The sequence below is a fragment of the Desmodus rotundus genome, chromosome 1 (genome assembly GCF_022682495.2).
Source record: "Desmodus rotundus isolate HL8 chromosome 1, HLdesRot8A.1, whole genome shotgun sequence".
NCBI lineage: Eukaryota > Metazoa > Chordata > Mammalia > Chiroptera > Phyllostomidae > Desmodus > Desmodus rotundus.
In genome coordinates, this window is record NC_071387.1 from 207,627,900 (window position 1) to 207,699,988 (window position 72,089).

Consider the following 72,089-nt stretch of genomic DNA (forward strand, 5'->3'; position numbering starts at 1 on the left):
ACTTGGAAGAATGGGTCCCTCATTTGGCTTCCTAGTTAAAATTCACTCAGCGCCAAGATGGAGTTTTTGAGTGCCGCCTGCTACAGGGGTGCTCTGCTTAGCTCCTTTGCAAAAGTCCAAGGAGCTGTCTGCTGGAGAACATGAACAGCTTCTGGAAGTGTTGGGAGAATTCTCACTGGTACACAGGGTGGAGAGGCCAACTTGTAGCATTCCTAGCGTATACCCAGCGAGGCACCAGGAATGCCGCAAGAGCTTTTTTCCTTCTCTCTACGCACGGACAGGAGCACTATCGGTTGTCACTTTGGTCGGTAGGGTCAGGGAGGTGAGGGTTAGAAGAATTTCTTCATTATGGTTAACCTTGGCCAATTAATGACCTTTACACCAAATCTGCGAGAAGGTCACGTGATATCCACGACCTCACTGATTCTACATTTGGGGACCCAATATAGTATGGCTGCCACAGCCAAACATACCCTGGGGTGTGGAAACACTCTTGGAAGATATCAACTCAGGGCAGAGACCCATCTTGCTCCCCAACCCCTGGATCCAAGGGCAGGGGCACAGTCAGGTAAAACCAGTAGGTGAGAGTAAAAGTACTTTTCAAGAATATAAAAGTTCTTTGCCAGGGTGGGAGTTGCTCCCAGATAATCACCTTGATCTTTTATTAACCCATGTGCTTTCCCTCCCTGTCCCCCACCTAGTCAGAGCTGTGCCCAGTGCCCAAGGACAAGTCACGACAAACATAAATAATGAGCTCTGTTTGAAATAAAAGAATACAAAGCAAGAAATAGTCTATGAGGAGGTTTTATTTCTTCACAAATGAGCTTTTCTTTTTTAAAAAAAAATTTTATTGATTATGCTATTACAATGGTCCCATTTTTTTCCCCTTTGGCCCTCCTCCACCCAGCATCCCCCATGCCCTCAGGCAGTTCCCAAGCCTTTGTTCATGTCCATGGGTCATGCATATAAGTTCTTTGGCTTCTCCATTTCCTATACTATACTTTACATCCCCATGACTATTCTGTAACTACCAATTCGTACTTTAAAAAAAATTTATTGTTATTCAATTACAGTTGTATGCTTTTTCTCCCCCTCCCTCCCCCACCCTCCCCCTTGATTTTGTCCATGTGTCCTTTATAGTAGTTTTTGTAATCCCATCTCCCCACTGTCCCCTCTCCACTCCCCCAAATGAGCTTTTCATTTCACTTGAGCAAATTTACATGTCATGGGGCAAGGAGTCTGCTTACCTGTTTCTTTGAGGGCTGGGATGTGGCCCTCCCAGTCCTGCGTGCCCTCTGGGCTGGTGTAGCAGGAGGGCAGTTACCTGTGCCCTAGAGAGTGTCAGTCCCAGGGTGCTCTAAGTCACCTCAGCATCAGTGGACATGAGTAGCCTTGACACCCGGCGGGCTGTTACATCCTGCAGCATCTGACCGACAGGGTCCACCAACTTCCTGCATGTAGGAGATGATACTTTTACTGACATTGTCACTATAGACAATTCTCCTTACCTTAGAGAATTACCTTAGATGGGGCCCCAGTGCACACTTCAGAGAGGAATCCGAAGTAATTAATTCAATGACAAATTCTTAAACATTCCTGTTTTTAAGAATTTTCAACATAACCAGGAATGAAATATGGCCTAGCAATCAGTCAACAAGTAACCGTGTTTGTTACTATTATTTGATATTACAGTAAGAAGTAGTTGATCTATACGCTTATATGCTATCCCTCCCTGTCTAGCACCTGTTATGATATTTTAAAGATCCAGATTATCTGATATTTAAATGGTTACAAAAAGAAAAAAAGCCAGTTTTTCCCCTATGCTCCTTCTAAATAATGAGATGTTGGTGTGTGGATATCAGATAAGAAAATGATATATCTGTTAACAGAACCTTTGACTTTTTCAGGCCCATGGCACATTAGGTCAGAATAAAGATTTTTGTAGAAACAAACCTGTTTAGTTCAGTTAGTAAGGGATCTAAGGGAATGGATGTGGCAATCACGTGACCCCACGCGAATAGAGTATGGGAAATAGTTGAAAAGCAGCTGAGCATGGGTGCCATGGTTTAAACACGTCCACAGCCCATGCCCTTACGTAAGCAAAGCACATCCATCTCTAAGGGCGGCGCTGTCCTCTTGGTCCGCCTCCTGGGCAGCCAGGGCCAGCCTGCCCAGGGACACAACTGAAAGAAAAAGTAACGCAGCTGCAGAGAGTGAGGTCTGAGGTGGGGAGAAGAAGGCGGAGGTTCCGTGCGTATGGCTCCTGCAGAGCCAGACCCCAGGGTGTCAGGGTGTCACTGAAGGCCTGGCCCTCCTTGTGGGAAGGACTGCGTGCATGCAGTTACGCGTGAGTGCCCAGGCGCTGTGGGGAAATGGCTCTTCTCCAGCAGACGCTGTTTGCTTTCAGCCCCTGTCCTTGTGGGACATCACAATTTCCAAGTCCATTCACTGGCCTCTGGGCCACGGCCAACAACTCCCCAAAATTAATATGTGCAGTGCAAGTGCTCCCTTCCCCTGAGGTGCAGGAAGAAAGTGATATCAAAGCAGAAAGTTTTCCTGGATAAGAGTGAAGAAGAGAAACTCACTCTTCTGACCAACAGGCTCCAGTGCCCAAGTCTTAGTGAAACACCTCCGGGCATAATTGTTGGTCAAAGGGCTCCTGACGGAAGAACACAGAAGTCTATCTTTCTGGAAGACTCTCCTTGCCTCACCTACGCATGATGACATGTGTTTTTGACAACCCCAACTTGACAGCTGACTCATCAGGTGATGATTGTGTTCCTACTGTATGCCACACACGTCATTGGTCTTTCTTGGCTCTTAGCATATGGCACATAGCCATCTGTCATTTTTCTGACCAGGTCCCCTCTAGGGTCACCAAGTTGCAAAGCTTGGGGTGCCACTGTTCACGTTGTGTTCTCTATAAAGGACCTCTCTTGGAGCTGTGCTCTGCGGAAACTTCATTATTCTAACTGGGAGGTCTGTAAATTCTATGACAGCAGAACCAACCTGTGTTGCTTCTTGAAGTTGTCTCTAGGGTTTAATAAAAGATGCTGCCCATAGTAGTTCCTTAGTTAATGGAACACGTCATTTTGACGATGATGATTGGGGTGACTTTATCTGCTCCAAGGAAAGAATTAAGTACATGTGTACGTTCAGTTGCTCAGTCCCTGAACACTTGGCGGTAAGTGCTCTTTCAAGTGTATATACGATACGCTTTCTCATATATAGAATGTACATATGGTTTTCACCCATTAAACTTTATTATTTATTTCATTTCTAGAGATAATTTTGAACTAGTATAATAAAAAACTACAAATATAAACAAATGCAAGCAGAAATACCAACCAGAGATACTATTTGCTGGTTTACACTGCTCAACAAAACGTTAGGCCTTAGACTGGAGTGTGGAAGGTTTAAAGCTACGGTTTCTGTGCTTGAATGGGTTGGTGCTTGAAGTGGGGCTTGAAACACAGGCGGGAGTCAAACCCTCAAGGATACCAAACTAGGTACCACCCTCAGTCTCCGTCATGGAGAGAACCAAGTACTCAGTCAGCATCCTCATCGGTCCGACCCACAGCCTGCGCATGTGCCTTTCCCTCTACTTGAAATGTTTTTCCTTAGGCCTCAAATTAAATGTCACTTTTCCCACCTCAGCCTTCTGTGACCCCAGAGTAGGTCACTTCCTCATCACAGCCCACACTCTTCCTTTGTTGCACTTACTAAATCCGTCATCAGATACTTCCTTGTGTAATTATATTTTAATGTTTGCCTTCTTGGTGGGGATCTGGTATACTGTGTTTATTATCTCACATAGCGTCTAAGCACTTGACGCCTAACAGGTACGAATTAATGAGCCAGGCACAGTGGATACTGGGGGAATAAAGACGGATAAAGCTCGGTGTCAGTCTGAAGGACACGCGATGGGACAAAGAGGAGCTGGTGCTCAGACAGCAGTGAAGATTTTAGGGCCCGCTCTCCCAGAAACGTTCTGTAACGAAGGCTATTTGGTGTGGAGAGGATTTACGGTGTCCCCGAGTTCCGAAGCTCGCTTTGCTCCGCAGTATGTTTCCAGTACCTAATGTAGGCCTGAGTGGGAGCACGGGGAGATCTACGTGCAGATTTCACAGGGTGAGGAGGCACGTGGCTCTGATGGAGCAGATACGTCGGCAGCACGGTGCCCTTGAAACAAATTACAACCTGAAATGGCGCTCCGGGGAGAGTGAAGGGTGCAAAACGCTCTTGGCTCTTTGATACTTTTTTCCTCATTGACATGTAATTATGCTTCTCTTTTGTCTTTGAAATTATTGTTTTATGCTTCACATTTCAGCTTGTTTATTATACGACAGGATTAATAACTGTCACACAAGAATAACCAGTAATTATATGCATTTCCTATTTTATGTAGCCAAAGAGATGGCAATTAGCAGGTTTTAGGACACTGGAGATTTTATTTTTAGACATACCGTATTTTGCAGTGTATAATGCACACTTTTTTGCCCAAATTGTTGCAGGAGAAATAAAGATGCACATTGTACATGGGTAGACCTGAATACCTTGTATCTGTTCTTGTGTTTTGTAATTTTTACATAAAATTTCTTGAACCATATGTTCAAAAATAAATGCTAAAATTCCTTTATAATACAAAAAGATGTCTAAATATAAATAAATATTTGAATCAAAAATTAAAATGAAAGATTTTTTTCCTGAAAGTTTGGGCCAAAAACATGGGTGCACATTACGTGTGGAGGTGCACCCTACACAGCCAAATACCGTAGTTTTCCTAATACTGATCACTATACGTAAGTCATCACAGCACTCAGCTGTAGTGGTTATAATGGTGTTGGGTGGAAGAATGATAACTCAGAAATGCAGGGGCATGTGTATAAATGTACACAGCAAATATAAAGATTGTCCTAAGTGCCCATCAGTAAATGAGTGGATCAAAAAACTGTGGTACCTTTACACAGCAGAATGCTATGCAGCAGAGAGAAAGAAGGAGCTCCTACCCTTCACAACAGTGTGGATGGAACTGGAGAGCATTTGCTAAGTGAAGTAAGCCAGGCGGTGAAAGACAAATACCACATGATCTCACCTACAAGTGGCACCTGATCAACAAAACAAATAAGCAAACAAATTATAACCAGAGACATTGAAATAAAGAACAAACTGACAGTAACCAGAGGGGAGGGAAGAGGGATTATGGGGGAAAGAAGGGGAAGGGTCATCAAGGAACATGTGTAAAGGACACATGGATAAAGCCAACGGGGGTAGATTCAAGGGTGGGGCGGGGGGTTGGTGGTGGGGTGAAAATGGAGGCAGATGTACTTGAATAACAATTAAAAAAAAGATTGTTCTTAGTGAAGGTTTAAGAAGAATCCTACTGATTCAAACAAGGCAAGAGATTTTAATACGAAGTGAATTAGGGAAATCGGTGTTTTCTTTTGTTTGAAGGAAAAACAATTCTGAAGGATGCCACACCATGTGAGTGTATCTCCCTGGGTAGCTCAAGGGCATCACCGAACGTCTAGATGTCCCCCTGTCCATGAGCTGCCACAGTCTGTGACTTTCATCCTCCCCGTCTCAGGGGGCCACTGCCCTTCTACACAGCACATCCACACTCCACATGGGTGGGAGGGGAACAGAAGGCAGTTTCTCCATTAAGCTCCTGCTATGGAAGGGAAGCTCTACCCAGCGACTATTTTCTATGTGTTACTGGTCAGCGTGGTCTGACAAGGCCACCTCCAACTGTGAGACAGGCTTGGGGTCTGAGAATTTTACTTGCCAGTCTCTTGGAGAGGGAGACAGAAGAAAGGGAAGGTAAGATTCCATTCTTTTTTATGGCTGAGTAGTATTCCATTGTATATATGCACCATCCCTGTTTTACGCACTCATCTACTGATGGACCCTTGGGCTGCTTCCACATCTTGGCTATTGAGAATCACACTGCAGTGAACAGAGGGGTGCATGTATCCTTTCAAAGATATGCTTTGGGTTTCCTCGAATACATTCTCAGAAGTGGTATCCCTGGGTCATAAGGCATTTCCATTTTTAAGTGAAAGAAGTCAGACAAGGAAAAGGCAAATACCACACGATTTCACTCATATGTGGGAACTCATACAAATATTGAATGCAAACTAATTGAAAAATAAAACAATTTTAAAAGGAAAAAGAGAGGGGGCAGTTGGAATGGGTGTTGACTGAGCCAATTGAACAGAATGCACCACAGCTCTGATAGGAAGTTCTACCCTCCCTCGGAGAAATCCCTGCAACATGGATACTTAGTAGATGTGGACAGAGGATGCGTGTTCTGGCCACTCTCGCTGTGTAACAAACTCCCCCAAACTTCGTGTCAGAAGAGTGACATTGTTACATGCTCGCATGGAATGGTCAGTAATCCAGACGGGCACTGTGGAGATAGCTGATTGCTGCTCCGCTGTGTCTGGGGCCTTAGCCGATGTGATCAGGCAGGTGTCTGGGGGTGACCCTCATCACGGGGGGACTGGCATCATCGGGAAGCTGCTCCACTCCCATGCCAGCTTCTGGGCTGAGATGACCGGAAGGCTGAGCTCCACTTGGGGGTCAACCAGAGAGCCGACGCATGGTGTTTTCAAGTAGCTTAGCCTCCAGCACAGGGTTAATTTCCCAGCAGGGACATCCCACAAGCAAAGGTGCCCAGAGACCCAGGTAGAAGCTACCTGGCCTTTTATGACCTGGCCTCAGCAGTCACAGAGTGACTTGTAGAAACAGACACAAGCCCACCTAGATGCATGGGCAAGGGACAAATCCTTTACTCTCTGTGGGAGGGGTCTGAAGAGTCTGCAGCCAGTAAACAGCCTGCCACAGCAGCAGCGACCAGACGGTACACCGAGCAGGACTCTAAGAATGGCCTTTCCTCAGCTTTCTTTTCCATTGTCCCCATTCTATTGCACCCCAAGGGAAATCGGTGTCGACTGGATCAGGGGGAGGCCTCTTTCTAGTAGTTCTGAGGGCTGGGTGGGCACCGGAACCCCCGGGGCAGGAGAGAGCACCAGAGAGGAGGTGGCCCCTGTGCGTGAGCAGCGTGGCAAGCTGGGACAGCGCACAGACCTGGAATTGAGCGACCCACCTCCACACCCTGTGGCTCTCCTGTGCGTACTGCTGGCTCCCCTGTGTGGGGATTCTGTGAGCACAGAAAATCGCTTTTCTATGTTCCATGCAGTTTGGAATATGCGACCTGTTTTGTACGAGGGCAGCCAGAGGTGAGGCCAGATCAGGAAAAGGCAGTGCACTGGAACCAAAGACTCGCCGTCTGGTGGAGCGAGGAGTGGCGTGCTGCTGTGTTCTCCACACCACAGGGAAAATACTGCAACAGTTCCGAGTGCATGAGGTCCACGAAGAATGATTTCAGGAGGCAGACACCACTTCCAGTTTCAGGTCCGTGGGGTGATGTTCTCTGCAGGTCAGCGCAGTGGGAGGACTTGACTGGGGCACCCACACTCACTGACTCTGGGCCCGGCAAGTTCTGCAGCTCCCTGTCCCCATCTGGGGAAACGGAGACTAGAATGCCCACCTAAGACCGTTCCAGTGAGGAGTCCGTGCAAATTCTCCCTGGGGCACTCTTTCCCCTTGAACTGCCCCCGCCCCTGCCTCTGCCCCTGACTGTGGGCGGTCTGCAGGTCCCTGCCGGACTCCAGTTCCCCTGGGAAACCGTCTCTGAGGTCGGCCACGACTCGGCTCCGTGCTGCGGAGGTCAGTGCTGGGTGCCCTGCCAGGGCTCTTCACATCTGAGGGTCCACTTCTCGGTTCCAACTGAAGACCGATTCTGTGCAGTGCACCACGCTGGGGCCTGGAAAGGCAAGGATGAGTCAAATCACAGGGGTCCCCGCTCTGGTGATGTGTGCTCTCCAGTGCAACGGAACATCAGCGAGCCAGCAAACGAGTAAGGATGAAAGTAATTTCTCATAGTGATACGGGCGCAGGGAACCACAGAACGTGGCAGGAATGAGTCTCGTACGGAGAGCATCGGGCATTTGGAGAATTCTAGCAAAGACGTGGCATCTGAGTTAACATCTAACTGCTCAGCACCAGGTAGTCTTATAAGCGTGGACTGTGTGTCCACGCCTCTCATCCCCACAGCAGCTCCCCGGAGTGGACACTCTCCTCAGTCCCTCTCCGCAGAGGGCCACGCTGAGGTACGAAGGGGTCGCAGGGCTGGCAAGGGGCAGAATGTGGATCCAGAGCCAGACGCCTGCCTTCTAAAGCCCATGTTCTCAGGCACGTCATCAGAACCGTCTCTCAAGAAGCATTTGATATTGCATTGATATTTACTTTTCACTGGTATGTTTTTCTCTACTAGAGCATGAATAAATGGATGGTTTGAACTCAGCCCCGAGAAGAATGCCCAGCTCCGTTCTGAATGGTTATCAAATGAGCGCATGCGCGCACCAAGCCAGTCTGGGTGGAATAAAGGGTCTCATTCAGTGCTTGGCGTCAGAGGAGTGAGCCCAACCTTAGCCTCCCTCCCTTCCCCAGCTCCCAACTCCCGGAGTTAGACTCACAGAGCCTGCTGCTGAACGCAAAGTAGCAAGGAGATTTATAGGTGAAGGAGGGTTCGCCTTCATAATACAATGTATCAAAAAAGAAATTAAGGAAGCCAAGTCTCTTAATTTGTTAGCAGAAGATGAAAAAGAGTTACTTCCATGAGCTCTGAAGAAAAACACATGGGAGCCGAGAACCTGTAAAAGCAATAAATTTCCTCCCTCCAACACAAAAATGATGGTCCTTGAGCTTTAAAGAAAAGCATTTTGGAGAACTTCCATACATACACATTTCGGGGAAAATGTAGGGAGAAATATAAAGTTAGTTAAATGTTTTTAATAGGCACTTCAAAGTCCTGGGCCACTACATCATTTTCACAGCTTTTTGACTGCTATTCCCCCCCCCCCCCCCCCAAGCGGTGTGGAAACCAGTCCTGGGAAGGCTGCAATCAATTTGAAAGGCAAATCAGATCTGGAAATTTTGCATGCAAGGGAACTGCGTCTTGTACTTCTGAACCATTTTTCAGAGGCAGCACCTAACACTGCCCAAGAGGAGCTCGGGCGGGGTGACCTTTGCGGGTGGCTTCCCTTTGTTAGACGTTTGCCCCACAGGATTTTGGAAACGCGGGTCCAGGAACTTTTGAGCATACCAGGTGGTTCTGAAATGCTTCGTTAAGTTGGGCGACTTCCGTGAGCCTGGATGTAACGTTTGAAGAAAATAATTCTTCCATGAAGAATGTGAACCTGTAAACAAGAATGGATCACCAGCAGTGTTCTCAGAAGTAACGCTCCCGTTCCCGCTGCTGCTGCTGAGTTTGATAGGAAGGGGGGCACTATAGACCAAATGTCTGTGTCCCCCCGAAGTTCGTACGTTGAAATCCTAACCCGCAAGGTATTGATAGTATTAGGAGGTGGGCCTTGGGGGCGATGGGATCAAGAGGGTGGACTCCTCGAGAATGGGATTAGTACCCTTTGGAAAGAGACTCTAGAGAGCTCCCATGGACACTTCTGCTTCATGAGGTCACAGAGAAAAGACAGCCAGCCGTCTGCTATACAGGAAGCGGGTCCTCACCAGGCACGGAGTCCGGGGGCGCCTGGACCTTGGACTTCAGCCTCCAGAGCTGTGAGGAGCAGGCGTGTGTTGTTTCTAAGCCACCACTGTGTGGCGCTGTGTACCGCGGCATGATGGGCTAAGACTGATGGTGAGCTAAGAAGCAAGCTCATTCACGGTTTAGCCCAGGGCCCAGTGCCATGCTGAGCTGTTCTCCTTAAAAGTGCGAAATGCCCTAGGCAGTGGTCATCGGACTGGGCAGCCTGTGTTTCTCATGCTCGCTTTGTCTCTAGAAGACGCACGGAAAACGCTAGTTGCTGCTCCGGCAGCGTCAGGGGTGAGGCCTCTCAGCTATGTGAGTTCCCTGGGGTTGGGAGTGGGTACAAGAAAAAGCAGCATTTTGTACAGTCGGCTCCCCCGCGTGTCCACACGAAGGATCGGGGGTCCTCATGTACTTCACCTCTCCTGTCAACACTTTGTGTGACTCCAAAGTCAGAGACCTGAGCCTAATAGGGTTAAAGTGACAGAAAGAGAGCAAAAGGGACAGCAAGGGATGAACCGTGGCTGAGTCCGGACACCGCAGAGGTCACAGCCCGTGACAGCAGCAGTACCAAGTTGAGGAAGGGCCGCTGGGTGCGCAGGGCGCAGAAGCAAAAGGCGCTACTAATTAATGAGCGTTACAGTTCCAGGCGGTGGTCCCAGATCACAATTCTGGCCTCACACATAGTAGATGCTCAGGAAGTTTTAAAGTCTCATCGCCTGACCAGGGTTTCTGGTGGTGTTATCCTGTTAATTTGGAAGAGAGGGTGTAGCAGAAAAATCAACCGACACAAACAAGTATTAAATGGTTCAAAGCTCATCCTGGAGTGGGGTCGATCACGTGAAAGAGTCAAAACCCGAGTCAGCCTTTTTTCTTTGCTCCCACCCACCAGGTTGGCACTCTCCCCTGCAGCGAGGGGCAGTGTTCAGAGCCGTCACAAGCGCAGGGTGAACAGCAGGTGGCAGCAAAGGATCCCGTAAGAGCAAGGGACTTCCACGGGCTACTGGGGACAATCTAGAAAACTTTCTGGGACCGTTGCTGATAGAAAGGACGCCTAGAGGTGCCGTATTTCTTCCCTGTGAGGAAAGCGCAGAGATGGGAAAGAGAAGTCGGCAGGGAAGGTTGGTCCTGATAAGCAAGTTTGAATGCTTTTCTGTCATTTCGTTCACCTTTGGACTAAAGGAAAGGGTTGAAAAGCTTGCTGAAAATACGAGTATTCTCCAGCAAAGCCCAGCTAATCCTCTTACAAAATGGACATAGATGCCGAGGAGAGATGTTTGTAACAAGACGCAGCATGCCATCATTATTGTAAAAATTTTCATCCCGACCGAGCGTGGAAATATGCCAGTGGGAAGGTGGTATTGTGGCTTGGCTCTGAGGAAATTTTACTGGAAGGATGTTCGATATCCTTCAAAGCAAAGATGCAAGCACAGAAAACATTACAGTATGAGGTGTAGCGGGGCTCCTTGAGAACGGGAGGACGGTATGAGAGAAAGTTAGATGGTCCAGAACCTCTGGGTCTTCTCCAAGTCTCCAAAATGAGGAATGATGCAAATTTTGCAAAGAAAAGAATGTGCATTAATTTGGAGGTAAGCGGGGCAGGAACAAATGTGACTATCTGTGGGTATTTATCACATGGGGGATGTACTTTCAAGCAAAAATCAGAGGTACCCCAACATTAGGACCAGCTTCTAGGTTCCCAAGAAAATCCAAGTGATGGTCCTGGAAGATCGGTTTTTGCAGAAGACTCTGCTTTACTTACCTTCTTCTCAGTGGTTATAGTATGTCTTAACTGGCATCCGATTAGACTGGCGAGTGCTGGTGGAGGTGAGTGTTGCCCAAGGTATTTAAAATAACAGAGAAAGAAAGGCACCTAGCTGAATGGTTTTGGTGATGGCATGGTACCCACTGGGTTCCAAATGCTATTTCAGTCCTAGAGTAACTATTCGATGATGTTCCCGAGTCACAGCTTCTTGAATATAAAGTAGACACACCAGGCTGTGTGAGGATGAAATGAGACAATGTATCAAAATGCTTGCCTCATACAAATTACTTCTTCATAATTTGACTTCTTTTCTCTCTTCAGAAACATTCCTGAAGAGGTTAAGGTATTTTTGGAGGGAGGGCTCCAAACATCTCTCTCACTGACAGTGTCCTGATGGTTCTGACTTTAGAGGGAGTAACACCTCTGGAAGGAATTGCTTGGTCTGGCCCAGGCAGGTGCTGGCAGCAGGGCTGAGCGGGTGGCGAGACGTTGGTCACAGCGGTGTTCTAGCCACAGTGACGGTCATTGCGATTCCCTCTCCTGTTCCTGAGAGAGACTTTATTCTCTCTGGATTCTTGGAGAGGAATTCAGTGGTGGGGAGGTGGGCGCTTGGGGTAACTGGGGTTGGATCAGGTCGCAGAGCCAAGTCGGTGGCTGCAGCCAGAGCGCTCTCAGCGTCCCGAGGTGGACCGTTACTCCGAAATGTGCGTGCTACTACACTCACTCACACCCACACTTCTTTATATCTCTCATATTATCACCTAATGACAGTAAAACAAAAGCAAATTCTTTACAGATGCTGGTTATTTTGTTTAAACATTACAGATGAGATTTTAAAAAAATTAACCATGAAAAAATAACATTTTAAAAAACCAAGTTGCCAAGAATACTGTGAAAATCTTAAATAGCAGCAAGACTTCAAAGCAAGTCCCTTGATCAAGCTGGGACTTATTTACTAGGAAAAATTTCACAAGACTGGGAAGCAGTTCTGATGTTACTGTCTCAGATGATGTGCGGGGCGTGAGTGTTCCAGTGGCATGTCTTTGAAATGTGTGTTCTTATGGTAACCTTAAAAAACATCTCTTATGATGAAAAAAAATCTGTGTTTTATGTGGTTCATATGTTATTTTGCTACTTAAAAGATCTTAACAATACGAATGTAACATAACTACAGAGCATCTACATGCAATAGTACGTCGTGATTCCTGCTGAGAACAGACGAAGTGAAAGCATCGAGTTCTGTTGCTGTTTACCTTTTTTTTTTTTTTGGTTTTCTGATACTTGCTTCCTCTAATCTCTAATTGCTTCCTCTCAACACATCCTTCTGCTGTGACTAATCATTGCCAGCCTCCTCTGCCAAAGTTTCTCCATCATGGATCTGATTTTGAGAACTGAAACCCAGAAAAAGTTCCAAAGATTTTATGTAGAGGAACCATAAAGGGCAACTACAAATCTCTGCCCACCACTCAGCGGATGCTAAACATCCCTCCTTTATGTCAGTTTTTTTGGGGGGGTCATTACCAAGCTTTCAGAAATACTACCCTGAATTGTAGGTTTAAGGATTAGATTGGGTGAGTGGGGTAATACTAAGCCGTCAACTTTTATTTCAGTGTGTTGTTAGTGGTATAGTTCACACATATGTGTGACTTTTCGATGTCGTACAAATCTTTCTAGCTATGCTGTCATTACAGACAAGATTGCATTTCAAAAATCTGGATTTACAGTCATAATTGTCCTTCAGGAGAATGAACAGAACAAACACTACCACATATGTCTGCAACTTTCCATCCTGTGCTTTTTTCCTAGCTGTGCTTTAGATTCGTACATTCAAAAAGGCCTTAAAGTTATCCAATGGGCTTACTCTGTTTATAGAAGAGGAAATTGAGACACAGCTCGATGAAAGGATTGTCCCAAAGTGAGACAGTGACTGACTGCAGTGTGGAAACTAGAATCCCCTCTCCCTTCTCATGATTATATTTTTATATTAACATTGTTCTCATCAGTATTGAAGTTCTCATTGCATATGTTTACCCCAAGAAATGAAGAAAACAAAAATCGTCTTTAAAAAATCTTTTTATTTCAAGATAAAATGTGATAATAAATTTCAGAGCAAAATGTTCCAATAATCTGAAAAAAAAAATCTTTGAAATATCTCCCAGGCAAGGGATAAAGCTGAGCGGTGGTTTTTCAAGGAGAATTAGTAAATATCAAAGGATATATAATAGTCACGTGTTGGGCCAATTCACTGGTGCACTGTCAGAATCCCTGCACGTGGATCTGGGCGGGTGTGTGCGTGCATTTCAGAGTAGACCAGATTAAACTTTCCAGGCGATGCTAGCGTGAGCCGCAGCTGAGGGCTCTGTTCCTGGAGCCTCAGGCCCCAGCCCGATCCCTCGCCAGTCCGCTAAGCGACAGCACCAGACCGCTGAAACCGAGGCCTGTGGCCCGCCACCCCCACGCCCGGCGTCTCTTCCCCCTTGGTCGCACTAGGGGGCGCTCCGGCACCAAGTTTATCTCTTGGGCACCTCGTTCCCCTAAACCCAGTGACAGACCCGCAGACCAGGCATTAATTTGGAAGCCAGTGGAGAGGGAAAAGACAGGGAATCGCACTTCATGTATCCGTGTACGCCACTGTACCCCCCACGGTTGACTTTTCTCAGCTTCTGGCCCCACGCAGCCCCCCGTCTTTCCCCCTTTGCCCTGGGAGAAACTTCACTGGCCTGGGGGACAAAGTCCAGGCTCACGCGGCGCGGTGCGAGCGTTTACGGCTTTGGATCGGGCCAGTTCACTGTTTCAATAAATCTCGGTGAGCCGGGGAGAACAATCTTCACATTAATCTTGCGTAATTAGCGTTATAACCCTCGGCAGCCCAAGAATCACTGAAGACAAAGCTTTATGCAAATGTCCCGTCCCTGGCCCACCACCCCTGTCCCCGCGGGGTTCCCCCTTCCAGAATCGCACTCCCCCCACTTCCCCCCAACCTCGTGGGCTCTGGCTCAGTCTGAGAGGCTTTCGGCAATGATACAGTACACTGGGTACCTGAAAATTGATTATAAACTTCTTGACTTTAAAAAATAAAAGTAAAACTGCTGCAGCAAAGCAAAGAAGAGAGGGACTCGTGCAGGCTGAGGCTGTTAGAAGAATTTAGCCTCCAGGGGAACTGGCACCTGCCTGTGGCAGCCAGTACTGCCTAGTTCAGGGGAGACCCCAAGGCGTGGGGACATTGGGGGCTTTGAGACGACCTTCTCTCCAATCAGCCGCCCTCGGGGTGCACCTCCGTGGGTGGGCGCTCTCCTGGCAGGTAGGGGCAGCTGTCCGAGCTCATCCCAAGGACCCCACTCTGTGCTCCAGACTCGAACACTTCCCAGGCACTAATCTTGAGCTGAGCCCTTAGCTGCGAGTTGCTCCTAGAAGGAGAGACGGCCCGGACGGAGGAGGAGAATGTAGAGAACCTCAGCAACGCGGGTCTTCCCTTGCAGTTGTTGGGGGTGGGGGTAGCCGTGCGCACCGAGGCCAAGGCGCGCACCCAGCCACGCGCTCCCGCACAGACACCGAATTTGCAGGTCCCTCGCCTAGTTCTGGATGACCTGCTCCGTGTTTACTGTTTCGGGGGTCTTTACGTGAAAGGAATAAATTTTTACTTGCTCCCAGGGATCGGCTTGTTGTTTTTATGACACGCACTTATTTAAAGCCTCTTTTTTTCGGTGTTGGAATAATCCAAGCTCCCCAATACTGTGTGGGGTTGTGAGCGACACAGGCGCGCAGCAAAATGCGGTGGAGAGACCAGCCTTGCACTACACACACACACACACACACACACACACTACCATGAATGCTTGCTTTTCTTTCTCACAAACCAGATTCTAATGTTTTTAAATGTCTTTATTCAGAGGGGCAAGGGAAATGCAGTCTACAGAAATATACCTGAAATGCTGCAGGCATTGAAGAGTTTCTACAGACACTGTATTCTTATTAAAAACAAGCCTCAGTACAAATCTATTTATACTCCATCCATCTGTATCCGCTTAGGGTTTGTTCCACCTTTTCTGACTCACCGCCTCCCCTCCCCCCAGTCAAGGTAAGCATCATGCTAGGGAAAAGCGAAGATTTGGCTTTTTAAACCCGTAATGGCTGTGCTCTCTGCACTTTGTTTATGAAATGGAATAAGGATGGGAGGGAGACTTAATTTAACCGAGCAACTGGCTGTATAAATACTATATTCATTTTTTAAAAGTGAAGTGGATTTGGTTTACTCTGAAGAACAGTAATTCAAACAGCACCCTACCTGCCCCAGATAGAGTGGCTGTGCGCGTCCATGTAGGCAAGTTTGAAATTTAGAACAAGGTTTTGATTTATTCCCTTTCTATCAGTGATTAATGCCCCTTAATTAGCTAATCTCAAAGCCATTATTTACAACCAGGGCAGACAAAGGGAAAACTGATGATCCAATACTTATGTCAGTTTGAAATTTTGAAACAACAACAAAAAAAAATGCTGTATTCAGAGTGGAGTGGTGAATCTTTCAGATGAACTTCAAAATAACAAAGAAACCCAAAGAAAAATATTTAACACCCAAATACAATAATCAAGAGCAAATAAAACTCCACCCCTCAAACAATCCCAACCTCAACCCTCCCCCTTTTCCCAGAAATTGCTGCCTGAAGCAATGGGAGAATGTAGATATTAAAGACAGATAATTGTTGCGTCTTTCTTCCACTTAAAAATCTATAAAAGTTCTCAATTTTGGTAGAGGGGAAAGGGGCTTAGAGCCGAGCTTTCCCCACTCGTTTACAGAAAAAGAGGTTTTGGATTTGACAAAGCAGTTTTCTCTTTGTACTTTTCCAAGGCGGGTGTGCAGGGTTTGGGGGCCAGGTTTGCTTCTCAAAATCGTTGCCTCCTCGGATCCGGGCGGTCGTGGGGCGCCCCTTAGCTGTCGGAGAATTTCTCTTTTAGCTCTGTTCCCCCAGAGCGCCGCCCTCTGTGTCTTGGTGCTCCTTCAAACTCATCTCTGAACAGAGCTGCAGTTCCTCGGGCTGTTCTTCGTGGAAAACCACATAGATCGGAACCCGGAGGCTGAAGGGGGTCTCCTGGGGCGGCGTGGAGAATGAGAGCCCTGGTTCCCGAAAGTTGCCAAGGCGTCCCGGGAAAGAGCTCAGCAGGCCAAGCCTCCACTGGGGCCTAGGCGCCCCACTGGGGACCTGCTGGAGTCGCCGCGGGCCACTTGGGTCATTTCGGCTGTGTATCCTTCTCAGTGCTCCTTCAGAACTCAGAGTGAGGAGAGCACCCCCATGTCCTCGCTCATCCCCATTATTTTCTCCTGGAACCACCTTCCCTCCATTGCCTCTCTTGTCCATTGTGAGTCTGGCTTGTTGAGAAATAGAAAATGTCCAAAGAACAGGACCCCGGGCAATCTAAGCCGCTGTGGCCCACCCAAGGCAAGAGTTGGACAGAGGAGGGTCTCAAAAGGTGCCGGTCGCAACGGTGGAGGGAGAAGCTTGAGGGTCCTTCGGAGACTTCTGAATCCAGGACCTGAAGGACAGCAGAAAAGACCTCTGGAAATCCGAGCATGCCCTTCAGGCAGCAAGAGAATGGATTAGAAATCCCGTCTGGAAAGTAGCTGCCGAGGAGAGGGCACCAGCAGGAGACTGGGGCCTGGGGACGGGGAAGAAAGGCTTTAGAGCGAGGTGTGTGGGTGCGTGGGGTGGGGAACGGGGGAGGAAGGTGCACGGAAGTTAAGAGCGCGAACCAGGGGAAGCAAGAGGACCCGCTTCCATTGTTTGAAAGCACCGCGTCCTAAATCGCAGGAACGAGGTAATCAGAAGCGCTCTGACCCGGAGGAGGGAGAAATGAACCGAGAACGCGCACCTCGCCTCGTTTATTTTGCTCTCCTTGAAATCGCTCGGCTGGGCCTCGAGATTCCAGTCCCCTAACCTGTCCCTTCTCTCCTTCCTCTGCCCCCTTCAATTTAGGACGCACGGAGGCTGAGCTGGGAGAAAAGGATGGAGGCAGGGAGAGAAAACCAACGAGATTTTCAGGGTGAAAAATAAAGCCGAGCATCCAGATTACTAACATGTTCCCCCCCCCCCCATTTGATTGATTTATTTGGAAACAATTGTTGGGGTGATAATTTGGCCTGAGAGATTCAATATTAAAGTCTCAAAGTTTCCAGTGATTGTGGAATCCTGCTTGTAAAAATACAGATTTTTTTTTCAGTTTCTTTTTTTCCCCCTTTCCAACATGAAACCCAGAGAATGTGCTTTGGGCTTGGGGACTGAGGGTGTGGTGGGCAGACAGCTGTTGAATCCAAACAAAGACCCTGTGAATCCGACGCAGTTTGGGGTTCCATCTGGGAGGATTTTTCATCTCCTTCTTCCCATTCCAACGTAAAGGACCGGGCTTGTCAAAACTATGCGTTTATGGCAGACAGATGGGACAGGAAAGACCGAACCGCAAGCAAGAAGGATGATTGAGACTTGTTTTCAGGGTCAGCAAATTGGAAGCAAAATAGGCAAGGAAGCTGTAGCCCATGCCACCATTGGAGATATTAACAACTCTGTCTCATAAATGAGTCATCTCTTTGCTTCTTTATCTTCCTCTCCTCCAAGAACTGTGGCCCCATCTAACCCGCTGCCTGGGGAGCCCCGACTGCAGGACATTTTGAGAAAGGAGGCTTGAAATCTGCCTGAAACGAACAAAGCCTGCACCAGCCCTAGTCCTTCTGTCTCTGTTCCTCTCTGTCTGTCTCTCTCTCCCACTCTCTCCACCTCCCTCCCTCCTGCACTCCCATCTCCCCCTTTCCTCCAGCTTGCATCCCCTAGTTAGTGCCTAACAGCAAGTCGGCCTTACACCTGCTGGAGGGGTCTTGGTGGCTGTGGCCTGAGGTTTTGGTTTTCAGCAGAGCTTGGGGGCACCGGGGTGTCAAGCCTGCCTACAACCCCTTAGGATACTCTCCAAAAAGACATTGGAACCAGGAGTCAGACAGCTTTCCTCAGCCTGAGTCCTCGCTTGTTGTCTCTTTCAGTTTCTCTTACCAACCAGCGCCTGCCACCCCTCCTTCTGTCCCCTCTCTGCGCAATCCAATCCTTGGCAGAATCGGCAGAGGTCACCTACTGACTAAGGGTGCACAGTTTGAAATGGGGAGAAGAGAGGGTCTCGAAGAGGAAGGAGGGACCCATTTGGTTCTTCTTTTTTAAATTTTTAATTTTATTGACACATCTTTGAAAGGTTTGTTTTGGTGTAAGGCAAGGCTGCCAATTCCACATACAAAAACAGACGGACACATACTGTGTATATCAGATGTTGGGAATAAAAATGGTTTATTGATTGAAATAATAGAGGCATTATTTTGATTTGTCTTGACATGAATGTTGATTTATAGACCTCTTCCCTCATTGATTTCTTCTTGTAGTCCAGACACATGGAAATGATCAAAACCTCACCAAAGCTCACCTGGGTGCTAATCAAGACTGTTCGATTCACGTTATAAATCTGATATTATATTTATTGCTTATCTTTAGCTGAGAGGTTAGTCCCCATCCCAGGATTGTCCTCTTTCAAAAAAATTTTTTTCGGATGCATCTGTTTTCACTTTGCACTTTCAACGGGCTGGCGCAGACAATAGTGTGAAAAACATCTGAAAATACGAGGCGACAGAGCTGCATGTGTGTCTCATTTCTGCAGTGTTCGGGGAGAAAGTAACAAAAGAAATCCACTGCACACGCTCGCTGGCCCCGCACGACGCACAAAAGGCTCGCTGACCCAGCGCTAACGTACAAGACAAATTAAAGAAGGCGGCAAATCGGAGGAGGGGCCAGGGCGGCCGGGGGCAGGGCAATTGGGGAAAGATCAAGGGCAAACAATAGTTAAGACACTAAGCATGGGTAGGGACGAGCAGAGGGAGAAAGGAGAATCGGGCACTGGAGCTCCCGTCCCCGAGGATGGGGAGAATAATAAGTTTTCTGAAAACATTGAGAGTTTTCCTTTACTGCACCAGAAAAGAAAAATAATCACAAAACGCAAATCCCCCAAACAAAAGCAACCGGCCACCTCAAACCAAAACCGAAAGCTAGTTGTCTGTGTCGAATTGTTGCGGAGTCACAGGAGACCCCTATCTGGCCCGGGAGTCCGCTCAGGGCAGGTTGAGGGGAGACCCAGGAAAGTCTTTTCCGGGAAGGGGCACAAATAGCGTGAGGTTTAAGGAGCCAGGAAGATAAGGGAGGGACTCAGATGATCTGATTATCAATGGGTACCAAAGGTCCTCATTGTTGTCCCCAGAAGATGATTATGTGAAAATCAAAGCCATTTGGGGCGTGGGGAGCGGTGCCGGGGAAGGTTGAGCGTCAGAGAGCATCAGACAGAACGGGCTTGAGTGCGCGGCAGTTCCGGGGCTAGAGGACAGCTGTGTGATGCACCCCCGTTCCGGCCTGTGGGACCGAGCGACACAGCCGGGGAAGACACAAGTGCGAGCAGGAGCACCCTCCCCCCACCGTCTCCCACCCCTGTCTCAGAGGCGTCAGCAGCCGGGACCGACGGGACCCCCAGGGGCGCGCCCGGGCCAAGGGTATACGGATTCCGGGCTAGGGGTCCTGGGGCAGAAGGGATGGCCCCCGGGCAGCGAAAGGGATGCTTTGGGTTCTTCTTTCCTCCTCCCCGACTCTCTGCCTCAGTTTCCCCACGGTCCCGAGGAGGTGCCTTCAGGAGAGACGTGGGGGGGGGGGCGTGTTGGGGAGGATGGCGTCAATGGAACACCGAAGGCCCGCACACCCCCGCATTACAGAGCCAGTGTCGCGTCTGCCGGCTGTGCGATGCAGATCCGTTGCTCAGCCTGTTGCCGCTGCAGAGTCACGCGGCGGGGGCCCCCAGATCTGTGCAGGGTGTCTCCCAGGACGCCCGCCCCACCCCGGCCCCGCGGGGCACACGCGGGCTCTCCTAGGGAAGACTGCTGTGACTTCGCGCGGCGCGTACCCACCTGAAGCTCACCTCTGGTGGTCGCAGGAAGTTCAGCCCAGTCGCCAGCGGTCCTCTCGCAGGGACAGAATCGCCCTCCGTCTGGAGGCCGCCTTCTCCAGGCGAGTGGCAAGAGACAGCGCATTTCTCTGCATTCAGTGCTTTGGAGGGTGGGAGAATGCGCTTTCATGGGTACATTGTCTGCCGACATCCCCTTCGCGTCGGGGAATCCCATTCCCCCTCCCCACACGTGCGCACATGCATTTTTATTTTAAATAAATGAGTTTAAAAATCAAAACAAACCTCGGAATCAGTCCGCCCAATTTTATGCTTCATCTCCTCTGTGTTTGCGTTAGATTCTGTCTGCCAATCCAGGGGGAACGAATGTGGAAGGGGCATTTGTAATTTCCTTTGTCACTTGCCACTCCAGGTGTATAGGTTTTACATATCATTTGTTTACCAAATCAGTTCGTGTTTTCTCAACCCGGGATTCAGGATCTGCATCCCTGGATTCATTAATTGCCCAGTATTCAAAAGGACAAGACTTTGAGAGGAGTCACCTCGTGCAGAAGGGTCCACCCTCATTAGGGCACTACCAGAGCCCTCTGCAGGCTCTGAAGGAACCCAAACAGGTCCTCACCTTCCTAGGACTTAAGAAAATACCATAGTTTGAAGAGCGGGTGGGGTGCCTGCAGTCTCCTGGCCTCTACCTCCAGGCACTGCAAGACACTTCTTGCCCGGTCCAAAGACACCACAGTGTCACTCCCGGGCTTGCAGATAATATGTAGTTACCACAGTTCTCCTGGCCAAGTGATGCCTCCCTGGGTGTTGGTGTTGAACAGACTCAGGTTTCTTATTGGGTCTTGCTGGTTTATTTATTGACTTCTTCCCTAGGTTGAATCAGGATTCAACATGGCTGAGTGATATAGAGTTTGTAGATGATACTATTATCATGCTAATTAAAACTCACACAGTAGGACATTTTTTAAATGACATTTGGTGATGGCGGCTTTCTCACCAAGAAGACTTCAGTTTGATTTTTCCACACAAAATAAACTTGAGACTTTAAGATTCTCAAAATTATTATGCAGGGGTTTGTTTGGGCATCAGTTTCAGTTTTCAGGACAACCCCCCTCCCCCAGGCTGTCTGATGATACATTGGACCAGATGACCATTTGTCCACTGATGAAGACATCTGATGGGAACCTTCACCACAATTCACCCACCAGTCAAAACAACTGGCATCTCAAAATGCATCAACTTCGTTTCTTTCAGCAATATCAGATTCTCTGGAGTTTAAAATCTATTAAAAAATAATTAAGAGTTACTTTGGAGACGAATTTGATTTTTTGTTCAGAGCATTTGCTTTATCATTTGTAAGGGTGTCTGTCCTTGGGTGTAGTGCCTCTTTCCACCACGCTTTCGGCTATAACTAGGGACACCACGGTGAGGAAGAGATGCTCTCTGAGATTCGAAGGACAACATGCTTCTGGGTAAACAAAACAAGCCTGGAGGCAACAACCTTACTTCAGAGCACAGCTGTTCCACTGGGCTCCAGGTGGCTTCTCTGACTCTTGTCTTTATCACTGAACACAAGTTACCCTCATCTAGGATTATGATAGATACCTTAGCAGACCAGAGCGGCAGTGGGCCCAGGATGTGATCTCCAGCTTTGGGATGAAAGAACAATTCGGAGAAAGCTCTCGTGGCCGTCTGTGATGTTGTCTTCATCATGTGAAAAGACCTGAGTTGATAAACAGAATTTGGAATAAGCAATAACTAACTACCCTCCGAAGAGCAAGCTACAAACCACTGTATCATGGACCTGAGAGATGGGGCAGGATGTCTTCCTAGCTGACGATGGTTAGATTGCAGCTTCACGGAGGGACTGACCCAAAGAGTGACAGACACATAAGCTGGCTTGTCCTCATCCAGTAACCAGTGAGGTCCGGAGAGATCAGGCCAAGGGAGTTCCAGCCCAGCTCCCTTCATTACGATCCCATGCTTACTAAGCAATTTCTGGTTATAATTAGATTGCTACATACATTTACTGAGTTATGAGAACGTGAGTATTTAGATCTCTGAGATTATAAATAAATTACGTATGTGTGTGTGTGTGTGTGTGTGTGTGAATGGACATTTGGGTTTTAACGTTGGTCACAATGACTTTGGTCAAGTGATTCTGCTCTGACGGACAGAGTTACTTTGGGTTTGCTAAGAAGTAAGATTCCTAAGCCTGCAAAACTGAGGTTGAGCTTCGGTCTGTGAGGTCTATGAGGAGCTTTCTGGAAAAGGCATGCAGCCATGCCTTCTGTCAATGGCCAGTTACCCCTCCTTGGGAATGATGGCGCCTCCTGGGCCATCTGCCCAACTTCAACAGACAGTAACCTCGCCACTGTCTCCCTAGTGCCTAGATCTTAGAAGTGACTAGGAACTATTTTCTAAATGGACAAATTAAAACATCACATATGTTCCCACCTTTTATCAAAGGTTAATTCATCCAAACTATTCTTGAAATTAATTATGGCTTAGGTCTCCACCAAATCTTACAATCAGTGAGTTTGATACCTAACCCTGTAATGTATTGTGTTCTTTTATGTTTTAATGCAGTTTATTGGAATATTCTTTACATGCTCAATTCTGCTATTTTGTGAGAACATATGTTTGATCTAAAATCTGAGTCCCTACTTCTATTCATCTCTATCTTTCTTCAGGGAGAGGAGCTACCAAATTCATTTAGGTGTCCGCAAATTCAAAGGTGTCCTCAAAGAATACCTTTCTATCTCTTGATTATAGAAGTTTCCCATTCTTTAACATGTGATGTTAGAATTCTCTAGTATTACATTCACTAGTCCAGAGATGAATGCACCTAAATTTTGTAAAAGTACAATTCCTATTTCTAGAGCTGTTAGAAGATTAAATCAGATAAAGCATGTCAAAAATTAAGCATAGTGTTTGCTGCTTGGTGATTAAACTCTATACCCGTCACTACCATTTTTAGCAGAGAGTGCTCTGGCTGACACTTTTAAGGGATCGGGTATATTGGCACCTGTTTCTTTTTCTTTGCTTATAGCGAAGAGCTTAAAATTCTTCATCTCAAAAATATGTTGGAAGTTATTTTTCCCTAAATACATTTCCTTAAAGTTGTTTATGCTCTGGGATTTAACATAAATGTAGAGATTGGTGCTTACACTGTGCAACTCTTTTTACAAATTATTTAAACAGAGTTGCAATAAGCTCTGATCCATCACTGATCTCTTGGTGACGTCATTTTTCACGTCTCTGCTCATAGATAGTTTTACTTTCTCTTCCCATTTCTCTGAATTGTGGAGTTGGAGGAAAACTTGAAGATCAAAAATCGTGGAATTATTGAGTTTTCCACTAGAAATCAATTTAGATATATCTGGTTTCTAGAATCTTGGCCAATTCTATATCTATCCATGGTCACTAAGGTGTTTTCTTTTTAAATGCTCTTACAGAAATCCCTTTAAACATCTACCTATATTCTATCTTTTAATCTCCTCTTCTTCACACACATTCTAGTCCTCTTAAAAGTGCTTTCTTATTAGCGGGTCATGGCTTCTTCGTATGTATTCTATGTTTCCTTTCTTCTAATAGTTGATGCTTGTTTTTTTTTAAAACTGATTTTTTGTTTGTTTTGCATTTCACAACATTTTTCTCCAATTGCTGGTTCATGAAGCAAAACTCTTTGGTTATCTCTACATAAATTTTATAGATGGCATTTTGTGCCAGCAATCGTGCAACCTGCAGCTCAGTGAGGATTTGTATGAAAAATTACATATTGTAACAAAATCTTTTCAGTCTCACGTCTCAGGTTTTGGACCAGGCTCCCGTGTCACTAAGATTTCCTATGTGACTATAAGGAAACCCTCTAAGTCGTTCTTTCTCTATTTCTTCATCGTTAAAGGGGGGGAGATCATTATTTCTTCTTTAATAGAAAGGTTTGAAGGGTGTGTGTCTGTGTCTGTGTGTGTGAGTGAGAGATTGAGAGAGTGAGAGAGAGAGAAAGAGACTCAAGTTAGACCACGTAATGTAAAGGGCCCAGGAGGGAGGAAAAAAACCATTCTTTTCGACCACCTCCTCTGGGGCGTGCTTTGGGTGAACCATGCTGCATACGTGAACCATTCAACTGCACCATCACTCATATTCATGCAGTATGTTTTTGAGAAAATGATACGGCTCAAACTTCCAGCTTGCTCCTTTCCTCTCTGTCTGCCTCCATCACACTCCAAGCTCTCAATTTTGTTCTTTTCCGCAGTAGTCGGTGCTTGTTGTCGGGGTGTGGCAGAGCCCCTCTTTTCTCCCTTGGACATGGATTACGTAACTACTTTGAGGGCCCTTTGTTTTGGAAACTTTTTTTTCCTTGTAGATGACAATTCTTCAGACTTCAGAGTGGGGAGCCTTGCTGTCAAGGTTTTGGCTTTTGCTCAAATGTTTGTTGATTTTTGGATCTGGGCTCGCTGTTGTACTTGAGTTTTCTGATTTGTGTGGGGACATGCCTTGCTCTCACTGGTGGCAAGGAAGGCTCATGCTATGCTGCCGGGTGGAGAGTGTGCATAGCCCGCCTTCCAAGCTCAAAACACCACGGCTCTGGGGGGTGCACCTGCCCAGACGGTGCAGCACTGTCTCTCCGACTCAAGCATCCACAGTCAGTGGTGACAGACGTCCCTGCTGCATCCCCTCTTGACACAGGAGAGAGGGAGGATTTGGACTGCCTGGCTACCTGGTTCTCAAATGCCGCCACCACTTGGCAAGGCCACAGGGGCACCCTGGGATATTTTAAAATTTTGAGAGAAACTTAGTATTATTCACCATCCCTCAGGCACTGCAAGAATTAGTCGGTCACAGTTTTAACCCTAGCTTATGCTACATTCCTTTAGGTAATACCATTTTTTCTTTCTGGGAAGCTGAGATTTTAGAATTGGCTATAACAAAAAGCAAATACCTTGAAAATCAAGGAGGAAGAGCAGGTCAGGATAACAGCACGCCACCTGACTCCACGACCTGAAATGGAGAGTGCCCAGTACACACAGCTCCGAGTAACAGTACTTGTGGTTACTCAGGAGTGACATACATGTTTTTCTTTCAATCATATATATCACCTTTTCAAGTGACTATCAAGTTGTTAAGATACAAATACTTAATTTGCTTGTACCTAACTAGTTAGTAAATAGAACTGTTAAATCATTCTCTTGGCCCAGGGCAGGATAAAAAAAATTACTGAGACATGCAGAGTGGCGTGAACAGAAAAGATCTGGGGACCTCTGGCTTAATTTTTTTTGGTATTTTTTTTACATTGATTTTTTATTGTTGTTCAAGTACAGTTGTCTCCATTTTCCCGTCACCACTTTCCCCTCCTCTACTCACCCCCACCTCCCACCCTCAATCCTACCCCCCTTTGACTTTGTCTGTGGGTCCTTTACATGTTCCTTGATGGCCCTTCCCCATATTTGCCCCATTATCCCCCTTTCCCCTCCCCTCTGGTTACTGTCAGTTTGTTCTTTATTTCCACGTCTCTGGTTCTATTTTGCTCACTTGTTTGAAGCAGCCTAAGTGGTCTTACATTTCCCATCCCGGTTTACCAACCAGCTATTCTGACTGCCTGCCCAGGACTTTTCCCCAAGTCTTGTCTTCCTTGTTTCTGAAGCAGCAGCAGCTCTGAAATTGCTCTCAACACTTGCAACGGCATTAAGCTGTAGGTTCCCTAACTTTCCCCTCCCATCTGCTTCTGTCTTTCAGGGATTCCTAAAAACTTCTGGGGCGGAGCGGAAATAATGTCACATATTTAGCCTACCATGTTTATCCTATAAACTATATTGGAAACTTTAGGCCATGTTTGGTTGAGATTAACTTTTAAAATCTTTTTTCTTGTCTTCATTATTTTGCTAGATACTCCCCAATTATTTCTCAGCTATCTATTTTTTTTCTTGCACCTGCTCTGTCACATTTTGGAGCATTTCCTCTTTCTTTACATAGAGATACTTGCCGCTTATCAAAGATATCCTTTTGTGTAGAGTAGATTATTTTTCTTTGCCAGCTAGGAGGGCAGAATTATATCATGAGGTTTCCCTGAAATTTTACCTTTATCTAAATGTTTTTCAAATTAAATAAACTGAAGTAATCGCATAAAGAACTATTTGGCCTTTTGTCTCCACATTGGGTGGTGGAATCCTTCCTTCTGTAATCACTATTACATGGTGGTTTCTTCACGAACATACCCCGTACTAATTTTTGTTCACATTTCAGAAGAAAGTGGAGTGTTTGCTTTGATGGTATATCCCTAGCAGACAGCTGCATCATGAACGCTGACATGAGAACAATGATCTGCTTTGGAAGTTTGAAGTTATTATGAAGTCATCAGTCTTTTCTGAATTGAACTTTTTACTAAAATAGCTCTTCCTGAAATATGAAGATACTTGGAGTAGCACTGGAGATTTTTCTAGGTCACTAAGAGAGAAAAATAATCCTTTTGTCTTAGTCATTTCGGTCTGCTATTAGAGAGTTCCATAAACTGGGTGACTTAAACAAGAAGCGTTTATTTCTGAAAGTTCCAGGGACTGACCAGTCCAAGGTCAAGGTGCTCTACCCTCTGGACCTAATTACTTTCCAAAGAACCCACCTGCAAACACGATCACATTGTGGGGGATAGGATTTCAACATACAAATTTGGGGAGGATACAAATATTTAGTCCATAACATTGGCCATCACTTTTCTTTCTAGATTTCCTCAACTTGCTATCACTTATGCCTCGAAAAAGCAAGAGAATTCTTCAGCTACTGTTTAACTGCTTCTTCAGACTGAGCAGTTGAGGGAAGGTCAAATGAGGTTATATTTACATGACATAAAATAACTGATTATAAACCTCAATCACATTGCCCGTTGGTCAACACCCACACGCACTGCACAGCCAGTCAGGCATGAGTACACAGGCAAACGCTACGGGATCCACCCCCAGGGAGGGCAAGAGATTAGAGCTGTGGATCGAAATGTGCCATCTGAGGATTTTCCGTGGATGGTAAAGGAACTTGGGGCACAGACCTGTTCCCACCCTTGACCGCGGCCTCATTCCTCACCAGGATGTGATAGGGCATAAAATTACCTCTGCTTCCCTTCGATAGATTGTCTAGCAGGGCTGTGGATATGCTACTTTCCAGGAACCCCTTTGTTCACTTTACTGAAAGAGCTTTGACAGAGAAAACCCTGCTGCAACGGGGCACCAAGGAGGTCGGTTTCCGTGGGGGACAGATGGCAGGAAGGTGTCGTGGTTACCTCAGCGTCAGGGAGGTAGGTAGTGAAGGCGTGTCATGGTCCCTGAGACCTGGGGCCCCAGGGGTCGATTAGCACCCAGCCACCCTGGAAGCGGGTTTATAAGAGTGGAAGCAAAGCACAAACCTTAGCTCTATTCGGGTTCTGACTAGTGTCGTCCCTCTGTGTCCCCCTGTGTTTGGTCTTCTCCCCTACGTTCTACAGATAACCACCCAAACTGACCAGGTTGACAGAATCTGGTCCTTCCCTAGGACCCTAGGCCCCAAAGCACCAGGGGGTGAAGGACCTCTGTAGTACCTCCTAGAACATTTAGCAGAATTACTTTAAATCCTTTACATTGACAATCGAATCAATTTTTAGGCATTGTTCAAAAAATATATATATAGTAAAACCCCATTATGGAAATTGGATCCACTAACTTGGAATTTGTATTAATTTAAACAGGAGCTTCTCTGAGCTGACAGATTGTTAGCAGACAGTACACATTTGAATAATAGTTTACATAAGGTTTCAATGAGAAAAACATGGTAATCTTAAAACACATGTACCAGTTGCTTGGGACCCCTTTGAGTTCTGCTGTATTTTGCTGATCTGATTAGGTGTGCGTACCAAGTCAGAAACAAGGTTCAGATTTATACTGTGATTGAAATTTCACTATTTCAGCTCTTCCCTGAAGGCAGATAGCTGCTTGGTTGCTCCAAAATTTATGGGGCATCTTGACTGACAATAAGAATTTTCTATTTCTTAGCATAGTTTTGTCCACAGCTACCTCAGCGATGGCAAGCTTGAACATATTTATTTAAGGGATGCTTAAACTGAAGTTTCCCAATTCGGTTTGTACAGTTGGCCATGTACTTATAAACTGAAAATACACATCGGTGAAAAAGTTCAAAATTTTCCAGGTAATGCTAGCTGAAGTGTTGTTCCCAAGCTGTGACAGCAATCTGGACGATAAACCTCGCTTGGCAGGCAAAGCTCGGTGTGTCCCGTTTCTTGTTTAAATATTTGAGTTCTTAGAGGATTGCTTAGAACAAGGCGGCTGTAACTTGGGGAAGAGAAAACACTCGCTCAAAATGTAGTTACTAGAAAAATGACAGACGCTTCTGCAGAGAAATTCTATGTTTGATATGCTTCGCGGTGGTCAGCAGGTTGAGGGGTGCTGGAATGAGGTCACTGCTGTGTTTGATGTGTGAGTCACCATTTAGCAAATAGAAACCACGTCTCTGTCATTGCAGCTCTGTGGGAAAATAACTGCTCGGAGTGGGGAAATAATTTTTCATTCCAAGGTAATTTTTTCCCAGAAATATGGATCTGAATACTAAAAGCAATGAGTCAGTGGCAGATCAAAGATGACTGAAGTCCTGCTTCCTTTTTTAGACACCGTCCATTTCGGCCTGTCTTTCTGGTCGTTCTTCGGCACATCTATCTTCTTTGCCACACACATGCCTTCTGGTCTCCAACAAATGAGAGTTCATTCCCGTTCCCAGTGGGCTTTTATTTGGCTAGTGCACAGGAGCACCTCCCAGGGGCAAACACTGTTTCAGAGCAGGGAAACTGCACATCTGAGTAGGGAGGAAAGGTGCTCACGGTCACCCAGAGTTGGTTGGTTGGAAACACAGCAGGAACAAGAACCGACTTCTTCTGGCTCCTATGATCTCAAAATGCCTAGCTGGTGCTTCAGTTTCATTTTTAGCTTTTCATATGATTTGACCCTGGAAGGGCAAGTTTGATTGAGTTGATTCATGAGCAAACAGTGTAGAGAAAGTGATAAATGTATTTCAGGGAGAAATATGTTTAATTAGAGAGCAACTATGAATGGCCATAATAGGGACCTCACTCACTACTTCCAAAGGAAGGTAAGGCATACATATAATTTTTCATGCTCTATTGTTTGGGAAATGAATTACATATAAATTGCTCCTAAAATAGCATGGTGATTTGTTAACATACTTTCAATGACTTCTGGGAGAGTGTTCTCAGACACAAAGGCCATGTCTGGGACAATCATGGAATTTACCAGTTTAATGTGGCTTGAGTTTTTGGTGGGACATCTTATCAGGCCAGTTTGGAATGACAGTCATACAAATAAACGATCTTCTTTATCTGTTGTTTTGTTCTACAGGAACAAACAAAAGTAAAAAGATAAAACACTATTTAATTGACTCCATACATGTGTGCGCCTCAAACATTCTCTCTGGAGCTGGTTCATCTTTGATTTCAGCTTTTTTGTCCCCAGTCTCTCCCTCTTTTCAGTAAATGTGAAACATAACATAGAATGTGAAATTTTTATGAGGTTTCCATTTATGTCAGCTCATCCCTATCCATTTATTATTTATTTGGCAATTAAGAGAATCTGTACTGCTAATCAGTTTATTGCGTCAACAAGCTTTTGCTACAAAGCCACTAATTTTCCTGGGTTCAAAAGCAATGTAAGTCCTGGGGTAATCTGAGAGCCATAGCATTTAATACAAAATACTTAATAAATAATAATCTAAGTTATTGAAATTGATGTGTGTGTGGGGGCGGGTATAATTTTATCAGACATGTGAATTTTAAGTGGGAGAAGGATGAAAGATGAATATAATATACCATCACTCTACAACAAATTTAATATTGAAAATTTGACTCAATATCTCTGTTTTTGAATATTCAGTAGATATTTTCCAATCAGGCTCCAGCCTTCATTCAGGTGTTGGAGAGAAGAATACATTTTTTCACACTAGTATTTATAAAAAATTGTTTCAGATATGAGTTCCTCTATGAAAGTCTAAAATAAGATCTGATTTATTTTCAAAACTGTAAAACCTAGTTTATACAAATTAATTTCATACACATTTTAATGTGTTAAGTCCTCTAATATCCTTGAAGTTATAATAATCTAAACTTTGAGTCCCTCATCCCTCTAAGATAACCCAGTATCTCACGTTCTGAACGAGACTACTGAACATTTGATAAAATAAGTTTTATGTGTTATTTATAAGAAAGACACTTAAGAATTTAAATAAGCCTTTAAAATATTTACATTTTTACTTCTGACTTTTTGTTTTACACTTTTTTTTAAATGGGTTTTTCTTTTATATTTGATGTAGATTTCAAACTTTAGATTTATTGTTCAACACCTCGCAACAAATTTTGTAAATATTCGGTGGGGGCTTAGTCTTGAAATATAAACACTTCTTGCTATTGAAACACTGAAAAAAAGCAGACCCCTCATCTGTTACGAGACAGCCAGAAGACGAAGGAGATTTGGGGCTTTTTCCTTTTTTCTGGAACATCTTCTTCAACAAGAAAAATGAAATGTCATCGTGCTAAGGTGAATCATAATAAATATTATGTCTTGTCTGACACTGAAAATAAATCCCAGTGAGTTTGGAGAAATATTGGTGGCTTTTCCCCCCACAGAGGTTTAGATCAGCTTTATAAATTAAACAGTACGCGCTGACAGCCCAGGGCGGTAAGTAAACTATTCAGCAGATAATCTCCATGGAAACCGAAAAAGTTGGACCATCTCAATCTGAAATTGCACTCTGAGCTCAGCTGTTGATATAATAATGGTGAATTCTCCTTTTCTTCAAATTAATGATTAGTAGGAAGGCTGCCACGTGAAAGCCGCCCGATGGAAAGCAACCGAGCGGCGCGCAGGTATGGATTGCTGCGGCGGTGAGAACCCCACGCACGCGGTGTTTCCCCGGAGTTCCTAATAATCGCCTCTAATTTTACAGAGTGCTGCTGGTGTGACAGGCATTTCTTAGGCCCTTCACATTTGTCAACTCATTAAATGCTATACCAATGATAGGAGAGTCTGTTATTATTCTCAGTTTACAGATGAGGAAACTGAGGCAGAGAGAGTCAATTGTCCACTGTAAGTGGTGGAGCTCGGACTTGACCCTGGTCTCTTTGGTCTGTCCTGTTCTCCGGTTAAACCGCAGAGCTTTTCTACAACACAGACCTCCATGGGTATTTGTAGCCATTTATTTGATCAGGAAAAGTATTAATTATTTTGAATTAAAAAATCATGTTTAGTTATCCTTCGGTCTCTGGTGGTGTAATTTCACAGATTTCAAAAGGCCACTTCTCCAAGAGCTGCCTGCTCTGGAATCTACCACTGCCTTCGGGGTGCATCACTGCCCCGCCTTGGACGACACAGGCATTGTGGGAGGCGACGGGAGGTCTTGTAAATTGTGAAGGCCGACAAATAAGCACGGCCTCATTGCTATGTTTGTTTCGCTGCTCTGTTTGGTTGCATAGTTTCCCCCCCAAATTCATGCACCTGCAGTGTGTGAATGTGACTTCATTCGGAAATGGGGTCTTGGCAGACGTCATCAAGTGAAGATGAGGCCGCACTGCACTAGGATGGGCCCTAAATCCAATATGACTGGTGCCCTTATCAGAAGAGGGAAATGTGGACCCAGAGACACTGATGCACAGGGAAGAGGTGTGGGAAGACAGAGGTGGGGGTGGAGTGAGGCAACTACAGGAGACCCCTGTTATTTGTGGGGTGTAAGTTGCAGTACACCCAGTGGGTGTCTGAAACTGAGCATAGTACCAAACCCTATACATACTAAGTTTTTCCTTTCTGTATACACCTATGATCAAGTTTACTTTATAAATTAGGCACAGTAAGATATTCACAATACCTAATGATAAAATAGAATGATTGTAATAATACACTGTATAAAAGTTATGGGAGTGTACTATCTCTCGCTCACTCTCTCTGTGTGTCTCAAACTGTCTTGCTGTTCTGGACTCGCCCTTCTCGTGATGATGTGAGATGATACCACGCCTGCGTGGCGAGATGGAAGGAGGTGAATGAGATGTGATTAAGTAAAATAAGGGTGACTGGGACCCAAGCATGTGGTATCAGGACAGTGACTCTGATAACCAGTTTGGCTGCTAAGTGACTAATGGGTGGGCAGCCTACACAGATGGTGTGGTGGAGATGCCGGACAGAGGAATGAGTCATGTCCTGGGAGGGACAAAACAAAACAGTGAGAGATTTCATCATCCTACTCAGAGTGGCACATGATGTAAAACTATGACATCATGGATGAAAGAAGGTGAGGGGATTAGCCAAAGAACTCTGTGCATAACCCATGGGCACAGACGAGGGTGTGGTGACAAGCAGAGGGAGGGGGAGGGGCAGGGTGGAGGCAGGCAAAGGGGAGGAATGGGGGCAGCTGCAGTAGTGTTGACAATAAAAAAAATAGTTAAAAATACAATAAAATGATGACATTTTTCCCTGGAATTTTCCACTTGATATTTTTGGACCATAATTGACTAGAGGTAACTGAAAGTGCAGCAAGTGAAACCACAGACGGGGGAGGGGTTACTGCAGAGAACGAGGGACACCAAGGACAGCTGGCAACCGAGGGAGGCTGGAAGAGGCAAGGAAGGAGTCCTCCCTAGAATCCTGGGGGGAGTGTGGCCCTACTATGGCACTGAATTCGAGGCACCTTCACTGCAGTTTGATCTGTTCTGGGTGGACCGAGACGTTTCTGTCAACCTTGCAACACTCTCTCCCTTTTCTTCCCTTTTCCCTTCACTTGCCACTGTTACCACCCTTTGTGCAGAATCGGCTCTCAGTATTCAGTATTTGTTTATTCGGTAATTAGTCATCATCTGCAACGGTTAGTCATATGTGTCAACTCGACTGTCCCGAGGGCTGCCCCGAAAGCTGGGCAGCATGATTCCCGCGTGTGTCTGCGAGGGGAGTTCTGGAAGAGACTAGCCCTCGTACTGGCAGACAGAGCCAGCAGGATCGCTGCCACTGAGGCGGGTGGGCGCCATTCAATCTGTTGGGGCCTAAATAGAATGACAAGGTGGAGGGAGGGCACCTTTGCTGTCCACTGGAGCTGGGACATCGATCCTTCCCGTCCCTGGACATCACTCTTCCTGATTCTCGGGCCTTTGCACCTGGTCCAGGACTTACACCATCGCCCCTCCTGGTTCTCAGGCCTTCAGTCTCTCTCTCCTGTGGGTTCTACCCTGATAAGGACAGGCATGGATTCAAGTCTTAGGAATACAGCAATGAACACGGAGCTCTGGGCTTTCAAAGCTGTAGTCGGACGGCCTAGTAGGGCAGGCTGACAAGGGCCCGCAGTTACAGCTCAGCGGGCAGTGCTCGGAGGCAGAGGCACAGGGCAGCACAACAGCAGCGTCCTCTGGGAGGGGCTGCTGTAAGTGCCAGCGGAGCTTTTCTGTCTGTTTCTCTCTCTGAACTACCACAGGTAAGCCTGTGAAAGACTCCTTGTAAGGAAATACAAGGTGGTAATTAGGAACACTGTCTTATTTCTCCCAGATGTACTAGAATTTTAATGATTAAAACATTTTTATCTTTATAGCTGGTCAGAGGAGATACAGGTTTTTGAGACAGCTTTTTAGCGTTCCTAAATAACTTGAAATCAGGAACCTCGGAGTTTGCCTTTCGTCTGCCTGACACTGTCCATCTCTTTTTCTGGACCTCATTATTTCCTGTGTGGATTTGGGAAGAAGCCATTCTGGTAGAACCTTAGCAAACATCTGCTAAATATTACTCAATCCGGCATAAGCGATGGGGAACATGCCAATCAACCACACAGACAAGTTCCTCCTCGCGGGTTGCTGTCGTGGGTTGCCGAGGTGGGAAAAGAAGGAGTGGAGTTCCCCCGGGTTACCTGAGCCCTCATTCGAAGGGCTCCCAGGCCTCGCTAGGGGAGGTAGAGACAGAGCCATGAGCTGTGTCAAGGTTGTCCTACGATCACCTCCGCCGTGGCTAACAGGAGGAGCGTTCTGCCTGTTTCCGCCTGTTTAAATGAAGCAAACAGCCCGAGATACCTGTCCCACCCACACTGGAGCTTAAACCAAGCAATGGACTTGGTCCAGTGTGTAGATATTTGTCTCTTTGCAGCTGCAAAAAAGACCCCCCCCAATTAAATGCTCAAAAGCATTTAATTATTTTCCTTTGAGACTTACACTTTAGCCCTGTTTATTACTCTTCACCTAGAGGGTAGTATTTTTTATTGGTGACAGATTGCCCCAATTGTTGCTGGTGACCTAATCTCCCTCTGCAGACGTGACTCCATTTTGCTAAGAAGTGCTCTCTGGAATGAGGAGGGGTGTGTGTGTGTGTGTGTGTGTGTGTGTTGAGGTGAGCACTCTGCTCTTTGCTACTCCAGGTATGAACTCTGGATTCATAGTAATCCATCATGTAGACATCAAAATTTTCACTTGAAATTTGGGTGCTGGGCATAGTAAAACCACAGTTGTATGGCTTAATTACCTGACTCAGTTCCTCCTTATGTTTCATTTGAAAGGTCTTTGGTCTTTGGTGTTTGAAGTTATTCATGACTTGCTTTGGGGAGGGCCTCTTTTGGGTGCCTAGATTCCAAACCAAGTGTCAGAAAATAGGGCCTATTTTTAACTTTGCCAATCACCATTAGGCACATGGCTGACCTCTGCACGTTGGTTCTCACAGGTATTAAACGGGGCTATCCATGGCTGTGCCTGTGTGTGGAGCTTGGGTGAGCACCAGCCCTATCCGGCTGTGGTCAATCATATCTGGCAAAGGTAGTGACAATACCCGCCGGCTAACTGATCACACCGCGTTGTCTCTACCTTTCGAAGTACTGCACGAAGCGGTGGTCGTTGGTTTAAATTACTTGAGTCAGAATAGAATTAGTTTAAAGTGTTGTATCAGTTAAGAAGCATGTAATGACAGATTTGGATGAAAAATAATGTTAAAGACTATGAGATCTTTTCTGCCTTATCTCTTTGTATATAATATATGTAATCATGTATATGTGTATAAATATATAATCCCTTAATTATTAACATTTCAAAATCTGGCACTTGATATCAATGAGTCCTTGCAGGCACCTGGTACAAGAATGCAGATAGAGATAACAGATGATTTGACAAAGCATTTTTCGAGGCAAAAAGTACGCCCAGTTCTGGCACATGAACCTTAGTGAAGTGCTTCCCCCACCGCCAAGCCCTTTATTGGATATGGATTAAAAGAAGGAGGAAAAGGAGCGAAAACAGAACATAGACATTTTCCGTGACTAAACCTTTTTAATTTTGAAGCCCAAGCATTAGGATGTTCCAGTGTTATATTTGGTAAGAGATCATTTGTCCTTAAATTATGCATACGTCAGGAACCCCAAAGGGGCTGGAGAGCTTTGACAGGCAGGTATGGCCTATGACATTATGAGACTGTGGGAATTCTTATTAGCCAAAAACCATAGGAAGGAGAATTCTTTTCTTCGTAATGGAGAAGCTAATAAGTTCTGATTCTCATAGACGCTAGATTAGACTCAGTAATGTGTTTGCAAAACGTTCCATTGTGTAGGTAGGACATAATTCTGGACACTCCGAGTTTTACTAGCACCTGCCAATGCTCTGCTGATATATACACTCTGTTGGAAGTTCAACTACAAGAGGCCAGTGGGTTAGATAAATTTCACATGACTTCCGAAGCCTGAATGGAGAGAACGACGTCTCCCTCTTTCCGTATATACACACGCAGGCCCACACTCATTCTCCCCTCAACAAATGTGATTGCTGTGGCATTGTCACAGTCGGCGGTTAGGAAGAAAGCTTTGCTGCTTTTTAGGAGAAAAGGCAAAAACATTTTAACACATGCATACAAATAACAATTCATATATTTAAGGGTTTACTTATTTACGGGTCTACTAATATTATCAACTATGTTTTAGACATTTAAAGATACCTATCATGATTTACTCAAGGTTTGTGTTTAATTTTTCAGTTAACAAAAGATTAAAATATCCCCCACCCAATGGAAATATTCCTGCAGCATAGAAGAAAATATAATCAAATACAGGCTTTTACTCTAATTATCCAAACTGGGATTTGTTGACTTTACTTTGGGAACAGATGTGATCTATCACAGTAGCCCATAAATAAAGTGTCAAACTGTTCAGCTGATCAATGAATATAAATTATTGAAAAATAATGTAATTCCAAGGTCACCAAAGAATTGAGCTTAGTGTTTTTTTAAAAGGAAGACTTTCCATTCTTAAAAATATATGTGCATATTTAAAAATAAGTGGTTCTATTCTAAGTGGGAGTTCTGGCCCTAAAGGCAGATTTGTGCTTGCTCATCGAAATCAATGGTAATTCTTAGGCTGTCTTTATCCGAGTTTCAGTGAGGTCTTTGTGTGGGACAATTCTTCCAGAATTCTTACATACTGTGTGAGGTAGTTAAAGTGGGTCCAGAAATCTTTCGTTTCTCCTTTCTTCAACATGTGGGGATTAATTTCCCTCCTCTTGAATGTGGGCTGTTTCTTAGCTTCAGTGACTCACTTTTAACGATGAGAATGTGGTGGAAATGACTGTCTGTAACTCCCAAGCTTAGTCCTAAAAGGACTGTCACACTGTCACTTCTGCCTCGCTCTCTCTTGTGTCATCCTACCTGGGGGCAGCCAGCTGCCGGATCATGGGGACACTGGAGGGCCTGTGAAGAAAGAGGTCCGTGTCACAGGGAAGGAGGTCTCCTCAACAGCTAGCACAGCCCACCAGACGTGTGCATGTGTGAGAGAGACACTTGTCAAGGGAGCTCTTCAGCCCCCTCAACCTTCAGGTGACTGTAACCTTGGCTGATGTGCCATTGACTGTCACTTCAGAGAAACTCAAGCCAGAACCAGCCAGTGCAGCTCTTCCTAAAATCCTGACTCGCAACAACTGAATAATTAAATATTTACAATTGTTTCACATCTTCAAAACATGGGGTAATTTGTTACTGCAGTGTAGTTAGCAAATATCTATGTATATATGTGTGTATTTACAATATTTATTTACACATGGGAGGCTGGCGGAGTGTGGAAATGTTTTCATCTTTACCAGTAGTAGAATGACCAGTGGTTGGCAGACCAGCAGGAAATGTGTTTCAGATAGAAGGGTCTTCACATTGCAACACGTAACCTGACGACAGATTCCGTGCGTAGACTTGGCCTTCCTGTTCTGTCTGTGGCCGCAATCCTTCCAGTGAGGAGGTAGCAACCAGGCAGAGCCTGTGCACTTTTAAAGGGCCTATGAAAATATTTAAAGATTTAAATAAGAGAAAGACTTCAAAATCATAAGCAAAAGAGACATGTTTATAGAACATTGTTAGTCAACTGCAACTCAAGTAAACTCTTCCAATTCTGTAGAATAGACTTACAGTAGGATGTGGGTGCAGAGTAAGAGTGCCTGAGGGTTATAAAGGCCCTACATGCCTCTAAACTTACTCTACCTTGGATGTCCCTGGAATGAAAAAAGAACTACATTTTCTTTATACAAATTGAGAGCATTTATTTATTTATTTATTTATTTTTTTGGTAGCTGCCAACAGGAATATCCTTTCAGGAAATGAAACTCAGGATTTTATGAATGGCAATTATTTAAATGATTTATCTAAGTAATTATTGAAAAAGTGCTGAAAGGGAAAATGGAATTTTAATAATGTTTAGTAATTTCTTCTATTTTTTTCCTTTCTCTTCCTTCCCCCATCTCTTTTCCCTTTCTCCCTTCTTCTTTATTTTTCCTTCTTTAGAAGATTAGAGAAAATATTTTCTCAAGCATTTCTAAAGATATGTGCAAGACAAGGTAGATAAAGCTTAGTTGAAAAGTTCGAGAGAGTGCAGAAAGTGGGCAGGTTGATTGTCATATACTAATCTGTGTTATAGCCTAAGATGAATATTTAACTTATAACTTTTGTGATATACATAATGAAAAATAATAACCAGATTTGGGTACAGTATTGTGAATAAATTTTTGTAAATTTCTTTGAAAATTAAAAATGTCACATAAAGACAAAGTATCTTGATAAGAAAATGCCCGATGGGATTAGTGCCTCTGAGCCGTACAACAAGGGCATTGAAAATCATCTAAGCATGAGCTTGGCTTGTACCTGATACCACAGTCCTCTAGCCCTTAGCTTTCTCTATATTCTCGTCATCAAGAAGCATCTGATTTTAGATTTATTTCTCCTTGCTCTTCCACAACTGAAGTGGAAGTTTGGTGAAAGATTTGATGAGTAGGAACACTAATAGTGTCTGGATTTGGCTTTTGAGGAGTATAAAGAAATACACCTGATGCATCCAAGTAGAGTTTAAGAAAACCAAAAACATTCGCGTGCTCCCTTGGGAAGAAATTACATTCTCTCAAACTGTGTCTGAGAAGCCCCAGGGTTGCGTGTGTGTGACCCTGTTGTTGGGTGGTTCGTATGGCTGCTCCCTCTCTCGATGCTCAGGGCACTTTCCTGAAACCACATTCTCTTGCTCCATTGCCCTCCTTTGTGTTGCTGATCTTGGGCCATGGGCACCAGTTGTTAAATTTTGGGGGGAGCGTCTGACTTCCATGTAGCCTACAGGACGCCACCCGGTCTGCTGTTTATTCAGTACTCTGCTCAGACCACCTAGGTAGTGACCTCTGGCCGTGAACATCTACAAGCTGTCTCACTTCCTAAGGCTCTTACCGAGTGCCTCTCAGTTTCTGCACCTTGTCTTCCTGTCTCTGGTGTCTAGGAAACTGTCTACCCCTTTTATGTACAAATCTCTTTGGTTTTGTTTATGATGAGAGGGGCAGGAGAGAGGAAGGGGATGAATAGTGGAGCTTTGTAGACCTCAAGGGATGAATTCTGGTCATTTCTAGCACAGACTTTCCCTGTGGGACAGGCTCTCCATGGTGGTGGAGAGGGAAGAACTGGATGGGCAAGGATGGGCAAGGATGGCCGTTCCTACAACGAACCAGTCTCAGTGGGGGAGTCTAGCTTTAATTTGCTCTTACTAATGGGGATTGCTCTCTCATGTCTTGTTTCCTTTTCTGAAATACAGTCACACATGTTTATGTAGGTTTAGATTTCAATTATGGTCATATGCTAGTCCTTGCCCATGAACTACTGGCTACAGTCAAACCAAGTAGGTGATAGGACACTTATTGAAGGATTACCAAATGCTTTCTCGCAGGACTCTGTTTACAAAAAACATAGAGCAGGTGCGGGAAGCCGTGTGGGGTGGTTCTGCCTAACTACCCCAGCAGCCAGCCTGGCTGGATTCCAGGGACAGTCCAGCTAGAGCATCCACAACTGTTGTTCAAAAGTATCTCTGCTCTTCATCTGTACAAAAGTAGCTAGAAAACATAGTGTCAGTCTGGTGACCCGGAGAGATGTGAAAGACTTTGGAAATTCAAATATATTTGTGAATTGCAAATATACATGTATTTGCTAATGATTTCTACCAGACTGCAGTTCTTAGCTTCTAAATTTAGACTTTTACACAAGCGATCAAGGATCGGTCAGCATTTTGTTCAATGTTCCTCTCTGCCATGACCATTAACCGGAGATGAACCACTTTTGTTTTCTAAAAAAGGGGTATTTAGGAAAGGGATTTACATTCAGCGGAGGCAGGAGCCCCACTGCGCATCTGCAGTCTCTCAAATGCAGGCACCAACCTCCAAGGAGCCACAGCTTGGGCCACACTTTCACTGCAGATGGATGGGCTACTACATGGGGAGACGAGGGCCTTAGCAATGGAAGAACAAGTTTCACCATGCTGTGCCTCCTAAGTGCTTGTGTGGGAAAAATAAATATCATAGACAAAATAGATAGAAGTGAGTTATGGTAGAAAATAAATACAAAACCCACAGGTGACTCTTCGCCTCTCAAAATGTCTCTGGTTAAGAAATACAGGATTTTCTGTTTAATGTGGCCACTGTCTTGAACCCTTTTTTTATTAAAACTTGATATGTTACTTTGGCCAATTGGACGTATAATTGCACGTGATATCATTAAAAGCAACTAAGAGACTTGGGACTGTCAATATCATTGTTACTTTTCCATGGAAGCTTATTTTGTGCAGGGTCAGGCTTTTGTATCTTGTAACCACATCATTCTCTAAAAAAAATGCAGAAAATATTTAAGCAAATATTAATTCCTTGGCACAGCTAATGTAGAATAATTGCCTGTCGTTGACATTATCATTAGGTTAAAGAGTTTAAAAAAGCTGAGTATTAAATACCTAGTGACATTTTTATTTTTCTATTGTTATTATTGGAAACAATCTTGTAAAGAATTTTTCTTGGCTCCTTTTGAGTTTTTCTTTCTCCCTCAAAATGTTGCGTTAGAATTTATGCACATACACACGCCTATGTATGTTATCAGTTTGAACTGGTTTCGTTCTCTGCAACCCAGCAGACTGCTGGCCTCACATATCACACATAGCACTTCAGCTCACTTTGTGCTCAGCAGCCTGGCCGCAGAAACTGGAATGCTGGGCACACACACACACAATAGCCGAGCAAATGGCTGCCTACGCGCCAAGAGAGATGGTGGTGAGGTTTAGACTTGTCATTTAAATTTCTGCGTTCCCCATTACCCCAGACAGTCCTAATACTGTGAGAAAACAAAAGTACTGTGCTAGATTCCTGCTTCAGGGTCGTGCAGTCAGATAAAAATAAATCATCTAATCTTGCAGGTCCACTGAAAGTATAAGAGAAACACATTAGCCTTTTCTTCCCCTATTACTCATGAATCCAAGAATATCCGTGAGTATGGTTCTGAGAAAAGCCTTTTCTGTCAGAAGTTCCACAGCCTGGTCACTGGACAAATAATGCTGTAAGTTAGGTAACTATTGTTTTAAGCAATTACAACCTCTACCAGGTTTTTAAAACATACTTTTACCTGATTTCTAAATCGCTGAGACCTAGAGCAGAATTTATTGTGTGTGGTTTCCTGGCGCCAGTGGCTTTTTTCTTGTTTTACGCAGTGTTGGCATTGCCTTCCTGAATTGGACTGGAAGTGCGAGATCTATTGCCATAATCAGGGTCTTGCTGTCAATCAGTTCCCGTGTCCCTTTGCTCCCCCATCCCTCCTTGTTGGCAATACCTTAGTGGCTCTTTCGATTGTCCTCACCCATCCGAGGATCTCACAACCACAGGGCTTAGTGCTGGATGAGGCAGGGTCCAGCCAAAAAATGGAAACCATTTTGAGTTTTTAAAAGAAGGGAATTTCAGGTGCGATTTGATTACCCAGAAGCCCAAACTCACCTGAAAGTACAAGTAAACTGAGAGGTAAAGAAGTGGCTAGCCACTGCCCCTAGGCTGGAGGGACAGAGGCTAGAGAGGGCTGTTTCTGAAACACAAGAATGCCAAGGAAGAGGCCTGAGATCCAGTAGAATTTGGAAAGACACAGACACCTTTAACACCATTAGTAATTGCAACTGGACCTTCAACCGCCCATCTTTCTGTAGTCAGTCTACTCTCATTCTCCAGAATTGTTCTGGCAAATATCCCCAAGGTGTCTAAAGCTCCCTAACCCCCTATGTACCCCTCATACACTCAACTTGTTCAACTGGTCACTCCCAACACAAACTCTCCTGTCCTTGGTCACCACGGATGCAGCGGCTCTCTCCTCCTAGGGTAGGTAGTTACCCAACCTCAGTTTTGCATGCTATTTCCATTCCCCTCATCAGGGAATTTATATCACCGATTTTAAACTCTCGTCTGGGTCTTCAAACCATTTTGCTAGTCATTACAACATGTGTTCCCTGTCCCCTACCACCCCTCCCCCCAGAACAGAGGAACCAAAGGCCCACCATGCTTTCCTCCAGCTCACAGACAAGAGTTTGACAGCATTGTTTATACTCACTGTCTAAGCCCTGCCTCACCTCCTGTTCGCTCGTCACTGTGCTGGAATCTGCCCGTTGCTCTTCCTTTCTCCTGAAATCACACTCTCCAAAGCCATTTTTCTGTCTTACCACAAATGATCCTTAGTCTTGATGTAATAGGGAGTATATTTTTGGACTATTACGAAAATATATTTTTGTCCCTCAATTTCTAGTTATCCCTTAGCTCTCATATCAAGAGCTATACTGGAGGATTCAGAAAGTCTTTCTCTTCACTGTTTAGAGAGGATGCCTGTCCCAAATTGAAGACTGAGCTGCCTTCAGGCTTAATTCAACGCCTCCCTTCCCAACCAACAGCCTGCAGAGCAGTAGATCTCTAAGTGTGGTCTACGGCCAGCAACATCAGCATCATCTGGGAACTTGTTAGGAAAGTAAATTCTCAGAATCCATCTCACAACTACTGAATCAAAAACCTTGCAGATGGGGTCTAGAAACTGGATATTAGTAAACCTTCCCGTTATTCTGATGTGTGCTGAAGTTGAGTACTGAGGAAGGGAGGAAGAGAAAATAGAAAAGAGGTGGAGGTAGAAGGTTTTTAGATGCTAAAGGCTTTAATTTGTTCCATCCCCTCTGGTGGGGTGGGGGATACAGCAGAAACCCCAGAGAATATTATAGGAAGAGGTGTGGGGGTTGAGTTGGGTGCTTCCCCAGGCAAAACCTGAGGGATTCATGCATCGTGACAAGTAGCGGTTCTGCAGAGGCCATTAGCTTCACATGCAGAGCAGCCAAGGCATAAAGCCCAGCTGATCTGGGTGAACTGGGAGCACAGATGGAATGCTATGCCACGTGAACCTTGGGGACAAGAGCAGGCCGCTGAGGGCACATACCTGGTGACTGGGAGCAATTTCTGTGGCTAGTACTGAGTGGTGGTGGATGCTGGTGCTTGTCCAGAAGTCCACTCTCCCTTAAACCTTGGCCATGACCAGTCACAGGGCAGAACAAAGGAGGGCCTCACCACAGAGACCTGGGTGCAGGACATTATCATAAAATAGAAATATGAAAAAAGTCTTACAGCTGTATAAGTAACCTGGAAAACAAAAAATCAGTGTACAAGGGCCAACGTAAACATAATATTAGGATCTTGAATTTGTCCTTGATCATTGCGGTACTAAAGGATTGGGTAGACAAAGAATGCTGCCTTCGAAGAAGAGGAAAGAGGAGAAGGAGGAGGAAAGGGTGGGGAGGAAACTTCCCAACTTGTTGAGAAAGTGAAAATTTGTCCTGCTACTAAATTATTTAAAAAATGAGACATTAACATGAAATTATAAAAGTCATCTATGGTGACAGAAGGTAATTTGACTTTGGCTGGTGGGCACACAATGTAATATAGTGATCATATGTCATAGAAATGTACACTTGAAACTGATATAATCCTATTAACCAATGTCACCCCGATACATTTAATTTAAAAATGAAATAATAATAATAAAATTTAAAAACTACAGAAATGTTGACTGATATAGTGAATAAAATCTTTGATAAGACTTCTACAGCTACTTGGCTGAATGGCTGAGCTTGTGTGAATCTTGTACTTTTACATGTTATTGTACTTATTTATACGTGATCAAAAGTTCATGAACTTGACAGTCATGTGTGAGTTCATAAGTAATATGGAAACCACGGGGAAGTTTAGTATCATAGTCTTCATACTATACCCTCTCTAAACCATATCTTTGTGTTTGGCTCATATTTCGTCCTTATTAACACTCAAAAACATTTACAACCCCACTTTAAAAAATCTATGATTATTTGACCATCTAAAGTATATTAAAATATCCTAAAACTTCTTACATCTTCATAACCAGCTTATTTGTTTAATTAAGCCATATTTGGTTTGATTACATAGTCATAAAGATTACTTGGAAGATTTTGCACATTAAGAAATAAGATTTATGAAATCACTACTAAACAAGAATAAAAGTTAAAAGTTGACTTAAAGTGGCAACACAACTAGAATCAAAGTTATTCACTGACAGTTCTTTCTCCAGCAGGTTCTTACAAAGCTTCCTTGGGGATAAAGTAAAGGTCTAATGCAAATTCTAGTTAGTTTAAGCACCTCTAGGCATTACTACATATTTGAATCAATTCTATATTTCACTGACCCAAGCCTAAACTTTGATTCTACTTTATTTACTTGTTCAAGCAACAAATACATATTGACCACATACTACGTGCCAGGATGGATACATAGCAATAAGTAAAATATAATGCTCTTTATCAAGTCTTGTAGAGAGACAGAAAGTAAACAGAATTTGTGGTACAGTGTAACTGTGCTTGATGTGGATAAGAGAAGACGTAGGAGGGCTCCTGACCCTGCCTCAGACGTCAGCATATGCTTCCTGCCATTTAGTTGGAAGCCCTATGAGTGGATATGAGTTATCCTGATGAAAATATAACAGTGTTGTTCACCCACAAAACAATACAGGCAAAGGTATCGATAACACTGTGAGCACTTCAGAGGGACTAAAGCATGAGATGATCACAGGAGAATGTGGTAAGACAAGAAAGGAGCGCAAGGCAAGGCCAGGTCAGGGAGGGATTTCAATGCTGTACCAAGGAATTTCAACTTTACCTTGAGTGACGTTACTGAAGCAATTGAAAAAAATTTTTTCTAGGGAGTGAAAAAAGATTCTTATTTTGGGTCAAATCACTGCGATTTCTTTATGAAGAACTCATTTAAGGGATTGAAGCAGACATTAGTAGTTTCCTACCTAAAATCAATTTTATTTATCTCTATTGAGCTCTTTTTAAAAATAGATGAGATAATAAATACAGAGTTGATAACACAGAGCCAGGCCTATAGGTAGTGTTGAATAAGTGTTAACTATTATAAGTGAAAGGGAAGATGAACTATTTCATTTCCATACAAAGCAGTGAACTATGTATGCCTTGATAGACAGCCATAAAGAAGAGACACAGTCATGTGCTCTAACTGGTGGGTCATTTTAAGCATGAGCTGCTTAACTGCCCCTTTCAGTGAACTGAATATAGTCTTACCTTGATTTTAATTTCTTAAACCATCTAGTTTTATGCAAAGGAGTGTGATATTTCCTGGGTTTCTGTGTAGACTTCCTGGCTCATTTAAATGGGATTTGATAGCCAGCAGATCTCCTGTGTGCTCACAGGTACCTTAACCATTCACACTGTAAGGAAAAACAACTGTAGCCAAAGTGTATTCTCATTCCTCTTTGATCATCATCATCATCATCATCATCATTGTCATCATTATCAGCAATGATCATTGGTTCATCACTCACAATAATATAATAATAGTCCAAGATGGATTGATAGGAATCTCTGAAGAGCAAGACCAAAACTGATGTGTGGATCCTGTGGGCAAGGGAGCAGGCAGGGGCAATAAACTGAGCTGGATGGGGTCTGAGAGCCGCAGAATGGTGGTAAGAAACATTGAAGTAGGCGAGGCTCTGGCAGAGAGACCATGAGCAGTGAGGGGGCTGGTTCAGTTAGGGGCCGTGTGGGCGCATGGGTAGGGGTCCCACAAAGTGCAGTGATGGGAGACAAGAATAACAGGACTCAAAACCAGAGACATGGATTTGGGCCTTTATTGGGGAGGATGATGGAAGCATTTTGAATGGGATTCTGAATCAGAATCAATACAATTCTGTCCAAATGAGAATTATCTGAAAATAGGCTTTCTAATTAGTCTAAGTTTGATTTCCAAGTAGCCAGGATTCTAGGATGAGTTTCAGCTTATTGGGAGTTGACTTTCTCAGTTCATTTTTTAAAAAGTTTTATCCCACCTGCTTTTAAATTTCAGGCCAAATGTTGAAAAGTCCAAGTGTATAATGGTCAGGGGTGGGAGGATGGACAAGATTTCTGGATTATGGGGGAATATCTTTCCAATTTAGAGTTGGTGTGAGATCTAAAAATCAGCTGGTGTAAGAATTTTATCACAAAGGACTGTCTGTGTTCAGGTTTAGCTCTGCAAGGTTGTTCGTGTTTTTCTTAGAGGAAAACTTATAATCCTGTATGGCTATTTTGGGTCAATTGTTTACATGCTTTTACCAATTGGACTAATTTTCTGAAAATGTTTGGAATATGGGATAACAGAACATGCCAGAAATTAATCATCTCATCAAGCAAGAATATATTTAAACCATCTTAAGGAAACATTATTCCAACCCCCACAATACTCCAGTGACACATACAAAAGCAGATAAGACAAAGCTGGTGGTCCCCTTCTTATTAATAGGAACCTGAACCAGCAGAGGAAATCCCGTGCAGAGAAGCCCTCCTGAGGCCCTTGTGGGTTGGGAAGAAGTGAGTAAACCACGCTGTGCCCTCCAAACCCTCTGATGATAATAGAAATGGGACTATTATACTTCTCCCCAAATGGCTGGTCATTGCCCATCTTCATGAGAAGATAAAAGGATTCGCTCAAGGAATCCTGACTGACTGCGTGGGTGGCCCCGTGTAACTGGCAAAAATCCCTACTTGTGAATATGCTCAGCTTCCAAGTTACCTGCACATGCATGCACACACAATTTTGAAGAGCAGAAGTCCATGGTTAACCCGTTCAATTTATTTTAGCATAGACTAATTAATGACGATTATTTCTTTCAGTCTGTGAATAGGATATCTATAGCTTTTGGCCCAGCATCATACCGATACTGTACATGACACTGGTGTTCCTTCTAGGGGCTGCAAATGCAGCCACCTGTACACTCATCTGCTAACCTGCACTCGTTTACACCTGTGTACACGTCCCTATCATGTGTATGGGAATACTGCTCCTTCTGAACACAAAGCACAGCACATTTCCACGAAAATCTCCGCCTGCTCAGACATACAGAAATAGCAATGATGCGCCACACCTTTAACAAGCATTTCATTAATAGATGGAGCGGAACACACTTCCATCGTGCATCACTTAATTGTTATGTATTTAAAATGAGACATATGGCTCACATTCTTTTCCAGCTTTCCTATACTTCAAATTTATTATGTCAGTGGGTAGTGGCAATGACATCACAAGATGAATTCGGAGCACCGATTGCTTTAGCATTTAAAAAGCTCGGAGCGCCCGATTATTCAGGCCCGCTAAGTGAAAGTACAAATGTCAGCGTGGCTATCTATAATCTCGTACCGTTTAAAGGTTCATGAATTACGCATGTGGCGGGTAGAGATGGAGGGACTGAATCTGACTAAAAGACCCTTTCCACCAAAAATTTGCTGAAATGGTTTCTTCTAATGTATTTCAGCGATTAATCAATTTGATTTAAAATGTTAGAATTATTTAAGGTCTGTACTTTGAATTTACTGTGAACTCAAAGCATGTTTATATTTATTGCATCAACTAAGTAAATAGCATATGCTTAATGCTTTTCAAATGCTTTCCAGTAAAATTTAGGTCAGTACTTACTTGTTAGCTATCAGCCGCGAAGATCCATTGACATGTTTGATGAACGGCGTGCTTCTCCCACAGTGCTTTGCGTGATGTCCGCAGCGCCTGGCCTTGGCAGATGTTCAGTATCAGCTGCTATTATATACTTAAAGACATTTTACTTGCATTCATTTTCTGTGTTTTTCAATATTTGCACATTCTCTTTTCTAAATTATGTTCATCTTCTCTGAAGGACAATCAATTCTGCCACGTGGATGTTCTTTAGAGCACGAAATAGAAATACTCAGGATGCATTGACTTCCTACTAACTCAGGTACTGGAGGGAATAGTTTCAATACAGTGAGGACCAATAATGACTGAAAATTAAGATTATTTGGAATTTTAACCATTCTGTGACCCTATTAACACTGTATATTTGTACCACTATATTGCTGTATAAATGACACCACAAAACCAGATTGTCTGGAAAGAAATCTTCTCCAGCCAGCAGTTCCTGAGTTTGACCCAGGTTTTGTTGGTACCTGTTCATGGGTAAGTGTGATAATGGACACTAAAAAATACAAGGCAATAACTCCGCTAGACATATCAGAAGAAATAGTTTGATTACATCCTGGCATCTGCCAAATCTCAGGTCTCTCTTCAGATGACATTTCATGGTTATAAATCTTTCCTGCGAAAGAAACAGAAAAGGAAATGATGACTGTCAGTCCCAACACTTGAACCTGTCAAATGAGAATAAGAATTAATCTACACAGAACCCTACCAATTTGGACACTGAAACACCCTGGTGGCTACATTAATCCAGCAAGCAGAATGCCCTGCGGAGTGGTGGGCATTTGGTTTAAGATAACGTAAGAATTACAAGCTGAAAAATGGCCAGTTACAAGGCTGAGTTAATTTAGCTGAAAAACTGCCACTGGAAACTCCGGACTCAGCTCAGGAGCCCTCCTCCGGGCACGGAGTAAGGGCCTGCAGTGGCCGGTGTACTGGCGCTAGTACCATCATGGAGGCCAACCAGAAGCAGTCACAGAATCCTTTCATCTTCAGTGTTTGGAAAGGTAGATGGATCAACCAACGAGGTTCATTTACACCTTAGTAGAAGAAATTGTTTTGTAATTGTTCGTACTGTGCACGTCTCTGAATCGTTCCCATGGGCCCATTTAGGTCAGGGCATCCTTCATCTTCACCCTGATAGCTTCTGCCCATCTCGCATATTCACAAGTCTTTAGGGTCTTCTTTCTCAGAAGGCACTTCAAATCTGGCATATTCACATCAGAACTTATCTTGTTTTACTGCCAACTTAGCTTTCCTTCCCCACCGTGTCCCTTCCTGTGCTCAGTGTCACTAGTTTTTAAGTCCTGGAGACGTTCCCACTAAATCATATCAACATGCCCCAGCCCATCCAGCCCAGAACGCTGCTGTCATTTCTGCCTTACTTGGGTTTCAGTATTTCAAATTTGTTTTTTTGTAACTGGCTGTCATCTTTGAGGAGATCCAGCCACTACCATGCCTTTGAACTGCCGTCAAATTAATTTAATAAAATATTTTCATGTTTGTAAGTTGTAATAATGCATCACTTCTCATTAGCTCCAACTTCAATCAAGTCTAGTTTTCAAAGATCTTTCAGCTTAGCTCCCTTGTCTCACTTTAGTCTCCATGGTTTCAACCAAGTCACTCTCCCTCCTGAGCACAGTGGATGTCATTGCAGTTTCTGATTGGAGTTCGGACTTCACACCCAGACAGAATCCACATGTTTTCTTGGACTGTCCAAAACCTACCTATTTCTTCAAGTCTCCTCAACCTCGCAAACTCACTTTGACGTCCCTCGGTCCAGTCCTTTTCAATGTGTGCGTATGTACTGGTCTTTGGCAATCACTCTCACCATCTGAAGCCATCAGGAGTATCTAGAAATGCATGGCTGCATTTCCTAAAACCCTGCCCCATATCTCTGCAGTTCCTTCTCTGTTCCCCTTCTAGCAAGTGTGCCCCAAGCCCCTAGGACCTTCAGTGTTCCAGAGGATCTGCAAGCCCTTCTTCAATTGTTGATCCCTCCCAATGTCAGTTCAGTTGAGCCCTCCCTACTGGGGCCCAAAGGTGCTTTCTGACCTTGTGTTTTACCAAATTTAAAAAAGCTTTTCTTTATAAAGTTAGTCAAGACCTCCACTTCCTAGGAACCAACAACACCATTTTGGGTGGGATTCAAGTGTGATAAGTTGAAGTACTTTACAATGATTTCCTAAATTCTCCCAATCATTTTGTGTTTCCTAGAATGCAGGAATTTTGGTTTTCCTGACTCCTCCACAGTACTTGTCAGGCAATTCATCAGTACTTGTGTGATTGAATTGAACTGAAAATCAGGTGGAGGGAGAAAAATGGTGTCATAGGGAGTAAGAACCTTACGCTGAGTTGACAGAGTACCAGAGAGTGGGGAGAGGGATTTAGCAGCTTGTCCTAGGGATTTAGAAGCTTCTGGGATGGGGCAGATAAAGGGGGGGGGTCATATGATTTCACATCATTAGGATAGATCAGTGGGTCTCACACATAGCTGCACATTTTAGCAACCGGTGGGAGCCGCCCTCAAGTTCTACTACCTGCTCCACTCCCCACCACTCCCCACCTCCCCCCTTACGATGTAATTGATCTGGAATGGAGCACTGCTGGTGTTTTGCAAAGTCTTTGCAGGTAATTCTAAGGTGCACAGAGTATGGAAAGGCAGCAGCACAGGACTTTGCATTGCAGCGTGGTCCCCAGGACCAACAGCACAGGCCTCATCTGGGAGATGGAATCCGCTGCCCTAAACTCCAGAATCAGGATCTGCATCACAACCAGCTTTCCCAGAGGACTCAGGTGCACACTACAGATGGAGAAGCACTGATCTATGGGATCCGCACTGATCGCATCCTGGGGGGCGCTGACACACTGAGAATCTTGGTTAGAGTTACCTTGGCCACGTTCACCACCCCGGACACAGACACAGCCCGTCCAGCTCCTTGGCTGCTCACGTGCTGAATCTGCCTCAGACAGTAGGGAAGGCTGAAGAAAGAGAATGGGGCCAATAGAAGGGCAGGGCTTCCCCAAACCTGGCAAGAACTTTAGGTAGCCTTGGATCCCTCGATTTTTTCAGGATCAGTTTTGTGTACCGTGACTCAGAGCCTCTGCCTCCTTCCTGTCTTCACTTCTAACAATTTCACCCTCTTCCAAGAAAATCTATTTCTTTGTTGATCATCCAGAATTTTAAAGCCACTTATCCAAAGCTTCCTATGGGAGAGTGTTAATGCTAATGGATTTAGAGCTAACCACACCAGTCAAGGAGGCAACCACATCCATGAAAGGATCTTCCTGCTTCCTGCCTCTCTAATGCTGGCAAAGCGATCGATAGGAAATTTGGAAAGGATGTGAGGGTGTGAGGGAGAGGACATAATCTCCTCATGCTGACAAGGGCTCTCTGTCAATAACGAACTCAGTGTTTGATTTTAAGCTTGGAAAGTTGGAAATAGTACCTCTATCCTAGAAGATCAACCTTGGTTCACCCCCAAAGTCACCAGGCAGAATGGGGTAGAGATGCACCGTCCAGAACGATAGCCAGAAACTACATATGGCTGCCGAGCATTTTGTGTGTGGCCAGTCCAAGCTGAGTTGTGTACAGTGCATTTTGAAGACTCAGTGTGAAAAAAAAAAAAGAATGTAAAATACCTGATTGGCCATTTGATATGGACTGCATGTTAAAACCATAATATTTTGGATATATTGGACTAAATAAAATATGTTTCAAATTAATTTCAACTATAACTTTTTAGATTTTAAAAGTGAGACTCCTGGAAAATTAAAAGTACACATGTGGCTTGCAGCACATTTCTGTTGGATAGCACCAACCTAAAAGAACTGAGCAGTCCTTCTGGGAAGCAGAATTCTAGGTCAGCCCCGCCTCACCTGCATTCCATCGTGATGCTCACTTGCAGTGAAGCAGGAGACTCACGGACTTAAAACGATGCTTATAGGAAGCAGCTATGGCTTGCTAGTGTGAGCAGGCAGAAAATGCCAGAAACATTAAATTATACGTAATTTGCTTTGAATCCATTTTTTTCTTCTTTACACCATACTATCCAGAAAATTTATAAGCTTTCATAACCAGTCTGACAGTGATTTTCAGTAGTTCAGGGAAAATTCCAGAGCTGGCTTGACTGGAGCTAAAGTGATGGTGTTCATGCCTGAGAACCTACTCAGGAGATAGAGCGTATCTAAGTAACAAACCATTACTGAAGACCCACTATGTGCAAGGTACTGTATTAGGTGATGCTTCATGCTGAAAACATGTCATATTTTATAAAGGAAAACATGAAGCTACTCACTCTGTTTGAGCCAGTATATCTGAACACAACAGCTGGGACAAGGTCAAGATCACACAACAAAACACCTTTGCATTTACGAATTCAGTGGACTGGATGGTCCATGTTTGTTTGTTTTTACCGTCTCTACACTTTCAGATCAGCCCTCGCTGTTGCTTCCCTTTCTTTTCTCCTGTTTTATCGAAGCTATGATTCTTCTCCAGTTTAGGTGGGCTGAGTATCAGGCTAACATGAGTCAAATCTCACCATTCGGAATGATGAGTTGGCAATAGTTGGGACAATACATTCGGTCTTTCTTGGGGGAGAATGCGATGATGAAGGTAGATGCGTACAGGTCTGTGGCTGCCAAACACTGAATTCTTAGGGTAGCCCAGGTTGGTCTTTTATTTGTCTGTGGATTATTAAGTGGGTATATAATTTTCCTACGACATCAACAACTTTCAACATCTCTAACAGCTTTCCTTTTGATGTTTCACAAGGAATATTTTTAAAACCCCACAACACGGCCTGGCGAAGCTATATAAAGAGATGATGCAATGTAAACAGAGACCAATGATCGGAAGACCTGACCAAGAAGTTGTAATGCTAAAACATAAATTCTAAATCAAAAAATAGAAAGCCCATCCTAAACCAAAAGAAAGTTGATATAGTGTAAAGTCATTCGTGGCCAAAGTGAGCAAATACAACAGATCCTCAAATGATTTGTTTTGTTCGATGCCATTTCTCATCTCAACATCGGTGAGAATACAGAGTTGATCTTCTGCTGGGGCCCCTGTCTATGTGGATCTGGCATGTTCTCCCCAAGTCTGAGGGAGTTTTCTCCAGGTTCTCTAGTGTTCTCCCGCACCCCAGAGCTGTGCACAATTGGCGTGTCTAGCTGCCCCGGTCTGAGTGAGTATGTGTGTTCAGTGGAAGGGCATCCTGTCCAGGGTGGGTTCCCACCTGGCACCCTGAGTTACAGGTGACACTCTGGCCACCGGAGACCCTAACCTGGAATAAGCAGGTTGGAAAATCATTCTCTTACTTAGTGTTACTAATCTTTAAGTGTATGTATAGCTCACACTTATTTTAGTGTTCAACATTAGAAGTGTTTTGGGTCTTTATTTAGAAGTTTGGTGATGTTTTTGTGACCAGAAATATGCTATAGAAATGTAACTCTTGTTTACATCAATTACCTGCCTGTAGTAAAATTAGTATCATTTTATGTCATTTTGCTTAAGTCGTAGTTGCCAAGAACCTACCTAGGATGTTACATGAGGACTTACCATATATTTCCAGGGTCTGTGAGAAACACGTGTTCCCATAATCCATTGAGAGGGAGGCAGACAGGGAGTGCGCTGTAGATATCACCAGGCCAATGGTTTTCGGACACCAAAAGCAAAACCCAATGAGTTGTAAACAGAATTTTTGTAAAAAAGCATGAAAATATGAACATACAATTGCAATTTGTAAGTGTAAGTACTGTTTCACGAAAATCTTGCTTTAGTTGCATATGGGGTGTGTGTTTGTTCTGGGTCAGCATGTATAGTATATTTCTTGTTGTGGACAGTAGTCAAATATACTTAAGGAACATTACAAAGTACATTCCAGTGGGTAGCCATTAACACGATGAGTCTGGACTCTGGGGAAATGATATCTTTCCCCAACATCACAGACGGATTAATAAGAGATGCTGACTTAGCAACCTAATGACTCCCCATAAACCTTACGGTACTAGGCCGCCACTTTATTTCAATCTCAAATGTTCTACGATTGAACATGGAGGGAAGACTCTTCTTCAACTTAAAGAGTAGCTGAAGAACTTCTTACCACGCAGATTCTTTTTGCACGGCTTTACAGACTGCAGAGAAGATGAAAGTATGCATATAAAAAGTTTTCTGCCAATCGTGGTTTAGGTTTAAGCAAGAGCAATTATTTCTGTATTTAAGAAGAGGGTTGTTGTTGATTTCCTCTGTTCTGGTCTGATTCTAGGTGAAACGTACAAGTGGACAGACAGTGATTAGTGGATGGTCAATTTGGTGGAAGTGTTCACTGCTTGCTTTCAGCTGCTTAGGATTATCTGACTCAGTAGAGAGCAAGGTCATGAATTTTAACCAACTGCCAAAAGGTTTATTCAATGGATGTGGGTGAAGGATTCAGTGTGGTTGGCATGGAGGCTGAAAGAAGTCTGAATGAAAGTGCTTAAAGCGAATGAGCCATTCTAAGCCATCGCATATGATCACAAACCGCTATTAGTCGTTGTAAAAAGTTGCATGGGAGGGGAAGTGTTTTGTAACCATAAAAATGTAAGTTCCAAATGGAAAAACAGTTGAGCATGTGTCTTTAGAAATGGAGATATGCAACATTAACCAGCTTTTGCCATATCATGAAGATACATTTGTATGTGTCCTTAAGATCATTAGCATCCGCCTCAGGTGCAAATTAAGAATGTGGTGTGACAAAAAAAGTTGCAGTGTTAACGGTGCTGGACGATGCTGCAGAGATGACAATCAGGCTGAGACAAAATGAAGAACGTTGGACAAATCTGGATTCATTCTCTCCCTTTCATCGACTCACCCCGAGCCCCTGCATCTCAGTGAGATCCACAAAGAAGTACCTCTATCATTTCTAGCAAACCTGGTACTGTGCTAATTTTCTTTCGGTAATAAGTATGAAAACATAGACCTCCTTCTAGAAAAGTAGTCTCTTACCCTTTGACTCTGTAAGTATCTTAGGATTGACTTAGGTAATTTTTTCCGAAGAATTTATGGGCTGCTTGTACACACCTATAGATGCATACACATGGACTTTAGATGCTGATATTAGGGTATTTATAGAATTATATTAAAATTACTGGTAGAATAAATATTTTTAAGTACGGCAGTTTTCACCTCACCAGTATTGTTACTCGCATCTTAATTGTAAAAACATGTATTTCCATATCACTATCATTATCGTTAACCTACAAACAATAACCTTCTGCGTGTTCGGAGTGGTTGCAGGGCTTCTCGCAGGCTGCCTTCCGTGCCGTCCATTTACTATGCCGCGCGGCTCACACAAATGTAACCCGCTCTGCATTTCCCATTTAAAATGCATAAGGCAAAGTGCATCATAACAGAATGTAACTGCGTATTAATCAAATTAGCACAACACTTCAAAGGCTTGGGCTTTTTGCTGGGCTCCCGTTCGATCACAATTCATGAAGGAAAGAAGTAGCATAATGAATGGCTTGGCAAGGGAGCAGTTTATTTTCTTTCCAGAGAGATATAGAGTGGGTTAATTTCCATGATGGGCAAACATGTCGAGAAAGGAGAACAGTAAGCATTAAGCTAAAGGACAATAAGTGGAATTTAGAATACAACGGTGGTTTTGCCACTGATAAAACATAAATTCTATAATTATTGGATGACACAACAGAACTCGAATGACCTATTGTTAAATTATTAAATCTTCATGATCCAAGCAAATACCAGCCAGAATAGTCAGTATTAATATTCAGAACATGGCAGATTAGGCGGTTCTCTGTCATTATAAGTAGCATGGTACGCAGCAATAAGAAATATACAACAGAGTGCATCCAAATATAGCCTCAGTGCAAACACAACACATCATCCGAAATGGTATAATTGTAACTAAATAATTATGGATCTTTATCAGTGTTTGGCTTTGCAGAATCCTAAATATGCATGCAGCACAATGCACAAAAAGGTAAAAACGTGGATGGAATTTAGTTCAGAGTAATAATAAAGAAGAAATTAGATGGCCAAATAAATGAAAGTGGATTACTTCATTGAGTGTTCAACTGATAGCTATCACTAGATGCCTGGAACACTCAAACTTCCTCTTCACCGTTACTGACGAATAACAAACAGACAGCTAATTTCCTATTGAGCTAAAAGACTTTTTCTTGGCATGGGCATTAGAACGAGCGGAACAGAGTGGAAGCACTCACTTACTTCCTGATTTTTTTCCTGAACTACAGGAATACAAGGTTATTTTAACATTAGGCTCTGTTTTTGTTTTTTTCTGTGTTACAAGTCCAGGATTATAGTCTACTTGGAGCAAGAAAGCAATCAAGCAGTTTTCCAAAACAGAACCACATTAAAGTAATCTTAATTTCTGAGTATCACAAGGGTGTGTTTCTCTACACAAAGGATAGGTCTTGTACATTGCCCAAATCCAGAAATCTGCACACGTACAAAGGTGTGTGGTATTAAGTGAGACGTGTGCAGAAGCCGGGGAAAAAGTCGAGAGTATGTCAGAACACAGGCATAGGGGACAGTCTGGAGCAAGCAAAGAAGTGGGAGAGGAGGTAACTGAAGCAAAGTCGAGGAGAAACAACGAAGCGAGAATGGCAAGAAGATAGACGTGGGGGAGGGGGCAAGGAACACCAAGGTGAAGGGGAGACCCTGGCCCTGCCACCGGGCTGGCAGGTGAGGTGGGCTGGACAGGTCACCTCTGTTGTCAGTCCACAAAGTGACGGTGTGGTGATGGGGGTGGTCAGAGGCGCTCTAAAGAGATTATGATCCAAACATTTTGTTACCCTCTGGCTCTTTGAACAAGAAGCTCTACTGCCAACCCTTTCCACGGTGTTCAGCAACAATTTCTACCTTTTTAAAAAAATTATTTTATTGTTGTTCAATTACAGTTGTCTGCATTTTCTCCCCACCCCTCTACCCCACCCCAGCCAAACCCACCTCCCTCCTTTGCTTCCACCCTCCACCTTGGTTTTGTCCATGTGTCCTTTATAGTTGTTCCTGAAAACCCCTCTCCACCCTATCCCTTCCCCCCTCCCCCCTGGCTATTGTTAGACTGTTCTTAACTTCAATGTCTCTGGTTAACAGAGAGATGCAAATTAAAACCACAATGAGGTACCATCTCACACCAGTCAGAGTGGCCAACATAAACCAATCTGTACCTTTTTTTAAATGAGAAAAGATTTCCACTTCAAGAGGGGAAGATCAACCTTGGTCTCTTAAAAGGACCCCCGAAAGTGCCGCGGAGTCCCACCGCTCAGTCCAGTCACATGCTGCCCTTGCTCGTTCCACTTTCTCGTTCATTCGGAGTTTCTCTCCCTCCGCACAACTGCCCTGTGTATTGCAGGATGGTCAGCAGCCCCTTGGTGTCCACCCACCAGATGCCAGGGGCACACTTGTCCCCCCCCCATTTGTCACAGCCAAAAATGTTTCCAGGCACGGCCAAGTGTCCCTACAGAGCAAAGATCTGAGCTGGTTGAGAGCCCACGGCCTAAACCAAAGGTAGATCACATTGCCAGCACGTCCAAAGAGCCACGATAAAGTGAGTGAGAAGCTCTTTCTATTTCAGAGCATGTATCACCAAATGGTTCAGGTAAATTGAAAAAAAATCTCCTTGTCAAAAGCTAAATTTGTAATAGCCTAACTTCATTAAAAACAACCAACCACTTAGCATGTGCAAAGCTTCTGAATTCCACAAAGGAGGTAAATTTGAGTTTTAAATCATGTATGAGGCTGAAAGACAAAATCCAAGTACAGTGCAAGTGGGTTTGAGAGCGAGGGAACCAGAGAGGGAGAGAGAGAGTCCCCTTGTAGGTCAAAGTCCACATGATTTGAACGTGACACATTTTGAAACAGCCCATATGAATGTAGTAAACACATCATGGACTGACTTGCAAACTTTCCCAGAGGAACTAGAAGCTATGGTTAGGTCAGTTTACATTCACATCAGTCACTGATTAGAACCCTGAAGCAGCAGGAAGCAGTGTATCCTCAGTTGCAGGACTTTCGGATGAGGGAAAAATAAAATATTCTGTGCTGATGTAGCTTCAAGTTGGCTTTTCCTCATAGCTCTGCCCTAGGACAGGACTTTGGCGCTGAGGGCTCTTCTGGGGACCGTTTTGGTGAAGACCCGCTTTCACAGACACACACACCCTGCCACCGAGACGTGATGGTTCCCGCTTGCAGTGAGTGAGGGACCCTCCGGGGAACTTTCTGCTGGAGCAGCTCCCAACCTTCAGGGGCCTCAGGGATCACCGGGAAGGCTTGTTGAAGTACGAATAGCTGGGCTTCAGCCCCAGAGTTCCCAGCTCATTAGATCTGGGATGGGGTCTGACCTTCGTTTCTAACAAGTTCCCACAAAACGCAGACGGCGCGAGTCTGAGGTCCCTGCTGGAGCACATCTGCCTTGGTGTTTCCCCAGAGTCACCCATGCAAGGAATTCTTTCTTTCAGTTGCTTTTTTTTTTAATTGCTCGGGTATTTGGTTAGTGATGCCCGTCTTACATTTGCCTCTATGCTGCCATTGACTATTCTGTTAATTTTTTCTTGTAAAAACTTTGGCTCCTATAGAATATTGCTCTGCCTTTCGGTTACCCCATAGTGTTGAGTACGCAATAGATCCCTAACAGATGACCCCTGATTACAGAATGAGTGAAGATAGTGTAAACTGTAAAGCTATAGTCTGCATTATCCTTTGGGTTTTTCCTCATTAGAAGTCGCTATGTTTTAGCCGGCTCTAATACCAACTCCATTTTCTTCCCATACTTAAAAAAAAAGATTTTATTTATTTATTTTTAGGGGCAGGGGGAAGGAGAAAGAGAGGGAGAGAAACATCTTTCCATTGCCTCTGTCTGGCTCCCACCTGGGGATGTGGCCGGCAACCCAGACATGGGCCCTGACCAGGAATCTAATCCTCCACCTTTCAGTTTGCAGGACGATGCTCAACCCACTGAGCCACCCCAGTCAGGGCCATTTTCTCCTCATTGTAAATCTTTCTTTTTCCCTGCATATAGACCTCATTTGGGAGGAACAGGAACCTGTATTATGGCTTACATTCTTCAACATGAAAAGCATATAAAAGAACTTTATAGCCATACTTCTATTTTCATTATCTAAGTGTATTAGGAAAAGCAAACCTATTACATCTTCCTTTTTGGAAGCCAAAAACACCTGGAATTTATGTGATGAGAAGGAGCTTTGACAGAGGTTATTTGACATGCACATCAGCTGCAGAGAAGAAAATCACTGGAGGGAACGTTAAGCTAAGTTATGACGCTGTCCTGCCAGTACAGGATTCGAGCTGCTTGCTGGGCTGTGTCCTGACGATGCATTAGAATGCAAAGGCACGGAATGGACAGCTGTCACAGAATTCAGCCCGCGTTACCCTAACTGATAAATGCTCGTGCAACCTCCTGTCCAATTCTGGTGTGGGGCTCATGTGATTTGTCACCAGACCGTTAGAGGCAACGCTTTGTATTATGTTTCTGCACACTTTGCTCTCATTTAATGGGAGCTACATCATTTTTATTTGATTTTTTATTTATATTTCAGAATTCTTGAAAGGTTATTCTGCTATCAAAGTGAAACTAGGTATATACTGCCAAGCCATTTGAGCTCATATATGTATAAATAAGAGATTTCTCCTGCTCCCGATTCCTCAAGGTTCGCTGAGAAATTCCACCTTTAGGACAACGAGCTGGAAGAGAAAATGGACATAGTAATGTCTTCTTTTTTCTCTCTGGCTCCAGAACATATCTCCAGATGTCCCTGAAACTGTAGAAAGGAGAGAAATCTGTTCTTTCCTTGACTCCTCTTACTCCTGCGTATGATGCTGTATTCATATCTAATCTATATTGGCTCATTATCTAACTTATATCTATAGCTCTTTGAACTTCAGATTCAGAAACATAATAAGATGTTTGAAATTAAGATTGTCCCAGAAAAATCCATGACATGCGGCCATTGTAAGTGTCATATTTAGAGAAAGCGGTTTTCCCAGAAATGTTTGCTTTTAGCATCCCAGCTGCCTGTGAGGAAGAAACCCAGAGGCCCTGGCTCCCAGCTTTCTTAGCTGATTTTCTGTACCTGTCCGTGACCCCTCCCAGTCAGGGTACAACACGACCCCCAGGAAGGGCTATGCTGTCCCGAAGGAGACGCACTGAAGCAGTCCCCACAGATACGACGTAGGTACCTGGCTATGTCGTGGGGCAGGGTTTCTGCTGACAAATACTCTCTTTTCCTTGCAAACCTGCCAAGAGCCTTTCTCTGTTTCTATAGGTAAGTATGACCTCTTCAATATCACTGAGGAGACCTGGGTCAGGGGGTACTGAATATAAAAAAAATTATGAAAAGCCAACACAGGGCTACGAAAATTAAAACATATAAAAAGTTTATAATAGCCAAGACCTGGAAACAACCTAATGCCCATTAATGGGCAAAAGGATAAAGAAAATGTGGTATTTACATACAATGGAATATTACTCAGCACTAAAAAAGAAGGAAATTCTGCCATTTTCAAAACCTGGATGGACCTGGAGGATATTTACTGAGTGAAATAAGCCAGACAGAGAAGAACAAACTCCACCTGATCCCAATCATATGAGGGGTCAAACAGCCAAGCTCATAGAAGCAAAGAATACAGTGGTGAGAGCCGAGGGCTGGGGGGAGGGGGAAATGGGCGGTTTTAGTCAAAGTTTCAGTAGTGGAAGGTGAGGAAGTCCTCAGACCCGCCGTGCAGCCTAGCACCTGCAGCTAACAGTGCTCAGAGTGGAGTGAGGTCCTTAGTTTCCTTCTCTTCTCTTCCTGGAACTTGGTGCTGTTAAGGGACAGACATACAGGTCAGGGAAAAAGATCAAAATAGCAGTTTTATTTTCAGTAAAAACAAGATTGGGCTGTATGCTTATATATGTACTTTCCTGAGCTTCATAACAATATTGGATTAAACGTCTCCCCCGCCCCCAATTGCAGACTCGGAGTGTGTGTGTGTCAAGGGCAAGGTCACAGTGCCTGTCCCATAATGCTTGTGGCCTGGCTGTCCACACTGTCTGCAGGTGAACAGATGGCAAGAGGTGATCTTTAAGACGCTGAGCAGAGCGTGTTTCTTCTGAACTCACCAATCTGATGACTCTCCCCTCCCCCCTCCCCCAATACATTGAGGAGCAAGTGAGGGGCCAGAGGGGGCCTAGAGTGATTTGCAAGTGGAAGCAACTGTACAATCAAATGGATGGGAAGAGTGTCACCCCAGTACTTGGTGCCATGTTCTCTAAGTATTGACTACATGTGGGCCCCATGAAGCTGCACCACCTGCTTCCTCACTGAAGACACCTGGCTGAGAAAACCATAGGAGGCTGAGCCCCGGCTCCCCAGGGCTCCCCAGGAGGAATGCAGCCACCCGGAAGAAGGTGCCTTTTCTCCTCTCAGGCAGAATGTGTATGGGGTGGATTCGACCCTTTGACAATTTGTCTGCCCAGAGGGGTCATCTGAAAAAACTGATGCCAAAGAGCTCTGCCTACACACACTCCTAGAAGCTTCTCTGTATTCATTCCCCAAAGGATACAAAGCTCTCCTTGTCTCCTTCTCTTTTTTTAAGCCTGTTCCTGCATTATTTTCTTGTTATTCTTCATACCAGCCCTCTGCTCACCACCGTTAGGTCTTTGGCTGCAGCCACATCCTCTTTCCCTCTGTCTACAGGCCGTTCAAGGTGAGGCTGATTTGATTGCAGCGCTCTGGGACATTGGGTGGTCTGCACAAGTCGGGGTGGGCTGAGGCCCTGGTTGCTCTGTTTAGATGACAGGGGCCTGCCTTGGCTTTGGGGCTAATCATGCAGCACCACCGGCTCGTCCTGGCGCACAGTGCGGAAACAAAAGGGCTGACGTCATGCTCATCTGTGCTGCCGTTTCCACCCCTCCCCTGCTGTCTTCAGTTCTGACACTTAGTGGGCTGTGCCATTCACTTCTGCCAACTCCGACCTGGGATTGTTGAGGTTGAGAGGTTGAAGTTGAGAGAACTTGAACTCATTGAACCAGACAGGGTTCTCTTACGACCTCTGCTGTGTTTGTCGGTGCCTCTTGCCGAGCTTTCCTCTCTGCTGTCTAGGCCGAGGACTGGCCTGGGCAGAGGGTGCGAGCCATCAGAGCGAGGGATAAGTGCCTTTCTTTTCTATCCGTTGGGCCTAGCTAAGGCCTAGCTTAATGTTTGCTTGGTGAATCAGCAAAGAAATGAGGGAATGGACTGTGCTTTCCATTTGGCCCCAACTAGTGCATTTATTCTTGTGCTACCCTTTTCCCAGCTCAGCACAAATCTAAAAAGTCTTCTGAGGAATGTTCCATATCCTAATTTTACTCTGTATAATTCCTTCCCTGTAAATTCCCACCAAGGCCTTGGTTGCGTGTGCTCATTCTATCTTTGCGCAGCCCCTCCCGTTAGCTGTCCCTGCGGAAGGCTCCTCTTCCTGCTGTGGGGCTTCCCTGGTCCTTGCTGGCCATCGTCTCCCCGGGAGTCAGGGTTATCACGTTGCGGTTGAAGAGTGTGTCTTTTCAGGATCAGGGACTATGTCCTCTTACATCTTTCTGTCTCTGTTTTCTAACGTCTATAATACATCTGACTTCCTGTCTCACAGATTCTGGGTTTACAGTGTTACTAATGGTAATAACCAGAAGACACTTCATGGTCACACACTTGTAATTTACTGAGTTGAAGTCCTTTTAAGAAAGACATGTGCCCCTCTTGCTTTACTTATGGCCCGTGGCTGTGCTGCTGGTTAGAGGTCTTCTTCCCCTTTCTGCCTCTGCACACCCTAGTGTCCCTGTGCCCATGTTAATTCAGCCAGCACCCTTTCTTGAGGATCATGCATCAGTGGGAAATTCAGTGAGGACAGGCAAAGTTGTGCCCAGAAGCAACTTGCCACTATGGTTTGTTGAAGGAGACAGAGAGCACTACCCCAAAGTTTATAGTGTGAAGAACATACGTGGATGCAGAAGGTCAGTGTGGCACGGCAAATAGATGTCCCTCCGTGGGTTTTGGGAAAGCAAGATGAGAAGAGACGACTTCTGACCAGGGGGGTTGTGAAAGGCTTTGCAGAAGAGGGGCCGTTCCCGCTGGCTCTTGACGGGGCATAGAATACAAACGTAGGGGAGCGCGGGCATCCTGGGTTAACAGAACACACTAGTTCGGGATGCTGAAGTATAGCATGTACGCGCGTGGTGGGTGGGGTGGAGATATCTGAACTAAGGCTGGGAGTTAGAAGGAGCAGGGCCGAAAGGCTCGCCTCTCGCTCGTTCATCGAGGCGAGGCTTGAATTGCTCTGAGCAACACATATGCTGGAGAACCTGCTGGGAATGAAGACACCTCTGGCAGCCGTTTATCGTGGTGGCTCTGAGGAGAAACTGAAGCTGGGGATCTGGCAGGACGCTCTCTCAATGACCTGATCCAACAGCGATGAAGTCTGGACTTCGCAAAGCGGTGAGACTAGGGGCAGGGTTAGGAGGAAACACGTTTCCCCAATGAACTCTGCAAGCTAGAAAGAGACGGTGGTAGGCAGGGCACTTGGTAGGAGCACTGATTTAGTCAATAAAATTTCATAGGGATTGTAATACGTGTCAGGAGCTCTGTTGCGGGGTAGAAATACAAAAAATGGATATCATAGTCAAAAATTAAAAAACTTCACAATCTAATCCAGTGTAGGACTGTAAACACACAGAGTAACTGGGGCATCCATGTCTGCATTTACAATCATCTATCATCACCTATCTGTCATCACTCCCAGAGAATGGACATAGGAAAGGGATGCCCATTAACATGCCGTTTAAATGGGTGCTGGAAGGAGAAATACCGATTTGATAAATGAGGGAGGGTGGATGAGATACTGAGGCACAGAGCAGACTTTTGCAGTGCGTTTGAGCGTCCCTGAGCAGTCAGGTAAGGCAGCAGGCGTACCTGATCAAAGGTGAGAAGAAAATGAGCTCCATTGTGCTCCACGTTCCAATTTGTTCTGAAGGTGATAATAAAACATAGAAGGGTTTAGCAGTGCCTGGGTTTGGAAAAGTGACACTCGCAGAACTGGCGGGGTGGGGGTGGGTAACGAGGGGCGGCAGCCACCTCAGCAAGGCAGAGCTGCTGCAACAGCTCAGGTTAGAGGCAGCGAGGCTCTGGGCTTGGGCCGCAGCAAAGGGAAAGGGAATATGAGACAGAACGTTTCTGCAGTTAGTGGAAAGCACAGCTGAGCGTGGCAGGAAGTTAGGTGGTGACCGTGGCGATTTTCAAGTGCATGATGGAGCTGCTGTCACTGTCATTAACTGAAAGAGAAAACACAGCCTGAAGAACAGGATTTATGCAAGAATGATGATAATTATAGCTCGTATTTACTGAGCACTAGGTGCCAGCTTATTCTAGCGCTTTGTGTGAGTTCGTGCTTTAAGCCTCCCAGCAGACTAATGAAATAGGTCGTCTCGGCACCTCCATGTTACCGATGAAGAAACTGAGACAGCGAGAGCTTGAGCTACTTGGCCAAGGTTTCACAGCCGCTGCAAAGCCGCGTCCAAATTTGAACCCAGACAGATGCATTCTTAACTCTATATTGCCTATCCTGTGTGTAACTGGACACGTGGAGTTTTTGGTGGAGACCCGAAGCCCTGAAGGGTGGGAAGAGGGCAAAGGTGGAGCTGTGCAAATGAGAATCAGTAACTTGGAGTCATCGTTCATCGACAAGAAATGTCCTAAACTGTAGAGACTGTATGTAAGAGTTTGTTTGAGCAGAACTGACGACGGATGCCGGGGAGCAAGCTCTCCTACGCTCCTGAGAAGGACAGTTTCTCGGCTCCTTTTATGCGTTTGGAAGGAAAGAGGGAAGGTAAGGAAGGACACCAGGGGTGGGAGAAAGCAAGGCGGGGCGGTCTGATTACAGGACAGTTAAGATTCTGTGCTCTCTTGAGGGTGGTTATGTCAAAGGTGTATTAACCTAGAGGCAGGAAAACAAAAGGCAGGGCTTGCTCAAGGCACAGGTAAACCTTTTACTAAAAAGTTTTAGCCTGAGGCGTGACTACCCACCGTGACCTGCCCATTTAGGAATTTGTGATCAGATCACCCTGTGAGGTTACTTTCCATAGAACCTCCTTTTTCTTCTTTTCTTTTCTTTTTTTTCCTTCCAGAAGATGAAGAAAAGTAGAATGACAAAGGGAGAAAACTGAAGGTTGGACCTTAGGAATGGTTCTCATCAGGGCCAGGAAGGGGTGTGAGTCAAGGCCAGACTCGGGTGTGGTCAAGGGGGCGGGCAGAGGAAGGTGAGGACCAGTCGCAGAAACCAAGAGCACAGATACTGTTAATAAGAAAAAGACGTTCACCAGCCCAGAGGCCACGATGGTCAAAGACTGGTGAAGGGCCACAAGATTTGGCATTTAAGGATGAATTCACAGCTTTTCAGAAGGCAGTTTCAGGTAAGTGTCCAAGAGAAGCCGGAGCTCAGTGGCTGGGTTGTGCAAGTGTAGAGGGGAGGCTGTGCCAATGTGAGAAATGTGCAAATTGTCCATGTTTCTGTGCATCCAGGGTAACACACCTTTGAAAGGCTCCCTTTGAGACCCCTCTTTCGGAAGCACGACCACCCTCAGGACAGCCTACAATCTTAACCACCCTGAAACCCGACCTCCCCATGCTTCCTCCACCTCCAGGCAGTCTTCCGAAATTCCCTCCTTCATGTCAAATGCACGAAAGATACTGCAAAACTGTCATTCTCTGGAGCATATGCGATCTTGCTCCCCAGCGTATGTCGTCAGTTTGGCTCAAATAAACAATTGTAAAAATTCTCTGCAGGTTTGGACATTTCTTATGTCAACACTACAAAAGATCAGGGACTGAGGAGCTGCGGGATGGACTCAGATCTCCGAGTAGTCATACACCTGTGATGCTAAACACCTGCCTCGGGCCCGTGCTATAGCACCGACAGGACTCACCTGGACCCCAGCCCCCGCCCCCCCACTGTGAGGCTCCCCATCCTTCTGAGCATTCTTGGCCCCTTCATTCCTGCACTGAGACCGAGTTTGGATGCACCCTCCACCTCTGGTTTTTGTGTCTGTCTTCCATAACCCCATGGGAGAACAACTTCCCCCTCCCCTGCCCATGGTGAGTCATAGTAGCTTGATCTGCCTTTGGTTTGAGGCTCTGCATTAGGGAAAGCGGCCAGAGAGAAATAGCTAACGCAGTAGAACAGCTGGAAAGGTGTGCGTTGGATCAGTCTCTTAAGGGAAGCGGGTGAGGGAGTCAAAGGGTTTGCCTTAAGGGTTGGAGGAAAACGGAAGAAGTTGAAAGAATTTGGAGAATTCATCGTGAATCAGGGATGTCCAGGCAGTCCTGAGGGGCCAGCCGAGATTAGATATGATACATTTGTAGTGCAGCCAACTGGGAGTTCCTTGACTTGCCCTAGTATTACTGGGAAGTGAGATAACGAGAGCAGGGAAGACACGTGGTTAGAGTCACTGGGATTGGCAGGACAGCTGCAGAGGAGGCCGGAGATGGGTTAGAGCTTTCTGGTGAGAGAGGAGGCATGGGTGACCATGGCATTCAGGCTGCTCAGATAAACAAACGAACCTACTGAAGGCAGAAGCTGACCAGGAACAGGGAAGGGGAGTGAGGAGGGAAGAGTCTTGAGACAAACCGAGAGTCTAAAGGAAAAAGAACGGGGTGAGTCGGTGTGAGAAGGAGTAGAAATGGCAGCGGGATGGGGCATTACTCCTAGACTGGAGTGGGCGGCACCTATGGGCCTGGTGGTCAAAAAAACCAAACAAAACCATTCAGGTGATGGATGATAGGGTGTCACATATGGCTTCCCACACACAGGTTTCCAGAGTAGAATAACGCAAAAGGTCACGTCGGTGACAAAGGTCCGGGATGTGAAGAAGTCATTGACTGTAAGGTTGAAACGAACTCTGGGTGGATTGGAGATGAAGCCTGTGAGGCGGGTGTGAAATTCCTCAAAGGTGACAAGATAAACAGCGTGTCCGAGATTAAAAGGCCCCCACGTTAACCTGGTGTCCACCTGGAGCTGCAGCCTCCAGTCTCCGGCAGCCGGGTGCTAGCTGTGTGGACAGGTGGAGGATGAAAGCAGAAGGGAGACAAATAGTGTGCTTAGATTTTATTTTGTTGGAATAAAACCATTTAAAGAAAAACAAAATAGTACTTTTATTATATTTAATGCCACGGAAAAGCAGTCATTGTTTCTCTTTTCCGCAACAGTCAACTGTTAAAAATGTAAAAAAGCGTCTTCTGTGATGTCTGAAGAAAGGTTTTTGGGCATATTTGTGTGTCGGGCCATCCAGTTCTGTTATTGACTTATTATTCATGAACTTTTATTTCTGGACCATGGACATTATTTTTAAAATTCTGAGAATAAAACCCCAAACTCCATATTACATACGGCTTTGCAGCCACATTGCACGAATAATCCCGTCTTCTTTCACTTCTCTTCCTGAGAGGACCCCACTGCACGGGAAGAATTGTCAGGTGACAGTCACCGTGTCAGGAAATGGTCACCTACCTGGTCGCCACGGCGTCAGATCCTGTCTCCTGCATTCCCATCCAGGCAACAGCGCACACCTCAGCACAGGCACAACGAGAAGGGCAGCTTTGCTAACTGCCAACTGCAAAGACCTGCGGGTTATCAAATCCCTCCCCAGCCGATGGGGATGAGTCTCACTTACATATTCCTGAGAGTTTTCTCCACCATGCTTTTAAAGGGCTTAAGTACAGACTCCAGCTACTTAGATGATTCTGTCTCACTCTCTCCTTGTTCTCCAGTCATCTCTGAGGACACACTTTAATATTCTGCTCAATTTTCTCTCACTCTGTTTCACCCCCGGCAGCAAGGCCCCACTTTAAATGGCTATAGCTTAAGTAAAATAATAATAATAATAATAATAATTAGTCTGAGTTATCTTTAAAAGATTTTTGAAGGTGGCATTGCAGCTAGTGAATAACGTGGGGTTGATGTGCACATGTCACTACCTACCTTGTGGTGAGTATGTCTTCGGAAGGATTATTCTTCACATGTTCGATTGATTTGTTTATCTCTCTGATGTAGTTTTGCCCTAAATTGTGTATACTAAAGAAAGACATCTGCAGATCTCTGGCTTTCAAATGGTTTCCGCTAGTTGTCTTCACTTGCTTGCAATTCCGTTCTCAGAGTCATAGGTTTGCCTCCCCTGCAAGCACTAGTCAGCTCGGCCTGCGCTGACCCATCTTTCTTTCCTATGAACCTTGTCGCGTCCTTCAGGGCACCTCCGTGTGTGCCCCTCTCCCTGCCTTCCTGGGCTTGCGTGAGGACTGCTTTTCGTTTTCCCCTCCTATTCAGAGAGTTACTCTATCTGTGCACTGGTGTGGTGCATTACAATTATTTGTTTAGACCCTGATTTCTCCTGCTGCGTTTTGAGCTTCTGGAGGGTAAAACAACGTCTTACTCTTTTTTGTATTTCTAGTGTTCAAGCATAGACGAGGCAGTTAGAGTGTGCGTGTTGAGTGAAATAATGTACCAAAAATAGCAAAATCCAGGAATGTTGTGGTAATGGATATCGATCCTTAACACTGTCAATACAGAATAATTAGTAAAGCATATGTTAATTTAAAATTTTAGAAAAGCAAGACAAGATGAAATTGAATGCTGCCTATTGTATCTCTGAGCAAATAGACTGGTTTCCTCTGCTATCCCTGTGAATGGCAAAAACAAAACAACAAAAAAAGTGGTGCTGGGGGAGGGAGAGCAACAACTCCAGGTGAGCTTATTATCAGATCTTCAAGCCCAGTTCCGCCCAGGGGGGTTGATGGTGGCCCTCGTGAGACAGAAGGACTTCTCATAACGTCCTATGGAATATCGTGTGTTCTCTACATATATAGAACACATGATATATATATGGTGGAATACTTTTAAGCCTCTAATAAAGGAGGAGCCCTTTCACGTGCTATAACGTGGGTGGGACTTGAGGATACTGTGCTCAGTGAAACAAGCCAGCGGCCCAAGACACCACCGTGTGGCTCCACTTCCACGAAGTACCTAAGATCATCCACCTCCCAGAAACGGAAGTGGAGTGATGGTTGCTGGGGGCCGAGGGGAGGGGGAGACGAGGAGTTGTTTTCCAATAGGTGTAGAATCTTAGTTTTGCAAGATGACAGAGGTGCGTACATCTATTGTACAGCAATGTCAGTGTAGTTAACACTACTGAACTGCGCACTTGAAAATGGCTGAGATGGCACATTTTATGTTATTCATTTTAATCAGAAATAAAATAAAATACTCTTAAAGGGAAACAGAACTAGGTCAGAGGAGGGCCAGGAGGGTGCTCTGACCTTGCCCCTCAGGCCCCGATCCTGGTGTTGCTTCTTGGGCTTAGAGGGCTCTGATGTTGGCAGCAGGCACAGAGCAGGCCACCCAACAGGAGAGGGAGTCTTTCCTGCATCTGTACCCTCCGCAGGGCTGGTCTGGCAACACAGCCCCTGACTCTTTTCCCACGGGCCTCACACTGGGGCCGGCAGCAAGAATCAAGGGGCCCGTACTGTCTCTGAAGTAGGGGGTAGTCTGCAAAGAGGCCAACCTTTGCACCAGCTGGGTGGAGGAGCCACTGATGATGATAAAGAAGTTAGACAAACAATATGTCAAGGAATGTAAATTTCGTACTGTGGCTAATGTGTGCTTCTGATAGATAGCCTTTTAGCATGAAGAGAAATGATCGCATGTATGAGTTAATGCAATCTCTCTGTTGGGATGGTGTCAGAGATGCTGAGGGAAAAGAGACGTTTAAAATGAAAAAAGTGTTTAAATGCACCCATGTTCTTTGGCTTAGATGATTGGGTAATCATTGGAATACAGACGTAAGGCCATGATGGAGGTAAAATGGGAATTGAGAAATTGGAAGGAGTGAGTGTAAGTGGTGTCCTGGGAAGAGGAGCATGTAAAGTGTTGTTTAAAGGTGAGAAGATTTCATGGATTTTTTCCGCATAGGGTGGAAGAGACCAAAGCATGTCTAGGCTGAGGGTAAGGAGTTAATGGAGAGGAAGAATTAGAAGGTACAGGAAATAGAGGGGTCATTGACAGGTGGAGTTACCAAAGGGACCATGAAGATCTAGAGCCAGAAAGAGGAATTAACATCAGAAAGGAGAGGAACCCCGCTATTTTCAGAGAGAGAAGGAAACATGTGAGATACTGGACTTTACGATTTCTGAGGCTGAACAAAGATGCCAGTTGTCCTTACTGATTTGCAAAGTGATAGCGTGGAACCAATTTTCCTAAGTATTATTATGCTTCATTTCAATTGGGTTAATTTGGACTCATTGTTTTCTCTCCAAGGAGAATAGGACTAAAGCAGTGGACGAGAGATTCAAGATGATGAGGAAGGGTGAGCGATAGATGTTTCTTATCTTTACTAGACTAGGACCACTAATGCACAGAGGTTTTCCAAAAACGTTTTCATTGTGCTGAGCATCATGATTGCTTGTAGGATGACCTGGCCTTTCAGAGAAGCTCTAGCCCGGGCTGAGGTCAGTGCAAGGGAAGCCAGCAAAGGGCATGTGTAATGAAAAAGAAAATGGCTTCAATAATGCAGAATGGGGCTTGGGCTGAAATTCATTTTCTTATGAGATAATTTCCCAGTGATCTCTTTATAGAGAGACTGGGAGGTTGGAAATCTTTTTAAAATGTTTTTGAAGTTATTTCATGATGATTCAGTGTCTATTTCTGTTCAGAGTACTAGGATTATTTATAATCTTATAATTGCTTCCCGCCCCCCACCCCCTGCTCTTTTTATATCATTATAAAAGAACTCCTTCTAAAGGGTAAATTGCTGACACCCTCTTCATATTGGCTTGACTATTGTTCCTCATTTCATATTTTTTATTATGTAAATAACTGCATCATAAAATTCTCCATGTAAGCTCCCATAGAGATGTGAAGGGCCAGCATTCCCAAGAAATCTGATCTTATTCAAATGCATTGCTTTATAGGGAACACTAAGGCCCATTGTGAACAACAACATGGAGCCATAAAATGATACAAATGTCCCTGGTATTCAAATTTTGACCTTAAGTTACCAAGAACATCAACTGCTACCTGTTTCTGTGGGGGGTGGGGCAGCGGAGTATTATAAAGCACTAATACAGATGAGATAGAGTCCTGAGTGCCGAGGCAGATAGCTGATGCCATTTTCCACGATAAAATATAACCCATTCTCCCAAACATCTGCTTCTTCACGTATGCTTTGACTCTCTTCTTGCATCATTAGAAGAATACGGAGTATGACTGTATGTGGCTTCTCAGCATTTATTGGGCATTTAATGTTGGAGGACATCGATAAGTGACCCTTTGGCATTCTCCTATTCCTCCAGACAATTTCTTTTTGATAAGGAACACAAAACTGTCTGAACTGAAACCTATAAGCAGATATATGTATAATTATGTATGCATATATATTTTAAAATGTTAATGGATGTTTTTGTTACATGATCATTGTAACAGCTTGAAACAATTCTGAAACATATGAAGGCAAAAATAATCCTCTGAAATTCTGTTGTCTTTATGTTAATTAATTAATCAGTTCCATTTTTGGTTCAAAAAATATCTATTGAACACCTAGTATGCCCAGTAAGGGGATATGGCTGGCCCTGGGGATAAAACAGGGGGCAAAATTTGCATGGTACCTGCTACCTGAGAACACCACTATGTAATATCTGGGCTAATCTTTCCAGATATTTCTTTGAGAACGTGGTACTTTGTGCATGGTGCTAATATTTTAAATGCATAAGCACGCACATTTATATTTTATAGAAAGAGATCAACTATAACTCATCGTGCACAGTTTTCTTTTCTTAGGGAACAGGAGGTTGCAACTGTCTTCCTTTGTCAGTGCGTACAGGGAGGACCATCACTTTCCTTGATTGCATAGTCTTTTATTGACAGAGTCTGAGGTTAGGTTTCCTGGTACACAGAGTCTAGTGCAGGAAGATTATAGGGGAGTGGTCTTGTGCACACCTATGAGAAAGTGAGGGAAGAAGTACTGGTCACCGGGAAGAGTCGAACTGCAATGGGGCTGCAACCAAGATCTCATACAAGCACAGAGCAAGCTCAAGAGCTGGAGTGGCTCTTCAGCGATGCCCCCATTTGAGGCCAGGCCTTGGCATCCCCACATCAACCAGCCATTGAATGAGAGCCATTCTCAGGGAAACGGCATATTTTGGGGTTAAGTAACCCCATTAGCCAAAGGCATTGTGGAAGAGGGACACCCATATAAACTGTTGGCAGGTAACTTTCTTTGCAACTGGGGAAATAAGACATCAATAGTTTCTATTTTTAAACATTTGTTGAGGTGTGTTTCATGGCCCAGAATGTTGTCTATCTTGTTGAACAT